The sequence below is a fragment of the Dreissena polymorpha genome, chromosome 1, assembly GCF_020536995.1.
Source record: "Dreissena polymorpha isolate Duluth1 chromosome 1, UMN_Dpol_1.0, whole genome shotgun sequence".
Classification (NCBI taxonomy): Eukaryota; Metazoa; Mollusca; class Bivalvia; order Myida; family Dreissenidae; genus Dreissena; species Dreissena polymorpha.
In genome coordinates, this window is record NC_068355.1 from 14,468,002 (window position 1) to 14,540,090 (window position 72,089).

General features: G+C 33.4%; 1 protein-coding gene and 1 long non-coding RNA gene across 2 annotated transcripts; both read right to left on the minus strand.

Moving 5' to 3' along the window:
* Positions 1 to 15,086: 15,086 nt before the first annotated feature.
* LOC127865320 (uncharacterized) lies at positions 15,087 to 16,449 on the minus strand. Its single transcript, XR_008042585.1, has 3 exons — positions 16,418 to 16,449; positions 15,795 to 15,887; positions 15,087 to 15,385 (listed from the first exon to the last, which is right to left on the minus strand). It is a non-coding gene; the product is annotated as an uncharacterized LOC127865320 (long non-coding RNA).
* A 2,006-nt stretch (positions 16,450 to 18,455) lies between these two features.
* Positions 18,456 to 26,111, minus strand: LOC127871894 (alpha-(1,3)-fucosyltransferase C-like). The gene is made up of 4 exons (XM_052415174.1): positions 25,713 to 26,111; positions 24,883 to 24,931; positions 24,660 to 24,754; positions 18,456 to 23,933 (listed from the first exon to the last, which is right to left on the minus strand). The coding sequence occupies exons 1-4, from the start codon at positions 25,752 to 25,754 to the stop codon at positions 22,941 to 22,943; spliced, it is 1,179 nt and encodes a 392-aa protein (XP_052271134.1). The 5' UTR covers positions 25,755 to 26,111; the 3' UTR covers positions 18,456 to 22,940.
* Between the last annotated feature and the right edge of the window lie 45,978 nt (positions 26,112 to 72,089).

Here is a 72,089-nt window from a genome sequence, read left to right on the forward strand (position 1 = left end):
TGTTAAATGTGATCTCTTGTCAAAACCCCATAGGTTGTATAATATTGATGAGAAGGGCTCAGTCTTGAACACAAACCACCAAACATTGTCTCATCAAAGCATGGCACAACTCCTGCTGTGACAGGTAGCAGAGGTAAAAATGAGACTGTCATTGGTTGTGTAAATGGAGTAGGTCAGCAAGTGTCTCCTTACTTAGTTTTTTCCAGGTCAGAGAATGCAGCCAAGTCTGTTAGATGGTGTGACACCTGGTACAAATGGAAATGTTTCCCCAACAGGATGGTCTAATACAGAGGTGTTCTCTGATTATGTGAAAAAGCATGTCTTACAATACTTACCCCACGATCACAAGATGAACCAGTCCTGATACTTTATGATGGCCACAGTAGTCACATTTCACTGGACCTAATACATTGGGCTAAACAGGAACATATTATCCTTTTTGTACTACCCCCTCATTGCAGCCATGTGTTACAACCTCTAGATGTTAGCTGCTTTGGACCCTTTGAGGTTGCTTGGAACGCAGCTCTACACAGTAACTTTAGAGCATCTGGGGGTCGTACACTATCGAGATACGATGTTGCCAGTTTAGCTTGTAAAGTGTACAGCTCAACACTCACAGCTACCAAAATTCAAGCTGCCTTCCGTAAGAGTGGTGTTTACCCATTCAACAAAAATGTGATATCTGATCACCAAGTGGCCCCATAAACCAGTTTCCACGTTACAGCTTCAGGTAATGCATGTAGCAAAGGGTCTGAACTGTGTGAGAATAATGAAAAGGCAGAACAGTTTCTACAGGAGCGTGAGGGCAAGATTTTACAAAATGTTTACACAGCAAAAAAACAAAGAAACACACTTAGCAAAGTTGTAGGTGGACAAGCTGTTACTGAGACTGAAGTCCTTAACAAAATTCAGACACATAAAGATAAACAAAGTAACAAACATTCAAAAGATGCAAATAAAGAAAATATCAATCCCAAACCGAGTGTATCTGGTTGTGCCAAAACCTAAGGTTATAAGAACAGTGACTGAAACTAGTGAAAGTGATAGTTCTGACGAAGATATAACAGACTCTGAGAAATGCATTGTGTGCAAAAAGTTTAGCCCTGACCTAAGTAAGAGGCCATACATTGTAATAGTGAAATGGGGACAGTGTGACGAGTGTTCTGGCTGGGTCTACCTGTCCTTCTGCACAACTATCAGAGTTATCAGAAGGGGAGACAACTTCTTGTGCCCCCAGTGCTCAACCAATTAACATGAGTATAAAATTAAACAAGTACTGGAAATATGTTCAAAATATGTTCACAATAAAACAGTTTATTACAGTTTGAATTACTTTAGATTATAGTTACTGTGGTTTAAAGCACTTTTAAACGATTTTATTTGTGTACTAACTTTTGTTGTGCAGTATAGTTGGAAAAACTTGAATGATCTGAAAGTGGTCGAAATCAGGTTGGATGAAAATAAAAATGGCGATTTTGGCTTGATAAAAGAAGTGTGAAATAAAAAGATATTACGTACAGGTTAGTCTATAAAAATATTTCTTTATACTTTGTTTTGCGTATCAAGTTCATTGTCATTAAAGTTAAATATGTATCTTTTCGTTGATGTAAGCGGCTTTCTAAAACATTCTTAAGCGGTCGAAAACATGTTGTACCAGGATACATTTTGAGGAAAGTGCATTTGTAAACAAGGGAAGTCACTCTAAATCTAAATCGAAGGTTACACACAACTCCCTTATATTCAATAAAATAATAAATTACAATTATTATAAGCGCACCAAAGTAAACATATATGGTTAATAAAAAAGATTAACAATACGCCAACAATTATGTTTTACAATTATTAGTGCTCCAGCCAGCTTTTCAAAATAGAGGGGAGCTTCCCCAAAAAGGGCAAATTTCACGCGTAATTTCGGGAAATAGGGCATTTGGTTATAAATATACTTAGGTATATACTTTGCTTATACTATATACTTATGAATTGTAAACATTAGTGCACTGGATGTTTTCACCAATTGTATGTTGTTCCTCATTTTGTGTAATGAAATTATAATAAATATATTACTATCTACATTGGCGCTAAGGAAAACAACTTCGTAGCCAATTTTATAACCGACTTGGGTTAGCATCCGACTACACGCATTAGAGATATGTAGATATCATATTTCTTTCCGGTGTGTGTGTGTGTGGGGGGGGGGATTTTGATGTTTTTTATCACCTATCATCATTGAACTGCATGTTAATCTTTCAGGTTCCAGTTTAAGCATCAGTGGCCTTGTAGAAGAAATGAAGAAAACATGAAATAAATTCAGGAGTTTCACTGGGTCAAATAAATGTTGTGACTGTCACCACTTAATTTTTTACTTTGAATAACTGTGAGCCAATGTTTTTCCACAATAACAATATTAATTAAAACAATAATCTATATTGACAAATTTAAAGTCTGAACAATGATCAATGTCACCATGAAGTAGCATCCAGTCTGGAGATTAAAAATGAAACATTGATACATTTATTTTACAACACGTTATTTCAACTAATATGAACAACGTTGACAGTTTTGTTAGGTCGCGAAAATATATGACATTATCAAAATTACATTTTACTTGCAGAGTGATAAATCCTCCATCAAAACAAGCTCTTTATTTGTTGAAATAACAACTGTCTGCCCCTATTCATGTTAAAATTCATCATGATTGAGGACAGAGAGTGTTTTAAAGTTCAGAAATAAAATCCAAACACAAATATGTTTTTCAATGCCGTAATTTCGGACTTAAAATTAACCGCATATTCGCATTAAAAAAAGATGATTAATTTTCAAATTTTAATAGGTGTTTTGAATTAAAAATCACTATTTTGGCAAACAAACAATCATAGCCAAACAATTTAGAAGTTTAAAAAAATCAATAGTGCTGAGTTTGATTTCATTCGAGTGTGATTGTGCCTAACCAAGCGTGACCTCAGAGATAATCTTTCGCAGCATGTTACTATCGTCTGCAACAAAAGGCTAATTAATGATCTGATAACAAACCATGCCCTTTGGGCTTGTTTGTTCACAATGTGTTGACTTATTACGCCCAGGCAGTCATGTACCGGTAATTGTGTTATCTGTGTATTCATGTCGATGTTTCTGGCGATTTATACGGCCGGAAAACAGGAATTTAGAGACCAAAAGGGAATTTGACAGAAAAATAGAGGGGCGCTTTTTAAGGGGGCAAATTTTAGAGGGGCGCAGCGCCCCTCTATTTATTGCTAGCTGGAGCAGTAATTTACTGCTGAACTGGTCTAAAAACTTTTTTTCAAATCGTGATAAAATCATTTATATAATTTAAATATTGAAACAATCAAAGTTGATCAAATCGTTTATATAATTTTAATAGTAAAACAATCAAAGGGTTGTTATATGTTATAGATATTAACGATTTATCGGTCGTTCTACAATAACACGCGTTCTACATCCGATTTTGTAAGAATCAATACAGTGTGTAACCTTAATGTCTAGTTTTAATAAGCTTTTTCAGGACATTTTTCATGCGTTTTAACTGGTTTTTAGACAGAGTGGTCAGGTCTGAGTGACGAGAAACAACCGACCCGTTCATTAAACAATCTTAAATCAAGAAATTCTTTAAATGTTAACCATATCAGCAGAATCCAAAATATTCTTTAAAAGTACTATACTTAAGTTATTAGTTTTGGCTATTATCCGGTGCCTAATTCATGCATTATCCAGTGCAAGCAATCGACACATATAATACATGTTTTTTCTACAAACTAAACCGTCAATCATCATGGCAATGATTGAACAATAATTATGCTGCCGTTTTCATCAGGAAACTAGCTCAGAAATTTTAATTTCATTGTTTATATAGACAAATATCTGCATTTTACTTCCGTTTCCACAGGTTTTGCGCATAAACTGTTGGACAATATAGGTTCCCTCTGTATATTGACGTTTGTGTTACTGAGCACGAGTATAGAATTAACTTAATGAATGTCTTAGTTGTTCCGTGGAATATTGGTTTGGTGAAAAATGTTAACTTAAAAAAAATATTGAAATTAAAGAAAACACTTACCTTAAAACAGTCAATATATTTCTGATATGATCCGGTACCGTTTCGCGTATTATCCGAAATCGTTCAAAAGTTTCCGGTATTATCCGTATTGGTTAGGCACCGTGGATATGCTACATTTAAAATGGAGTTACTTTCGCGAATTATGTTTGAATCAAGTAGAACGACTAACTGAACATACACTATTGCTTTGAAAGTAAACGTGTTGGCGTGCAAGATTATATACACTCATTGTATTTTTGTATTTCATTATTTTGTATTAGATAAATTGGACTAACACAGAAAATGCATATTTTAATATATCAATTAATATTGGTTTACTATATCAATTAATATTGGTATACACATTTTTATGGTAGGTACATTTCTTATACCCGTCTTTTAGACTAACTCCCACATGGATAGCATAGGCTCTGGTCGGTATGTTTTCACTTTGCAGGAACTTGACTGGAATCTTAATGCTAACACATACTCGGGCTGGTTTGTTTTGATAATCCTAGAAATGGACTGGTATCTACATGCTGAACATAGGCTCAGGCTGGTATGTTGTAATAGTCCTAGCAATGGACTGGTATGTTTTCACTTTGCAGGAACTTGACTGGAATCTTAATGCTAACACATACTCGGGCTGGTTTGTTTTGATAATCCTAGAAATGGACTGGTATCTACATGCTGAACATCGGCTCAGGCTGGTATGTTGTAATAGTCCTAGCAATGGACTGGTATGTTTTCACTTTGCAGGAACTTGACTGGAATCTTAATGCTAACACATACTCGGGCTGGTTTGTTTTGATAATCCTAGAAATGGACTGGTATCTACATGCTGAACAGAGTCTCTGGCCGGTATGTTTTCACTTTGCAGGAACTTGACTGAAATCTAAATGCTAACACATACTCAGGCTGGTATGTTTTGATTGTCCTAACAATTGACTGGTATGTACATGCTGATTAAAGGCTCTGGGGACCGTTTCATCAATATTGACGATGTGTATACGATCGTAAATTACGTATCGAGATTTATGTAGTCGTTTACGACTTTACAAAAATTCCGTTTCATCAACGAAATCGTAAAGGCACCATACACAAAATACGACTACATAAATATACGTATTTTGTAACCGATAAACATAGTGACGCTGTCTGAAAAAAATGCATGACGTAATTTTCGCGCGGTCTGTCAGAAGACGAAAACAACACACAACAAGAATGGCAGCTGGCAGCTGCAATTGTTAATGTTAAAGTGATATTATGGGCATCTAACAGTATATAGGTATCTATCGCAACAGTTGTTTATTTTTGGTGCTTTCACTTCATATACACTTATATGTGTTAATGCAGCATCAGCATACTAAAACAATATCCCGGAAAGAGAAAAATAATGCATTTGAAAATCAGCCGTACTTTCGTTTGACAACTGATAACGCATGTACAATGTGAACCTAAATTTATTTTTAGTGCAGATTCGTTTATACGACACAAAGACACCATTTTATATTACGGATCATTTCGGCTTATAGGACTGGGTGGGTCACGTAAAATATATAATATAAAATATTTTTTTTTTAAACAACTGGTAGCAAGATGAGTTGCAGATAATTGGTCAGAAACCACATTTTAACTTACTCTTTTGACTTGTTAATTCTTTTCAGCTCAATTTAACAAACTGAAAAATGCCCATAATATCACTTTAAGAGAAACAAAAACAAAAATTGGAATGTGTCTGAAACGACCATTTTTGTTGACCGGTGCGTGGAAGGATACAGTCTTCTGTTTGCCAGCCACTCTCCTTCCGTCACGGAAGCCAAAAAAGAATGTATTTTGGACGGAGAAAGTTGAAATGTGAGTTGACAAATATTTTCATAATCATGAGCAAAAATTGCTTAAAGTGTTGGGTATTTTTCTATGCAGAAAGGCGATTTTGGTATTGACCATAAGCATTTAATAATATTCATTAACCTAGGAAATGATTACATTCAAAATCACATTATACGAGATATAATGCATTGAAAGCCTGTCATGTTAGCTATGTTGGTGTTAAATTATGTAACATTTGATTTCAATAACGTATAATATTCACATGGCACATCATGTACAGTATATTGTTCTGGGGTCCTTACTCTATAGCTAGGCAAGCAAAATGCTATTAAATATGTTTTCCGGTGTAGGCAACCTGTTGTAAAATGTTCCAGTCTGTGCCTGCTTACTGTATCGTGATTTAAATAATTTATTTCTCAAATATAAAAGATAAAGTTTTTAATGTTAATTAATTCAATTTAGGATAAATGCAGTAGGACCCGGACGGATGTGCACAAGGTAAAGAGGAAATGGGTAGACCTGAAAGTAAGTTGTTTGTATGGGTATTGTGTTTCATTCATTTGAGTTACACATATAGTACAAGTTATATTTACCATGTGCCATATTCATGTGCATTGTTTTTAAATCTCAGACTCGGTGTAAATTTATTTGTGTTAATAACTTTTAATTGCTTCTCTGATGTAAACTATTATGTTTATTATTAATACAAATACATGTATGTGTCATTGAAAACAAATATCATATTTATTAGAGAGCCACAAAGGCAAAAGAAAGAAAATTGAAAAAGGAAGTGGGACAAACTGGCGGTGAACCTGCGCCTGATAAATTGACACCACTTGAAGAAAAGGTAGTTATTAATTTAATTTGTGAACATTAAACGATGAATTTCACTCTAGACAATCATTCCTATTCATTTATGTTGATTCCGTACTGTATTGCAAATTGCTATAAATCCAAATTGACAGTAAAGTCAAACATATTGAATTGTATTTAAAAATGCAACTATGAAATTTTTATAGTTATATTAGATCTAATATTATTATGGATTAAGTTCTTGAACATTTAACTATCCACAATCTATCAGCCTTGTTCCGGCAATGAGGTAAAAATGTAGGTCTGTTTTTTTTTCCTTTTGACTCTAACTAGATCCCATATAAATTTTTATTTGAACTTGTCAATTGAGGGCGTGACTGCAGATGGGGATGTGTTTGCAGACAATCTAAAAGGTAATCTGAATAATTAATATACATAAACAACCAGCATATGATGAAACACATGCTCATGAGATGTTAGCTATTAGCAAAAATAGCACATTGGCTAAGAAAAGCAAAAATCAATGTTATGTTTTTAGCTCGGCAGTTTTCGAAGAAAACCCGATGTATTGTCATAGCCTGCTTGTCGTCCGCCGTCCGCGTCGTCCAAAAACTTTGACATTGACAAATAACTTTTGCAATATTGAAGATAGAAACTTGATATTTGGCATGCATGTGTATCTCATGGAGCTGCACAATTTGAGTGGTGAAAAGTTAAAGTGAAGGTCATCCTTCAAGGTCAAAGGTTAAAGGTAAAAACAAAACTGCACCCACAGCCAAGCGTTGGCATCCGATTTGTGGTGCTCTTGTTAATCTTGTGTCACAATGACAACATAAAAATGTTGTGAACCCTCTTGTTTAAAATTGAACATATGAAATAGCATTAATATGTTAATATTTACAAATTAACCTGTAGTTCTTAATAAGATATCACTGCTTATTGAGTATTTCCCCTTTGTAAAGCAAATTAACAAGATAAAAACATAAAAACGTTATAGCAATGCTTTGTGCACCATTACCCGGTATGATTATTAATAGAAGAGTTAGGTTTGAATGGCCTTATTTTATTCCATTTTACCTATATTTTAAGAACCCGCTATAGAGGAGGAATTCAAGATTGTAGAAGTAGAAGTTTCATGCACGCATAATGGTATTATTTGTGTTCATTGTTGAGATCATTGTGTCAGCCTCCTCAAGCGAATAAATTAAAACTTCAGTTATTGAAGATTTATAACTTAAAAAATGACATTTCAGTAGGAATGATATTTGCCTTTCTGTATTATATATAATTTGTCCACAATAATGTATGACTCGTATTGTAAATCAACATAGATTTATTACCAAGTGTTGCTGCAAAACTGTGTTACATGTAAAAATCACAAATGCAGTTTTTCTTTCTTTTTTCCAGAAAACAAAATGTTATCAAATGATGCCTCAATCGCAGAGAGCTAGGTTACAAAGACTCAACCAGAAATTGCCTCACCCAGCTGCAGTTCTAAGTTGCAAAATAGGAAACGAAAGGCAGAAACAACAAATAGTAATTATAAGTAATTGTTGTTCCTTTAAATTATAGTTAAGCTGACTGATAATTAGTTCTTACAATTAAAATGTAACAATTTGTGTTTTCTACTTTGTTTTTCTTCTCTTGTTTTCATTTTACTCTCTGTTGTATGGGGCTAAAGTATTGCTGCATTTTTTTCTTAAACTTGTTTAACCTATAAACCAGTATGAACTTGTGGTTGTGTGTATTTTTTAAAAATTCTTTTTAAGAAGATCACCCTTGGCGGGCGGCGGCGTCCACAGCAGTGTTTGCTCTTTAATTAAAAAAAAAGTTCATCCGATCTTCACCAAACTTGGTCAGAAGGTGTATCTAGACAATATCTAGGTCAAGTTCGAATATGGGTCATGCCAGGTCAAAAACTAGGTTATGATGCCTTTTAGTGCATTTCAAGCATTAAGCATGGTATCAGCTCTCTAATTCAAGTTGTTTTCATCCGATCTTCACCAACTTTGGTCAGAAGTTGTGTATTAATTTTTTTAAATATATCACTTTGCCTCATAAATGGTTAGTTATGACATAAAAAGACATCATTTTGCAACTCAAATGGTAAAGTTATGTGTTGCTTTATTTTCAAAAATATATCATTTTGCCACTCAAATGGTAAAGTTATCAAGTTGTCAAAAACCTTCAAACAGGCGTAACTTGTGATAGTTTGGCACTCTTGTTTGACATTCAGAATTGGCATGTAGGGCATTAGTGTCACATATAAATGTCAATCTTAAATTCAGAAAGCTACATAATTTTTACAATACAAAATTTCAGAATCAATAACTGGTCATGTATACATGTTGTCTTATTATGACTGGTTTGCTTTGTTTATTATATAACCTTGTTAAATGAATAATTAGTAAATTTATTTACATGCAGCCACTTGTCAAGCATGTAGAAACAGTGTTACACACACCCGGGAGGAGATGCTGATAGTGTCAACGGAACGAAATTCCATTCTATGGAACATAGAAAAACATCTTGAAGAACTGGCCTCTTAAAAAATGAAAATCCTGAACCCTCAATTGTTTCCTAAAATTTAAATGGATTTTGAATGTGCATATTAAGTGAGATGACATTGTTTAATTATATGTTGCTTATTATTCTCCGCCAAAGGCGGAGGGATATAGAATTGGCGTTGTCTGTCCGTCCATCGTTCCGTCTGTCACAAAACTTGTCAGGGCTATTTCTCAGAAACTATATAAGATATCAACATGACACTTCATGGGTGTATAGATATCAATGAGGAGAAGTGCCATGCACAAGAACCATAACGCTAGACTTTTTTAAATAAGGGTTATTGCCCTTTGTTGCTTTTGTCAAGGCTATACCTCAGATACAATGCAAGATTTCAACATGAAACTTCATGGGTGTCTAGATATCACATATCAAGAGATTTTCACCCATCCATAAAGACAATTTAGTTGGGAGTGGATATCAATTCAACGAACTTGCTTGTTTACTTGTTATTACACATAATTTAGATTTATTATAAATTATCAAATGTATTATAACACTATGCCCAGTTGGTATATTGTACTTCCTAAATAATTTAGGAAGTACGATATACCAAATGGGCATGTTGTTGTTATTCATCTGACAATTTATAATAAATCTTAATACAAATATTAGAAATCATCCTAAATAAATGTGAATGTTTTGCTGTTTTATTTATTGAATACAAGTGTAATTGCAACTGTTATCAAAAACCGTACACATTATTGTGCTAATAATGTCTATAAAAATACTAAAAATTTCCACTTGTAAATAACAGTTTTAACGGTACATAACAGTTTAAACAGTAGCTAAAAACTTAAACAGAGCATCATACCAAGGCCAATGCAAATGTTCAGTATCAATCCAATCGGTCAATTCTTTGACGAGTTATTGATCGGAAACGATCAAGAAGAGTCTTCCTTTAAACGAAAAATACAGTAAAAGCAGAAAGTGTCGCCCTTGATTAACCTGTGCGGACTGTACAGGCTTATCTGGGATGACACTTTACGCACATGCATTAAACCCCCTCTTCACATAGTGAGGCTCATATTAACGAGTTTAAATAAAATGTACAAGAATACTTAATACGATATCTGGAAACAATGTCCTCATCTCTAAGGTTTTCGAGAACAATTCTCCATCTAAACAGCCTTGGAATCGGAATTTAGCGTCTTCTGTCATCGTCGACGAGGAAAACGACCGCCATTACGTCTGTTTACGTTTATTTACGGTTGCCCTTACCCAGTCGTATATTTATGTATGAAATTTATGTAATCTGAATTGACGATTTGCTTGATGAAACGCTAATTCACTGAAACATCGTAATTTGTGTAAGTCGTAATTTACAACTAGTCGTAAATCGTTGATGAAACGGCCTCAAGGCTGGTAAGTTTTTACTACCCGAACGCTAGAGCGTTTCCTATCCACATGCAGCGTCGTAGCCACTCTGAGGCACACCGAGGCAGTTGCCTCGGCTAAAATTTGCAGAGCAATCTTGAGATTACAAGAAAAAAATGAAATTTTTGTCAAAGAATAAAATCTATATAAAAGATATTGAGGCCATTTAATGAATTTTAGGCACTATGATATTCACAAACAAATATTATCATTAGGTACAATAGGTTCATGTTGTGGCAGATAATTATTTTAATTTAATTACTTCAATTGATGCCAAAACGGCTCAGCAAAATGATTTGGAAAATCCGTATATTAAATAAAGCGTGGCACTGTACACTTCGATGCTATAATCATGGTGGACATCGAAACGTACCGAGCTAGAGTCGGGTGTTTTACGGCTAGGACTGGGTCTATTTTGGACCTAGACACACTGCGGGTGGTTGGCGTTTTCGGCTTTATTAGTTTTCTTTTTATTGGCGGCGTCGAGTTAAATCCGGGACCGTTTTAGTTGGTAAGAATCTTTCTTAACATTAGAATTTTCAAAATATAATATCCCGCGTATTAAACTTTTTTGTAATAAGAAGTTCAAGTCGTGTCGTTTTAATAGTTAATTTAGTTGATGATAGAACTGAGAGAAAATGCTGACGCAGTGCTAAAACAAAATTTTACACAAGAAAACTAAATAAAAATGGCCAGAAACTTTACTGATTTAAGTTAAATATTTGTACTCCTCATGATAATGATTATTATCCTGTGATGCCATCGGTAACACGTCAGACTCTGGATCCATTGACCACTATGATAGTGTCACTGCGTTGGTTCGAACCCCAGAAGTTCCGTTTTTTCCCCATATAACTTACATCAATGATCCTTTAATTGTATAATGTTATTTTATAGTAGCATGTCAATGAAAAGATAACTGTGCTGCCAATGCCTTTTGCAATGCTTGTTTTGGTGCTGTACGTCTATAGGCTTACGTCTAGAACTTGTAGCAGATTTTTTTGTTAACTTTATTGATACTAAACGGTCATATGTAGCGTCCACGATTCCGATAATTTAAGTATAAAATGTGGTTTAAATGGCCTTTAAAAATCACCAGAGACGTGTTATGTATAAAAAAATTAAGGAGAGGGGGGGGGGGGGGGCATTTCCCCGGACCCCGCTAGAATGACCTAACTTACCGCCTCGGCTAAAAGTTGGGTTTGGCTACGCCACTGACATGGTTAAAGTGATATTATGGGCATCTTACAGTTTATAGGTGTCTATCGCAACCGTTGTTTTTTTGGTATTTTTAATTCATATACACTTATATTTATTAATGGAGCATCAATTTACTAAAACAATATCCCGGAAAGAGAAAAATAATGCATTTGAATATCAACCGTACTTTCGTTTGACAACTGATCACGCATGTACAATGTGAACCTAAATTTAGTTTTAGTGCAGATTCGTTTATACGACACAAAGACAGCATTTTGTTTTACGGATCATTTCGGCTTACAGGACTGGGTGGGTCACGTAAAATATATAATATATATTTTTATAAGCAACTGGTAGCAAGATGCATATAATTGGTTAGTAACCACAATTTAACTTACTCTTTTGACCTGTTTATTCTTTTCAGCTTAATTCAACTGTGAAAAATGCCCTTAATATCACTTTAAGAAAAGCTCATTCATGCGTGTTTTTACTATGCATTATTTTAGTTGAGGATGCTTGCTCAGGAAATTCCATATAGAAAACTGAAGTAAAGTGCATGTTGACATTCTGAATTAAATTGTACACTTAAATTAAAACAATAATATCATTACTTTTATCAAGCGCATGCCTGTTTTGAGTTTTGAAGAGAAACACTATACAATTAAAGCGCAAGAGAACGTCGGTAGATTTCTGTTCCATGCCTTCATACTAGTCTAACAACCAGTGATTTTTATCGACCGAGCTATGATGGTAGACCAAGTTCAATTCACGTTTATTTTTAATCTGTTTTGAATGTGTTTTTGTACTGTAATGGCAATTGGTCATTTTAATTATATAAAAGATTAACGGACATAACAATAATTCCGCTGCATGTGATATGGTCGTCGTTGCCGTCGTTGTAGTAGAAGTAGTTGAAATAGTATTCTACCACAGTCGCAAGCGCATGCACATAAGAATGAGGAGGGAGCTTACCGTGGGTTGTTACCCCGATATTCAAACAGTTGTTTAAAGTGATGTCACTTTGATTGTCCTCATACTGTTTAGAAACGAAGACTACGTCGTTTGATTTTCATTGTTGTGGTGACGTCACGTTTAAGCGGAAAAGTGGAGGACGTTCGGGTAAAGTAACATTACTACTCAAAATCAACGAAATTTTCGTACAATTTTTCGTAAAATAAACTTTACCAATTAAAAATCAGTGTTCCTTATGGCAATTGCCGAAATTTCAACGCCAGACGTGGTCTGGTAAAATAGATGTTTACAGATACAAATACTCGTTGTTTTTCCATTTTAATTTCCCGCAACGATATCTATTCATACGACACATAAACACTAACATGGTGTTCGTGTGTCGTATCAATAGATATATTCGCGGGAAATTAAAATGGAATTAATTGTGGTCACAAATAAATAAAAACGAGCATTTTGTATCTACAAAAATCTATGTAATCATACCACATCTGGCGTTTAAATTGTGTCTATTGCTATAAGGAACACTGATTGTTTAGGTGTTAATTTTTTTTACGAAATACTTTACGAAATTTTTCGTTGATTTTGAGCGTTATAGAGACTTAAAAGTAACATTACTACTCAAAATCGACTAAAATTTCGTACAATATTTCGTAAAATCAACTTAACCAATTAAAAATCAGTGTTCCTTATGCAAGGTGCCTGAACCACGTGACTTTTTCGGCTATGTGTGGGACAATCGGATGCAAACAAAACGTCGCTTCAGGTAACGTTTTTGATAATTTCCTTATTATTTCAAAACCATTTTCAAAAAACAAAGACGAGTGCCCGGTCATTGTAAAAAGACACAACTTTGTTAAGTTTGCGCAAAATTAATTAAGTATTTTCTCCAAAAAGTGCAACCGCGTGTTTGAAAACACATGAAGTGAGTGTGGTATATTTTTTGTTCAATCAACAAAAACATTGATTATAATATTGTCGAGGGTTTAAAAAATAGGGCGGACATTGTTATTCTTCATAGATAAGCTACTTACATTGTATGTTTGCGCAAATACATCTAATTCGGAGTGTGTGTATATAAATGTTATACTGCTATGTGTGGGACACATTTTTTAAATGCTATGTGTGGTATACAAGAATTTGCCCGTCAGTTCTGCATTTAATCTGAACACAGTTTTGTAAGAATCTAGAACGTAAACTTTAGTCTGTCCTGAAAATATATCACATTAACATAATGTTACATTATTGAATACTGAAGTAATCGTGTAATGATGAAGCAATTTATGTTTAACTGAACATAATTCTTATAAAAGCATACATGTTATGTTGAAATATAATATTTCTTTGTTTTACTTATTGTCTTTAAATTAATATAATGATTGATATTTCTGCCTGATTATTGAATTTGGTCCATTTTTTAATGAATGACAAAGAAAATAAGAGCACATGCTTTAAAATGGGTTTTACTTCTATTGTTTTTCAGACTTGAAAAGAATTAGTCGAACGATCTGTAACGCTTTTAAGGTTCGAAGCTGTGTAAGAACTACATGAACACCATCAAACCACACGGTAGGTGATATGTGGCAAGTTAATTATCAAAACCACAGTGGTAGAGACAGGGACGCCGCTTCATTCTGTGATGTTTATGGAAAGCTATTTCAACTAACTATGCAAACATACCATTTAACATGTATTTTTGCATAAGCAAAACAAAGTTTGTGTATTGATATGTGTGTATATTTATGGGTTTTGTATCTATGTTATTACTAAAAATGATTCGATGAATATAAAATCTGATTATGTGTGTTAATAAAACAGGTGTTTCATAGCAAATAACAATTTAAATCCAATCATGCTTGTTTGTGGTCTATTCCAATATCATCTCCATATGAACATCTTTGAATCCAATAATGCTCGTTTGTGGTCTATTCCAATATTATCTCCATATGAATATCTCCAGTATATCAAAATAAACACGTCATTAATAATAACATTACTTTATAACTAGCATGCACATGTAACAATAGAAATTAAAACACCAAATACATACAGAAAAACATTAGTATTCACAAAGAAATTGTAATCAGTCAATTTATGAATTTGCAAATCTTGCTATTCAAACATATGAATGCTCCAATTAAGTCATAACAAATGATCATCGCCAAAACGTCTTGACTTGTGGGGGTTATTATACAAACAAACATATTGAATTGCATCAATACTTCATTTACTCAAATTCAAATGAAATCTGAATAACTGAAAATAGTTTGAGAGATGTTTAATGAAAATACTCATTCGCCCCGGTCATGAAAGGGCGCTGCAAGATCTTGTTACCACTGCACCAAGTAATTAACATTAAATCATATAATGTTGTTCAATTTGTTGAAATGTCAAATTTTTATGTAATGTTTACTTTGATTGTTTTCTTTCCCTGCAATACTTGCACCATCTGGTAATAAAACAAACAGTCATTTAAACTTTGGAACATTTACTATACATGTTTGTATATGACAACTTTTCATTGATCAAGATATCAGTACGTCTCTTGAAGGTGCTTCCAAAAATACTTTAAACTCCCTGAAAAGACAAAATACAAATGAAATAAACTGTTAAACTTAAAAAAAAATAGCATGCGTGATATATCAGATAGCTCAATAGGATTTAGATACAAATACATGATTTTCCAGAAAAAAATGTTATTGATCCTAGTGTCTATTTGTTTCAAAATGCTGTATGATCTCTTTATGCTTATTTAATAACTATCGTTACAGTCAAAAATGCCTACACATTCCTGCTAAAAAACACACAACTAACACTTTTGTAGTTTTGTTGCAATAATATTCACATGACATCTTGCACAAACAATCCTTACGATTTTGTGTATTAAACAAGCGCATTAGTTGGCAGTAACACTTCACTGAAAATTTAACATTTTGTAACAATCAATTTTATAGAAACAAACAAGAACAAGTTTGCCCAACGGAACTATTTTCCTGTCCGTGCGTGGGTGGCTTTGTGTTAGGAGATCCCCGACCGTGTTTTGACCTCTCTGCCACACTGTTCGCAAACAAATGGCATTCTAAAAGTAAACAAAATATGAATATAAGTTATCGACAATCATGATAATTTTGAGTAACATGAACGTAGGATTATCATATTTAAGGCGCGCAAAACACTACCAACAATGTTTATTGACAAACTTTTGTTATTCAGATAGACTTTAAATATTATTTCAATTCTCTAGTTTAGTTTGTATACCACACATAGCATTTAAAAAATTTGTCCCTCACATAGCATCATAACATTTTCATACACACACTCCGAATCAGATGTATTTGCGCAAACATACAATGTATGTAGCTTCTCTATGAAGAATTACAATGTCCGCCATATTTTTTAAACCCTCGACAACATTGTTATCAACGTTTTTGTTGATCGAATAAAAAATATACCACACATAGAATTTCACGCGGTTGCACTTTTGGAAAAATTACTTAATTAATTTAGCGCAAACTTACCAAAGTTGTGTCTTTTGACAATGACCGGGCACTCGTCTTTGTTTTTTTGAAAATGGTTTTAAAATAATGAAGAAATTATCAAAAACGTTACCTGAAGCGACGTTTTGTTTACATCCGATTGTCCAACACATAGCCGAAAAAGTCACGTGGTTCAGGCACCTTGTAATGGCAATTGCCGAAATTTCAACGCCAGATGTGGTCTGGTAAAATAGATGTTTATAGATACAAAATGCTCGTTGTTTTTCCATTTTAATTTCCCGCAACGATTCCTATTCATACGACACATGAACACTAACATAGTGTTCGTGTGTCGTATGAATAAATATATTCGCGGGAAATTAAAATGGAATTAATTGTGGTCACAAATAAATAAAAACGAGCATTTTGTATCTACACAAATCTATGTAATCATACTACATCCAGCGTTGAAATTGTGGGTATTGCTATAAGGAACACTGATTGTTTAGGTATTAACTTTATTTTACGAAATACTTTACGAAATTTTCGTTGATTTTGAGCGTTATATAAGACTTTAATATAATTCTCATTTATACACTTTTAATCGCGGATAACTTATTAATGAAATCGTGTTAGAATCAAAATAATCGACGTGTAATCGTTGGTTATTTCGGTTATAACCAACGGTTCGTCGTTCCGATGTTTGTTACCAAACCACTCGGGCTACGCCTTCGTGTTTTAATTACTACGCATCGGAACTCCAAACCGTTGGTTATTGCCGCACTAACCAACGCTTACACGTCGATTATTTCTTAAATAGAAGATGTTGTTGTAGCTGTATAAGTAATATCATTATTAGTAGTATTAGCAGTAGAAAAAGTATTCGTAGTATTGGTAGTATTAGAAGCAGAAGTAGCCGAAGAAGTAGTCATTGAAGTAGAAGTAGTAGTGGTAGTGGTAGTAGTAGTATTGGTAGTAGTAGTAGTAGTAGTAGTACTAGTTGAAGTAGTTTAATACGTTTAAAAAGGGCAATTGCTTTTAATTGACTGTTAAAGCATTTAGCGTCGTAAGTCTATAAGTAAATATTAGGTTGATGTTCAGTTTTAAATGGTTTGTTGTTTATTATCTGATGAATTTATATTGTTGAATTAAATGCAGAAATTTAAAATGAACCGTTAAACTAAGATCAGGTTCACATCGTATATGCATTATATACATGCTTGCGAATTCGACTGTACAGCCATTTTCGATTTCAGAATTAAATATATGGCTTATTTCGCATTTTTCGACACATGTTCTTCTTAACTTTTTTTTTAAATTTATATTGAAATATATATATAATAAGATTTTTACACATTTTGTATAAATTCATTAATATTAGACAAAATCGTATAATCTTGCTCTAAGGAATAGTTTAAAATGTAGTATCGGCATCATAAATATATGCCATAACAACACAGTTAAGATGATTCTAATACATTGAATACGTATTTATTAAACAATGTTTGGTCATATATATCCATTGGACGTCCACAAATTCATTGCGAGGGTTTTTATCATAATATACCATTATATCACATACGATACAAGGTGTAAATCCGTTTAAATCGAATATAATGTATTCAGCAAACACGAATTGAAAATCTGTTTAAATTCCACTTATCACATTAATTTCCTCTGCACATTCACTACATTTAAATACATGAGTACATGACTAAGAAATATGTGCATAGCATTAATAGAAAAAATATTATGCTGCCAAACCTTTTCATAAATTTTACATGTCTACAACTTTGAAAGCATTGTACATTTTTTATAGACAAAATAACCGTTTGTTTTACGGAACGCACAATTGCAAACAGATTGCATAATATACAGACCCATACGTCAATTGTTTACTGTATTCATGAAATTATTTAAATGGTATCCCCATATATTGCTTTAATTCAAAAATGCGTTTATATTTATAAGAAGAAATATCTTTAAAAAGATATACGGCGTTGATGTTGTAATGTTTGCGACCAGTGAAAGTAGATGGAATGAAGCGACCATATATTTTAATGAAAGTAGTGAGTGATAATAAGATAATATATTTTAATGTATTAACAAATAAAAATTAAGAACAAGAAGAGGTGAAATTGTATGTTTTATTGTCAATAAGTATTGTAATGACAAGGTTTTCATAATTGAACGAGTAATACATTAGTTTCAATAGGAAAAGAAAACATATTCGCCAATGAAAAAACTATGAACATAATGTTGGAATGAAATAAAAGATAATGTGTTATAATATGTACAGATGTTAGTAGAATGTAAACATAAAAGACTCAATATTGCAAGCATCATAGATTAGTGATATGATTTTTTTGCAGACAAACAGAACTTTATATAAAAAATGAACGAAACAAAGTAGAAAGAAACATATTTACACTAATAAACGCAAATATGGATTATAATAAATCAAAACAGATATATTTCCAACACCTATATATTTCCTTAGTATCGCGGGCTACCGCCCCAAACCCCCGCTTTGTCGATAGTGGAAAACAACTGCGTACCGGTAAAGTGCAATCTAGCCTGTTTTTGTAGTGTTTAGTGTGGCCGCTACGCCATGTAAACAATAGATTCTTTTAATTGTACAGACATGTGATTAATGCCATACTGCTCCGTAAACTAAGAAGAAACGTTTCGATGTAATGTTAAGAGGATGCTTTGTATCATGACAGTTTTTAATTTATTGTAATTTACATGTAATTTACAATATATTCATATTTCATTTTCAGTTCAAATGATACGCATCCAATGTTTTAGTTTGGGAACCAGACTACCAATGTTAACGGTGATTTTTGTATTATTAGCCAATGAACCATACGGGTTTATTCATTTCGGATCTATTATGATGAAGGCCATCTAAGGTCAAGACTCAAAAGTGACGTTAAACAGCTACGCCGAAAAATGCTTCGAACAATTGAGCGTAGATAATTGTAATAAATTGAGCATACGTTAGCGTTTATACATTGTGTATAGCGTGTGTGAACAAAAAAGTATACATATACGATTATTGTTTAATACCTGTATATGCTGACAATTTACAAAGCGTAATAATATTTAGCATCTTCATCTTATATAAAGAAGTGAAACTCCAGCTGCTGGAGCAGTATTTAATTCTCATTATAAACAATTAGTTGGTCCTTATTTAAGGCAAGTGACCGATTGCCCAAACAGTACAAAACAGCACAATACAAACCAACATAAACACAAAATATGAATAAAGCTGGGGTCACCGCCTTGGAACGGTCAATGCCAAGCAATGGGGGTTTAAACCGGTTATAGAGCGCTCAACCTCACACTTGGCCAAGCAATATTCATAATACATTTAAGTGTAAATAAAATTTAACGTCATAGCATTGTAATTCAAATTATACAATAATGAAAGGGAAATAAGCCTTCTTTAAAAAAATTAACATCATTATTACAGCAAAATACTTCTAAGGTATGAAACAAACGATTGCATGGGTCGATATACATTTGAAATAGAACAAATAATGTTAATTAATCTGTTATTAAAGGATACATATCCATTTTATGTTTATTTTTAATGAGACTTACATGTTTTAATAACCACCCCGATAGTAGTTATGCACATCAGAAAGGTGATAACATCTAAAAACGTGACATTTAAAAATAAATTAACTTTATATATAGGCGTCACATTCGAATACCTCAACGACCTGTAAATATATCTTACAAATCGAATGCGTAATTAAATAATAAAAGGTTTTAAACTAGTTTGTCTTTTTAGTTCAACACTCCTTTGCACGGTGATCGATTGAAATGTGGGAGCATCCCGACTAGTTCATCTTCAGTTCTGCTTCCACATTAGAACGAGCATACTTCATTTTTTTATTTAATCAACATATTTCTTAGTGGTGATTTATATGTTCGTTTTTTCGGCACTTAAAATAAAGTAAGTTAAACGCATGTGTGTGAAAAAAAAACTCTCAAGAGCTTATGTGATTACTTATAACAATATAGCCTAACTTATTCAAACGATTACTGTGACCGAAGATGAAGGTGTTATTTCCTGCTTGATGCGAAACACTTACCGACTTAAAAGTAAGAATGTGTACAGGTCTTCTCTGTGTAATCACGACAGCTTTCTTACGTACCGACCTGATTACCATGAATATTTACATGTTTCCAACTTTTTTTAGGGAATAGAACTTCATAAATTACTAGGTACCTACTATTATTTAGGAAGATCCTGAAGATTCTGAAATTGACCCCTATATAGTCCGCTGTGTGCTTCGATTTTAACGACATCCTTCTGTTTACTAAACGAAAGCATACCCATCCAAAATGCCAAAGTGATCAAGCCTTTTCGAAATTTTAAGCATGAACGCATTAAGTAATGTGGCATGTAAATAGAAATCTGCAGGCACATTAGATTAAAGCGAGATTATACGATTTTGCATATGTGTTTAATTGTAATATATTGATAAAATATGTAACGATTATACAAAATATGCAAGAAAAATTATACATTGAAAACGAATTTCATAAAATGCAGCAAATACAAATGAGCGCCCGAGCCGATTGGGACGAAAATAGTTCGTACATAATTTCCAACAATAACATACATTCGTCTTTGGATTAGGATCAGAGTGAGTGTTTGTGTGTCGTATGAATATTTATCCCACTTTTACAGCGAAATCGGTTGATTAAAGCCCCGTTGATTAAATTTCATCTATAATCAACGGCAAGGCTATAATCAATGGCACGAAATGACGTCATCAACTGCCGAACCGGGACTACTTTTTCCCACGCACCTCGTCACCTGTATTTGCCAAGTGCATCAATAATAAAAACAATCTAAAATGATTGTCAATCTTAATGACCTTAAAACAAAGGAAAGTAGCAAAAAACGAGTTTTTTGTCATTTATTGTCATTAAAACCTAGTTTTAGGTAAATTTAACACTATGCAAATAGGTTCTGTTGTTGTTGCTCCCCTTTGAAGAAGTCAGTTCGAGTTGCTCCCCTTTGACCGTAGAAAACAATCGTCTGGACCAAGAAATCCTGTGTTCATTTACAAGATGTACTTGGATATGCGTCCATCTGATTTTTCTTTAAAGCATCTTTTCTACCTGGCAATACGCACAAATGACACTGCATCCCGGTGATTCTTGCGTCAACAATTGGGTGTCAACAAGTTAGGTCAGATGCTGAAGGCCATGGCAAAAGACGCCGGCTTTCTCAAGCACAAGAGAATAACGAACCACTCAGTTCGCAAATTCCTGGTCCAAAAACTTCGAAATGCAAACATTCCACCCACTGAAACCATGGCCATAACAGGGCACAAAAATGTCCAGTCCATAACCAATTATGCCAACATATCTGTTGAACAGCAGCAAAAGTGTTCATTCTTGCTCAGTCCAGTAAATGTAACAATCCAACAGATTCCTCTTGTTCACCTTCACGCACTGAAACTATGGCCGAAATGAAGCCTAGACAACCGATGTCTACCGTCGAACAAGTTGATCTTGATGTTCGCCCCACCCAGTCACTTCACTTGCAAATGTCTTTCTCTAGTTCGAACAACTTTGCCTCACAATTCTTTGGTGCCACTTTCAACATTCAAAATGTTAATGTATAAAATTAGCTTAAATCCAAGTAATCTTTGTTATTTTGTCACGAAATAACCACATATTATAACAAAGAAGGAAATATTGTGCACCTCGTGATCGACTCGATAGTTGGATATCGAAAGTGAATTGTGTGTGGTGTTAGGCTACGTTGTAAACAAATGTAGTTCCTTGTATATAACAACTTAATGCCATATTGATATCATAAAACTTAAAGATTTGCAATTCAATATGATTAAAATTGTAATAAATAACGCTCGACACTTTGTTACAGAACGATATTCTGATTAAAAAAAAATGATTATTTGATCAGCGGTTATTTTTGGAACGCGGAGTAATACACTGACCTTGGTTACACTACAGTCATTATCAAAGTACGACAAACACTCATGAAAACTTATTTTGTTTAAATAAAAATAGTTTACTGAATAAAAAGTGGGATAAATAGAATAATAGGTTAGTGTTGATTATAGATCAGGTTTATCATGCTCGGCACGAAAACGAAAAAGCACTCGCCAAGGCTCGTGCTTTTTGTTTTCTAAGCCTCGCATGATAAACCTGATCTATAATCAACACTAACCTATTATTCTCTATATACCGTTGCAGGAATTTCAAATGAACCGTTAATTTAGATTCACATCGTACATGCATGATATTCATGCTGGCGAATTCGACTGTACAGACATTTTCGATTTCAGAATTAAATATCTGGCTTATTTCGCATTTTTCGACACATGTTCTTCTTAACTTTTATTTTAATTTATATTGAAATATTTGTATAATAAGTTGTGTACACATTTTATATAAATTCATAAATATTTGACAAAATCGTATAATCTCTCTTTAAGCACATAGCTATTATAAATGCCATGACAATCAACTTACAATTTGTCCCAGTTAACAATAATGTTGGGATGGAAATCGTATAGGTACCCCATCCGCAAAACATACACGCACACAAATTTTAATGTAAGATGTGTTATTTGTGTACCTGTTGTAAGAAATAAAACATGTCAAGGTAAATCTGTCGGTTTCCTACACGGCTGCGGACTGTAGGTCCAGTTGTAAGTATCAGGGATGTGCCGACGGTATTTGTCCTGGTTGTTCAACATCTCGCAAATCTGACAAAGCGCGTTCTGATAAGTAGCCTTGTATGATTTCGCTTCGTATTGATCCTTCGCTTGAAGAAGCGATGCGTATGTTTGAACGGACGCTGAAATGTCTGAAAGATATTTACCAAGTGCGTCAGCGTTCTCAAACGAATCAGTGCTTATAACGGATCCTTTGGGAAACAGTTTTGTTGCTTGGCCGAATTCTCCACCGCGTGTTACGATAAGAACATCGTAGTTGAAGTTTTCAAATAATTTCTCGGTGAAATAACTGCGACACAAAGAGTTTTCAAAAGCGAGAAAATATCTGTACGTTGTATTTAGAATGTCAAAACATGAGTCATGTACATAGAGATGTCCGCAATTCCATTTCTGCCCACACCCACCAAATATATCTACGGTAATGTATTTTTGTAACCGTTTTGCATATATTTCTCTCTGTGCTGAATTACCGCAATGCGAAGTGACCAGCAGCGCGTCTCTTTTTTTCCCAAGAGCTATTTCTGTGTAATTTCTTGACGTTATTACTTGTTTTTTAATTATTTCGCCATATGGAAAGTGCACATCAGTGTTTATGTAATCATATGTCATGGACCAGTTAAATCCACTTCTCCAGCCTGGATCGGTTCTCCATTCAGTACCTTGACCGTCATAATGCTGTGGACTTTCTATTTGGTGAAATATCCAGATCTGTTCATGCGTTCTTGGAAATGGCGTCTTATAATAACCAATCCGGCGACCGGTTATTATCAACGCATCACTTTGTGGCCGCTCAGACATATTGTGTGTCAAAATACAGTTGTTATATTGGCATGGTGAAAAGTTGGTCATCATTGCATATGGCCGACTGGTAAGCTGGAAATGCACATCTGGGAATAACACTCGGAACGAACGATTCTGAAAACACAGGATTTTTTTCTAAAAGTACCAGACTGTAAATTAAGTATGTATTACATAACCTTTGTGTCTGAACCAGACTGTATGTAAATCTTTTATTTAAGACCTATCGTTTGTACACAAAACTTTATGTAAACGATTGCTTACAAAACTATCTCGTTAGACACAAGTATGCAGGTAAACTATTGATATCAGAACTATCGTTTAAAACACTAAATGCAGGTAAACTAATTATTACAAAACCATCGCTGTCACACACCAGACAGCCGGTTAACAAAACCATCGCTTTTACAGAAGATTTTGTTTACGCCATCGATAAAAAAACCCATCATTTTTACATCATAATGTAAGAGAACTTTTTTGTATAAAACCATCGTCTTTACACAAGAATGTAGGTTAATATTGATTACAGAACCATCGCTTTTACACCAGACTGAAAGCTAGACGTAAAATAGTGATAACATTTATATCGTTTCACATCAGACGGCAGCTAAACGATTGATTACAGAACCATCGCCTTTACACCAAACTGACGACACACTATTGATTTTAGAACCATTGCCTTTACAACAGACTGAAGGCAACCTATTCATAACAGAAACATTGCTTTTAGACCAGAATTATTTTACACAATTGATTACAAAACCATCACTTTGACAGAAATGTCGTTCATAATAAATGTTGTATACCAAATGTCATACATTTTTAAAGGTTACATGTAAATACCTGTTGCATCGGCATATGCCTTAATGCTTCTTGGTTAATTTCAGTCCAACTCATAGATACAACTATGCATGCTATCGTTAGGGCTATGCAGAAACCTACAATAAACACAAATAGACGCATACAAAGGTTAAACGTAACATTAATGTAATTATGTAAGGCTTGATTACAGTTATCTTTCGAAATAATTAATGAATGATATTTACAGAGTACAGTAAATGTTTACCTATTATGTATGTAGTTTTCCTCATGTTGACCACACGTTTTTTTTTCGGCTGAAATAAACGATAGTTTACACATGCGTCCATAGTTTACACATGCGCATTAATTGATTTTAAATAATTCCACCGGACAAAAAACGAACCCGGAAAATGCAATTACAAACATAATTTATAATGACTTATTAGAATGGTAGTTTTAATATATTCAAGTCATAAAACGCTGAATTATTAAAAAGAAAACAAATGTATATCAGCAAATAGAAGACGCAAAGTCCCTTGTAGTTTATATTTTCATATTTAGAGAAAAAAGGCAGGATGTAGGTAATGTGCCCGCCGATATAACGAGTATGTTTTGGTCAGACTCGTTAGCATGCGATAATACAAAAAGCTAGCTCGAAAACCTAAATAATTTGATGCTTATTACAAACACATTACATTTGTTAATATATGAGAAGATGCATTCCAATCAGATTATCATGTAGTTCATATGGATATAGCATGTTGTGACAATTATTGACACTGTAGATTGAAATCTATTGGACCTATCTCTTGGCCTACCGTATATTTATTCCAAACTACTATGTCATCGAAAAAAATAAATAATATATTAGGAATTAGTTAATACCTAAAAGAAGCTGTGTATTATAGAAATAATACCCTTACAGAACTATCCGTTCCTTAATCCAATGAATACCAATGTTCCGTCACAAAATTATATGTTTTATATGCATGTATATTATGCTTGAATATATCGACCTTGATATTGTCAATACACTAATTAATAGCTGAAACAGCTGCGAGGGTTTCATTCAAAAGATTTAGCTTGTCTTCTTACCCTATGCACCAGTTCCCAGTGTGATGTAAACACATGTTGCATTGACTGATTCGATTTCACAACCCTTCAATTCTGATGTTCATCTCACCACAACGGCTGTTTTGTCTGCACCGAGGGTATCTTCTGTTATGTTAGTGAATAGCCAATATATGAGCCGCGCTTTGGTAAAACAGGGCTTAGTACATGTGCGTAAAGAGTCATCCCATTTTAGCCTGTGCAGTTTCACAGGCTAATCCGGGACAACACTTTCTCAAGACGTGATTTTTGTTTATAAGATACTTCCTTAAACCCTTTTCCTTTCAGAAGCAAGGTGAAAATCGCTATGTGCAAATGGCATCAACCAAAACCGCCTTCGAATAACTTGCAGTCTGCTAAGGTTTGATGCTGTGAGCTGCTCATCAGTATCTAAGGGTTGGAAATACAGCCTTCAAAACTTGTATCTAGTAAGGGACTACAAATGCGTTAAAATACGTATCTAAGTGGGAAGGGATTAAATAAAAAATACCATTTAAGCTCAAAGTGTCGTCCCTTATGATAAGCTTGTGGGTACTACACATGCATTAAGTCCCGTTATCTCAGAGTACTTGTGGGTACTACACATGCATTAAGTCCCGTTATCTCTGAGTACTTGTGGGTACTACCCATGCATTAAGTCCCGTTATCTCTGAGTACTTGTGGGTACTACACATGCATTAAGTCCCGTTATCTCTGAGTACTTGTGGGTACTACACATGCATTAAGTCCCGGTTGCGATAGACACCTATAAACTGTTAGATGCCCATAAGATCACTTTAATTAAATGAAATATGAAGTATGTTTGTGCGACTGTTGAAGCGTTATGGACGATAAAAGATGTAGGATTGTTCAAAATTGCAAAGGTTTACCGCGCTCAAGAGGGCTTACACGAACAGACAAAACAAAATAATTAACACTTTTAATATAATGTCTTTGTGTATGAACCAGTTAATTTTATTTTAATAGCGACAATTTCAGATGCAAATTAATACTTTAATGATGTGAACATCCTAAATGGCTATTGAACATCTCATGTAAGTATGAGTAACTTACAATATATTGATACGTTTATAATTTCAATTATTGAACTTCTTTTATACTATCGAGGTTGAAATAAATTGAAGTGCAAACGTGTAAAGACTGGACATATGGTCGTTGAGAACCGCACAGGGGCATACAAAATCAATGCAGTAAGTTCAGAAAAACACAACCTCTACCACTTCTTCTACTGCTACTGCTACTACCTCTACTACTACTACTACTACTACTACTACTACTACTACTACTACTACTACTACTACTACTACTACTACTACTACTACTACTACCACTACTACTACTACTACTACTACTACTACTACTACTACTACTACTACTACTACTACTACTTCTTCTACTATAAAGGAATTAATTATAAAGGATTGTAATGTTTCGTAAAATGTGGAATCATCTATGTTAGGACCGTAAACGTTGATTAATGTTAGTTGTGTTTCATGTATTTTGATATCTATACTTGCTAGTCTGCCAATTATTATTTCGTTAAGGTTATCAACTGTGATCCCTATGTTACTTTTTATCAGAAAGGTAATGCCTTGTGTATTAGTATATTGTCCACTGAGGTAGATGTCCCCGTCCCATTCATCTTTTAAGGTTTGTGCTAAAGTGTGTGTCAAGTGACTTTCTTGTAATAAGCAATTAAGCATACATTATATTTTTTTCGTCTAACCATTTGAAGATTTTTGTGCGTTTATCTTTGTTGTTTAGCCCTTTTACATTTAAAGTACATAGTTTGATCATTTAAAAAGGTGGAGGGTGATGTATATGAAATGTGTGTGTGCTTGCCCAGTTAGTTTCTATTTGAAAACGTGTCCAGTTGGTTTCTATTATAAGAAGTAAGATGTCTACACAAACAAACAAAAATATAAAACAAAAATTAGGGATACAAAAGGATGAATATTCCATACAAAAGAAGAAGTAAAAAAAATAATCACAAATGTGAGAATATAACAATTATAAACGACTGGTCTCCAATAGAGACATAGAAAGCGCATTTCCGTACACTGGAAATACACAACCTAATTGAATTAGTGATCTGAGATACACAAAGTATATATGTATAACACCGTAGATTATATGGTAGCTTATAATAATAATAATAATAATACTAATAATAATATAGCAAACAATGAATATGCTAGCCCTTTTCTTTTCTTTTTTTTAATCCATTCGTTTTTGCTCCCATATAGACCGCGGTAGTACAACGATGCAATATTTATATCATTCATTGACAAAATAGGTGGCATTAAATTATGAAGACAGTGTTGTTGTCACTTCTTCAAAAGATATTTTAGTGAAATAGAAATAAAGCTCAGATAAGTACACTGTACACAACAATTCACAATCCAAGTTGCAAAAATAGCTATTTCATAAAAAAACATTGTGTTTTGCTAAACGTTATCATCTGTGAGAAGATTTTTCTTCTAAACAAACATGCATAGATTAAAAGAAAACAACACAAAAAGGTTATATGTACAAACAATATTACAAATATTATGTTTAGGGATGATGACTAAATACGGTTTTGTCAACATCGTAAAAATGTAGGTAGTGATCTGAAAAAAAAACACGTATATATATGCCACCGTTCAATGGATGATGACTCTTGGAAAAAAAATCACTGTATAGCGAAAGTCGTTTTCTACCTAATATATTTAGCATTATAAGTGTACGTATCCTGGTTTCCATATGATGTAGATTTATTTTCAGTAATTTAAAAAGAGTCGATCAACTAATGTACTGCTATCGACATCAACATTTAACTAGTTACACGTAACCGTGTGTGTGTGTGTGTGGGGGGGGGTATGTGGGTGTGTGCGCGCTTGTTGTGTTGTACTGGTGCGGGTTTGTGTGTGTAAGCGCAAGTTTGTGTATGCGTGTGTGCGCGCATGCGTGTGTGTGTATGTACTTGCGTGCGTGTGTGTGTGTGTGTGTGTGTGTGTGTGTGTGTGTGTGTGTGTGTGTGTGTGTGTGTGAGCGCGTGTGTATCCGCACGTGTGTGTTTGCGCGTGCGTGCATGTGTGTGCACATGTTTGAGTGTGTGCGTGTGCTGGTTTTACTTTGCGTGCGCGCGAGCGTGTGAGTTTTGGGCATGCGTACGTGTATGTGTTTGTGCGTTTTTGCGTGTGGGTTTTTGCGTGTGTGTATGTTGTTATAATTATTAAGCGTTGATTACAGTAATAACTAAATAATTATGGCTATTGTAATTACAAAATATTGTTAATATCAAGAGACATATGCTGTATAAGAAAAACAAACGAAATGTATGGTTAAGCTGTAAAATAACAGATGTACACAAGTAATTTTGCACATTCGTCTCTTTGTCGATCCAAATATACGAAAACGAAATATGCTTAGATCGACTGACGGATACTCACGCGTTTATTAAATAAAGAAAGACTTGTTAGAAGTTATCTACATTTGGAATGTAAATCTCATATTTAATTTAGTCTGTATCCGGCCGTTAGTTAATCTAGTTCCGAAAAAAAGATGAACTAGACTAACCACCGGATGTGTTTATACTAAACTATCAAAATTATGAGCGTTAAACTCTCAGTAAGAAAGTTGTATTTGGTAAAAATGAGTTCAAAAGAAGTTTAATCACAATATAAGTGATGTGGCATTATAGAGCAAATCTAATTTACAGACTGCATATATCTGCATGTTTAGAACATACTTTCAGTGATCTATATTATTAGCACCGCACGCTAAATATATATCGATGGCATAAAAAAACAGTGTTCGTATGTGTGGAATTATAACAATGCACGTGTGAAATGTCTAGGGTCAAGTATAAATAAGTATGTACAGCTACATTGGCAAATTTTAACCTTTAACACAGTATTGTTGTTTGAAACTTAATTTACTTGATTTAAACGTGGAATTTATGTTATTTAATACAAGTAGGGGTCTGGGTAATGAGTTATGAGTTAAACAGATAAATATAATCAGAGACAGTGTAGATATCAAGGGAAGAGATGCAAAAAGATTACAGTAAAAGCATATACAGGTTTATGTACTTATAAGTTGATAAGGAAGCAGTATTTTTAATCAAATATTTAGATTATGTAAATAATGAACTATGAGAAACCCAGTGTTAAGGGTTGCTAGTTATAATTGCAGAGTAAATGTTTGCTTTATATTTTACCTTATTTCTTCTGATAACGTGTCTCGCATACACAGTATACTAAATACTTTATTTTGTTTTATAAAATTACAAATGATAATATAACATTCTCAAAAGCGAATAAAAACAAGCTAACAACAACAGATGCAAATATTCTAAACATGTAAATTGTAGGTTTTGTAGTTATATGTTCTATTTAAAAAAAAAAAAGTTATCACATTCTAAAAAATACTAATATAAACAAGCAGGAGACAACTTAGGTTTTGCAATTATGATATGCTTAATTAAGATATTGCTAAGAAGCTTTCTGCACAAATACACAATATATTTATTAGTGCTTCCGTTTTGGTCCGGCATCTGAGATTACCAAGACGTGCGATATATGTTTATAATTGTGTTTTTGTATTTATATTATTTATTGATTAATATTACTATATTTTGTGTACTTATACCTTAGTTTATTAAAATAAGTTATGGTTAAATAAACACAGAGGACAGTTATGCACATTTTGATTAGATACATAATTATATCTCGTTCTCTTTTGAGCGCCTCCATCGCTGTCAATTCTGTGCAGATGACAGGAGGTTCCTATCGCTTGATGCCACTTTCCTGGCGTAGGTATTGTCTTTACTCGGCCACGGCTTGCTAAGCCATGTATGGTACTGATAAAAATTTATCTGCTCGTATCGTTCACTGCTTTTGTATTTAGCGAACAGTTTCCCGCCGTAGGACCATGCTTTTTCTATACGCGTAGGCTCTTTCAGGCGCAGTGACGCAAGAACCTCTGCATTTGTTTTGGTGAGATCTTCGTTTATGAATATACCAGTGCCTTTAAGAAGTTTTGCTCCTTTCATGATGTCTATTTTGGTCTTCCGTCTCACAAATTTAACAATGGCTGGTCTGTTTTTGGTATGCGTGTATTTTCCGAGCCTGTGTGCTACATCAATATCTCTGTATTCTATTAAGAGTCCCAATTTTTTATTCAACAGATCAACCGATTGTTCAGCAACAGCCTGCGAAGTTTGACTGTCTATGTCGTTCGGAAGGCCAGTAATTCGGACGTTGTTTCGACACCGTACTGCTCCAGGTCGTTAAGACTGGCCTTATGCGCCTGTTCTGAAGAGTGTGCCTTTTGTTTTAACAATTCGATTTCGTTATTTTTTGTCTCGAGTTGTTGTTTGAGTGACTCGACCTCTTTTGCTTGGTCGAACATATTGCCTTCGATTATTTCGATTCTTTTTATAACTGAGCTGAGTAGTTTTTCTTCAAGTTCATCAAGTGTTTCCCTAATGATATTTTTTATGAGTGCACTGTCGTCCTTTGTTAAAACATTTGACAATTTTGAACTGATTTCTTTTAGACGCTTTTCGATAGATGTTTGCGATTGATCTGTTTGCATTTCCGTTTCTTGACTTGTTAAATATTACGTCAGGCTTTTCTGGCTTTTTTTGGTAGGATACAGTTTTATCGTTTTTTTTCTTTTTATTTTGCCTCTTGGTTTTATTTGATGTTGTGGGTGTTTCGAAAACTTGTGTTTCTATTCTGCTATCGTCCGTTAGAGCACTTTCACTGGCTGTTGATGAATGGGGCCTTTTATTCATTGTTTTTTATCATAACTGAGTGGTTTTACATAAGTCACTTTTACAAAATCGCAATAATCCCGTTACAAGCACCGCCCTTGCTCGGTCACCCTCGACTGATCTTCTTTACTTATTGTACCTATTGTCCGATGTTTAATCGCTTATTAAGCTGTTGTTTGGTAGGTAATTGAAATGTTCAGTCATGCGTGACGAACTACCGGTAAACTAGAAGGTAGATGGTGGACCGGTTTTTCAATCCAAATAATCCAATGAATTCAATACCCCACCTGCCGCCATATGCCGGCAGAAAAGGAAAAAATTATAAATACTGCATGTGTTTTTTATACAGTTTTCTAACTTATCATACTTGCGTTTCGCTCTTGATTCTATACGTTTATCCATTCAATTTCACCATAAAAACACTCAGATCACTAAAATTTATTTTATTTTACTCCATCTAGTTTTTTGTTTTGATTTGACAACTACTACTACTACTACTACTACTACTACTACTACTACTACTACTACTACTACTACTACTACTACTACTACTACTACTACTACTACTACTCCTTCTACAACTACTACTTCTACTTCTACTGCTGCGACTACTACTACTACTACTACTACTACTACTACTACTACTACTTCTACTACTACTACTACTACTACTACTACTTCTACTACTATTACTACTACTACTACTACTACTACTACTACTACTACTACTACTACTACTACTTCTACTACTACTACTACTACTACTACTACTACTACTACTACTACTACTACTACTACTTCTACTTCTACTACTACTACTACTACTACTACTACTACTACTACTACTACTACTACTACTACTACATGTACTACTACTACTACTACTACTACTACTACTACTACTACTACTACTACTACTACTACTACTACTACTACTACTACTTCTACTACTACTACTACTACTTCTACTACAACTACTACTACGACTACTGCTTCTAAGACTACTACTACTTAGACTACTACAACTAAGACTAATATTACTAAGACTACTATTGCTACAATACCACCACCACCACCAACATCACCACCATCATCATCATGCTAAACATTGTAATGTTAAAGTTCTGTACTGTTATAGTTCAGTAGTATTTGGTGATATGGGTTTCTGAGGTTGCTTATGGGTTTCTAATCTTGCCTAACGGCAGGTAAAAGACAACAAACTGCAAATATATATTTGAATAATATATATTTATGAATAGCAATAATGCTTGTCATCTATGCTAGAACATCAAAGGCATATTATCATTGATTGATTCATTTTCGTATCCATACCTGACGACAATGTAAACATAAATAACAATTGCGAAGAAGGATGTTATAAATACAAAATGTTCTTGAAATATAGGTCTCACAGGTAAATCAATCTAACTTACAGGTTACAAGCATTAAATACAATATGGAACTGGCTTAAACCTTACAGAAACATAAATCAATGTTACAAAAGCAACTTGGTACGCAATAACGTGCAAAAATATATTTATGAATAGCAAGAATGCTGGTCATCTATGCATTCAATATCAAAGGCATATTATCATCATCGCTCGATGTTATATCCATACGATTGGTCAGCGCTAGAGGGGCATTAGCATAACAAAAGAGAGTTGACAGGTGAATTTAAATATAGATGTTAGTTTACCTGATACGGTATCTTACACATTGCTACGGTTTACGTCTACCTACGCCTACATACGTTTACGAATACGACTGACGTGACGGACGGACCTCAACTGCATATATCAGTTGATGTAAGATAATACAAAACCATTTCAAGCATTTATACATTTTATTTATAAACGATTCAATTATCGATCTGAAAAATATTTCCCTCCTCCGAAGAAATGGCGTCCTCGACATCTATATACCTATTTTCACAAGTAATAGCGTTATACTAATATGATTAGATAAGCATTCAGATAAGAATCATATGATACAAAGCGATATTCATTATCACCTTTGCATACATCAAATGATGACACCAGGTGCCATTACAATACAGTACTGCAGTTTCAAATGCCTACAAACATATACCTATATAATATAGCTACAATCAAACTAATGCGTGGCTATAATACTACAGCTACATTACTCCATATGAACAATCGCACACAAATAACGGCATACCATTACGCTTCGGTACAATTCCAATCTAAACTGAAACTGATTAGCTAGAAATACACTATTCTATTTGACAATACTGCAAGATACTATCTATTAGATACAGTACACAAACATACATAATATGCATACAACAATGCAAAATTTAAATGTCACAACTCTGACAAAAATCAGCTCAACAATATGGTAATACACATAAAACAAAAGTGACTGTGCTGTTCTGTACTGTTCTAATCTCCCCCAAACATCATCACATATAATGCACCATCAGCGTCTTGCATTTACTGCTATCCCTGAACCTCTCTGCTGGCCAACAACAAAATCACCACAGGTAATTAATATGCTTGGTTTCCGCTAACGTGACGTCCTACGCGGTAACAACCTTGTTTCACCAGACTGTCTTCTGTGTGGATGACGGTATCTCGGTACACCTGACACAAATGAAGAAGAATCAGAATTAGCATGGTCATTGACAGAAACTGCTTCAGAGTCATCACAATCTATGACCAGTTCATCTGACTCAATATCCGAATTTGCTCCGCTGGACGTGGCACTTCAAATGTCTTCAATGGGCAGACTGATAAATGGTAGAAGATTGTTTCTGTGTAGAAGCCGTTTTCTTCCTTGACCATCTTCTTTCTGCACTTCAACAACAGGAAGTTCTGGGTCCGGATGAGTGAGAATCATAAAGAGCATCTCTTCCCAGATGTAAGCAAACTTGTGCTTTCCCTTCATACCGACGTTTCTCACAAGTACACGATCGCCAGGGCGTAGCTTACATTCCCGTTATTTCCGATCATAGTACTTCTTGCCATTGTGTCTACGTCTGAGTGCAGCATCGTTAGCTTAACTGTTTGCCTCCGAGAGTACCTTCTCCAACTTCTGCATGTAGTAAGTCGGTGACGTCCCGCTGCAGTGCTGTCGTTTGAGCCCCAAGAACACATCTAAAGCCAACCGAGGTGGACGAAGAAACAACATTAATATTTCCATATAAATAACACTACTCACTATGTCTATGATAAATACAATAACACAATAATTAGAGTTTATATGAAATTATTCCATTGTCATAGCAGTGTCACACATAATGACACCAAAGTTTTGATCCCTAAGAAAATCCGTGGAATAGACTGTCGGCGAAAACGATCCTATCCCCGGGGTTTTAACATTGGATCTCCTGATAATCTTGCTAGCTAGCTTTAATATATATGGTGTGCGCACAGTTTATAGTAGAAGAAATGTATGTAGGACCCACTTGCCTTCCAGTTCATATGTATACATGTTGCATTTCTATAAAATACCTCGGTACCGAGCTAGGCATCTATATTCATCCATGATGCTGTATCGTTACCCCTGCCAGCTTCACGACGTTGGGCGCCAGTGTTGTACAGTTGTGTACTGTTATAGTTCAGCAGTATTTGATGTTATGGGTTTCTGAGGTTGCAATTGGGTTCTTAGCTTGTCTAACGGCAGGTAAAAGACAACACACTTCAAATATATATTTAAATAATATATATTAATATATATTAATGAAAATCAAGAATGCTTGTCATCTACGCATACAACATCAAAGGCATATTATCATCGATTGATTCATATTCATATCAATGCCTGACGACAATCTTAACAATGTAAACATAAATAACCATGGCGACGACGGATGTTAAACATACTTGAAATATAGGTCGCACAGGTAAATCAATTTTACTTACAGGTTACAAGCATAAAAAACAAAAAGCAACTGGCTCAAAACATACAGAAAAAATAATCCTACATATTATAACGGTTTCAGTCTACCTACGCCTACGTTCGTCTACGAATACGACTGACGTGACTGACGGACCTCAACTGCATATATCCGGTGATGTAAGGTAAAACAAAACCATTTCAAGCATTTATACATTTTATTTAAAAACGAATCAATTATCGATCTTTAACAGTCATCATCACATTAGCAGCATCCTCATTATCTTCATCATAAGCATTGGTACTTTCATTGTAGAGAAAAATATAATTACTTAAAAGTTTTGATTTCATCCCAGACAAAAATAACAAGAGCTGTCACCATAGGATGACTTATGCCCCCTATAAACGGTTGATAGAAGTTATGAGCTTTGTTACAACCCGTTTTGCAATAAACCCGTTTTGCAATAAAATTATTGCAAAACGGGTTGGAGTGTCTTATTGCAATTTTTTTTTAAACAACCCGTTTTGCAATAAACCCGTTTTGCAATAAAATTATTGCAAAACGGGTTGGAGTGTTTTATTGCATTTTTTTAACAACCCGTTTTGCAATAAACCCGTTTTGCAATAAAATCACCACACATTTATTTGCAATAATTTCATTGCAAAACGGGTTGGAGTGTCTTATTGCAATGAGAATTTTGTATAACAACCCGTTTTGCAATAAACCCGTTTTGCAATAAAATCATCACTCTTGTATTTATTCAAATGGATTGGAATAGTTAAAAGTGATGTTCAAATTTTGTATTTAAATAATATTGTTTTAAAATAGACAAAACTGTGAGTTAAAACTTAAAATTAAAAGCATGGAAGGTGGTGAATTTCGAGATTTAATACGATAAAACAAAACAGAATGTGTGTCGAAACGTGTTGAAGTGTCTTCATGCAACGTCAGTTGTGAGTTACAAACCGTTTCGCAATACAATCACCACATATATACTATTTGTTTCAAATTGATTTGAAACGGCATAAAGGAAGTTTAAAATGTCGCCTGCAAGGTAAATATGATACAACTAAACTGAATGTATATATTTGGTGATTTTCACCAATTGGGAAATTAAGTGAAAACAACCCAGAAGTGCAATAACTTTATTGCAAAACGGGTTGGAGTGTTTTATTGCAATTTGTAATTTTTATAACAACCTGTTTAGCAATTAACCCGTTTTTCAAAAATTTTATTGCAAAACGGGTTGGAGCGTCTTATTGCAATTTGAAATTTTTATAACAAACCATTTTGCAATAAAAACATGACACATGCATTAACTAATTCAAATGGAATGGAAAGATTAAAAAGGAAATTTAAAATATCGTATTGAAATAATATTATTTCCAAATATAGACAAAACTGTTAGTTTCCACTAAAAAGTAAAAAGCATTGAAGGCGATGCATTTCGAGATTGAATGCGATAAAACAATACAAAATGTAAATAGAAAGTGTTTCAACCTATTTAGTACTGAAGTGAAGATAACGCCGAAATGCAATAATTTACTGAAAAAACGTGTTGAAGTGTCTTCATGCAATGTGAGTTGTGTGTAACAAACCGTTTCGCAATAAAATCATCACATATATACTATTTTTTTCAAATTTCTTTGAAACGGCATAAAGTAAGTTTAAAATGTCGCCTGCAAGGTAAATATGATAAAACTAGGCTGAATGTATATATTTATGAAGTGATTTTCACCAATTGGGGAATTAAATTAAGACAACCCAGAAGTGCAATAATTTTATTGCAAAACGGGTTGGAGTGTTTTATTGCAATTTGTAATTTGTATAACAACCCGTTTTGCAATAAACCCGTTTTGCAATAATTTTATTGCAAATCGGGTTGGAGCGTCTTATTGCAATTTGAATTTTTTATAACAACCCGTTTTGCAATAAACCCGTTTTGCAATAATACAATGACACGTGTATTAATTAATTCAAATTGATTGTAAACATTAAAAAGGAAATTTAAAATATCGTTTTTTTTTTTATTTCCAAATATGGACAAAACTGTTAGTTTCCACTAAAAAGTAAAAAGCATTGAAGGCGATGCATTTCGAGATTGAATGCGATAAAACAATACAAAATGTAAATAGAAAGTGTTTCAACCTATTTAGTACTGACGTGAAGATAAAGCCGAAATGCAATAATTTACTGAAAAAACGTGTTGAAGTGTCTTCATGCAATGTGAGTTGTGTGTAACAAACCGTTTCGCAATAAAATCATCACATATATACTATTTTTTTCAAATTTCTTTGAAACGGAATAAAGTAAGTTTAAAATGTCGCCTTCAAGGTAAATATGATAAAACTAGAGTGAATGTATATATTTATGAAGTGATTTTCACCAATTGGGGAATTAAATGAAGACAACCCAGAAGTGCAATAATTTTATTGCAAAACGGGTTGGAGTGTTTTATTGCAATTTGTAATTTGTATAACAACCCGTTTTGCAATAAACCCGTTTTGCAATAATTTTATTGCAAAACGGGTTGGAGCGTTTTATTGCAATTTGATTTTTTTTATAACAACCCGTTTTGCAATAAACCCGTTTTGCAATAATACAATGACACGTGTATTAATTAATTCAAATTGATTGTAAACATTAAAAAGGATATTTAAAATATCGTTTTTTTATTTCCAAATATGGACAAAACTGTTAGTTTCCACTAAAAAGTAAAAAGCATTGAAGGCGATGCATTTCGAGATTGAATGCGATAAAACAATACAAAATGTATATAGAAAGTGTTTCAATCTATTTAGTACTGAAGTGAAGATAACGCCGAAATGCAATAATTTACTGAAAAAACGTGTTGAAGTGTCTTCATGCAATGTGAGTTGTGTGTAACAAACCGTTTCGCAATAAAATCATCACATATATACTATTTTTTTCAAATTTCTTTGAAACGGAATAAAGTAAGTTTAAAATGTCGCCTTCAAGGTAAATATGATAAAACTAGAGTGAATGTATATATTTATGAAGTGATTTTCACCAATTGGGGAATTAAATGAAGACAACCCAGAAGTGCAATAATTTTATTGCAAAACGGGTTGGAGTGTTTTATTGCAATTTATAATTTGTATAACAACCCGTTTTGCAATAAACCCGTTTTGCAATAATTTTATTGCAAAACGGGTTGGAGCGTTTTATTGCAATTTGATTTTTTTTATAACAACCCGTTTTGCAATAAACCCGTTTTGCAATAATACAATGACACGTGTATTAATTAATTCAAATTGATTGTAAACATTAAAAAGGATATTTAAAATATCGTTTTTTTTTTATTTCCAAATATGGACAAAACTGTTAGTTTCCACTAAAAAGTAAAAAGCATTGAAGGCGATGCATTTCGAGATTGAATGCGATAAAACAATACAAAATGTATATAGAAAGTGTTTCAATCTATTTAGTACTGAAGTGAAGATAACGCCGAAATGCAATAATTTACTGAAAAAACGTGTTGAAGTGTCTTCATGCAATGTGAGTTGTGTGTAACAAACCGTTTCGCAATAAAATCATCACATATATACTATTTTTTTCAAATTTCTTTGAAACGGAATAAAGTAAGTTTAAAATGTCGCCTTCAAGGTAAATATGATAAAACTAGAGTGAATGTATATATTTATGAAGTGATTTTCACCAATTGGGGAATTAAATGAAGACAACCCAGAAGTGCAATAATTTTATTGCAAAACGGGTTGGAGTGTTTTATTGCAATTTGTAATTTGTATAACAACCCGTTTTGCAATAAACCCGTTTTGCAATAATTTTATTGCAAAACGGGTTGGAGCGTTTTATTGCAATTTGATTTTTTTTATAACAACCCGTTTTGCAATAAACCCGTTTTGCAATAATACAATGACACGTGTATTAATTAATTCAAATTGATTGTAAACATTAAAAAGGATATTTAAAATATCGTTTTTTTTTATTTCCAAATATGGACAAAACTGTTAGTTTCCACTAAAAAGTAAAAAGCATTGAAGGCGATGCATTTCGAGATTTAATGCGATAAAACAATACAAAATGTATATAGAAAGTGTTTCAACCTATTTAGTACTGAAGTGAAGATAACGCCGAAATGCAATAATTTACTGAAAAAACGTGTTGAAGTGTCTTCATGCAATGTGAGTTGTGTGTAACAAACCGTTTCGCAATAAAATCATCACATATATACTATTTTTTTCAAATTTCTTTGAAACGGCATAAAGTAAGTTTAAAATGTCGCCTGCAAGGTAAATATGATAAAACTAGGCTGAATGTATATATTTATGAAGTGATTTTCACCAATTGGGGAATTAAATTAAGACAACCCAGAAGTGCAATAATTTTATTGCAAAACGGGTTGGAGTGTTTTATTGCAATTTGTAATTTGTATAACAACCCGTTTTGCAATAAACCCGTTTTGCAATAATTTTATTGCAAAACGGGTTGGGGCGTCTTATTGCAATTTGAATTTTTTATAAAAACCCGTTTTGCAATAAACCCGTTTTGCAATAAAATTATTGCAAAACGGGTTGGAGTGTCTTATTGCAATTTTTTTTTACAACCCGTTTTGCAATAAACCCGTTTTGCAAAAAAATTATTGCAAAACGGGTTGGAGTGTTTTATTGCATTTTTTTTTAACAACCCGTTTTGCAATAAACCCGTTTTGCAATAAAATCACCACACATTTATTTGCAAAAATTTATTGCAAAACGGGCTGGAGTGTCTTATTGCAATTTGTAATTTGTATAACAACCCGTTTTGCTATAAAATCATCACACATGTATTATTTAATTCAAATTGATTTGAAACTCTGAAATGAACATTTCAAATGTCGTATGTACGGATTTAAGTTAAACACATATTAAGACCAGGTTGTAAGATTTGCCCAAATAATAAAATACATGGCAAGATATTAAATGCAGCAGAAAATATGATAAAACAACACAATTTTTTTTATAGAAAATGATTTCCAAAAAAATGGGAATTATGCGAAGAAAACCCATAATTCAATTTGTTTATTGTAGTGTGTTTTTGCAATGTGATTTTTTTTTATAACAACGCGGTTTTCAGGAATATCATTACATATATACTAATTGATTCAAATTGATCAGAAAATGTATTCAGGAAGTTCCAAATGTATAAATATTTGCCATTCTAAAATGTACTACTGACGTTTGCCATATTAGATTCTACTCTTTAAACGTATATTTATTATCCGAAACATATTTTCGAAAAACTTGGTAATATATGTTCGTCCGGTAACAAATAGATAGTTATGTGATCGTTTATTTTTGTAAACACCGACTCTTTGTGTGTTTAAATACGTTTGCTTCTACAATGAAAATTTGTGTCGAAGTGTTCTCGAAAACCAAAGCAACACACACCACACGTGATATACCGATCGCAAGCTTTATGCATGCTTTATTGCCTGCACCAGGTCGTATGAAAACCAGAGGACAATCAGCAGAGATATTGACAAAAACCTACCTGGTGTGGCTGTTATCCTTCGTAAAACGCCTACTGACGTTGACTTTTGGGGCCTCGTTACAGTTTTTGTTCATTCACAGTGTCCGTATACATTTGGAACTTCCTGAATACATTTTCTGATCAATTTGAATCAATTAGTATATATGTAATGATATTCCTGAAAACCGCGTTGTTATAAAAAAAAATCACATTGCAAAAACACACTACAATAAACAAATTGAATTATGGGTTTTCTTCGCATAATTCCCATTTTTTTGGAAATCATTTTCTATAAAAATATTGTGTTGTTTTATCATATTTTCTGCTGCATTTAATATCTTGCCATGTATTTTATTATTTGGGCAAATCTTACAACTTGGTCTTAATATGTGTTTAACTTAAATCCGTACATACGACATTTGAAATGTTCATTTCAGAGTTTCAAATCAATTTGAATTAAATAATACATGTGTGATGATTTTATAGCAAAACGGGTTGTTATACAAATTACAAATTGCAATAAGACACTCCAGCCCGTTTTGCAATAAATTTTTGCAAATAAATGTGTGGTGATTTTATTGCAAAACGGGTTTATTGCAAAACGGGTTGTTAAAAAAAAATGCAATAAAACACTCCAACCCGTTTTGCAATAATTTTTTTGCAAAACGGGTTTATTGCAAAACGGGTTGTAAAAAAAAATTGCAATAAGACACCCCAACCCGTTTTGCAATAATTTTATTGCAAAACGGGTTTATTGCAAAACGGGTTTTTATAAAAAATTCAAATTGCAATAAGACGCCCCAACCCGTTTTGCAATAAAATTATTGCAAAACGGGTTTATTGCAAAACGGGTTGTTATACAAATTACAAATTGCAATAAAACACTCCAACCCGTTTTGCAATAAAATTATTGCACTTCTGTGTTGTCTTAATTTAATTCCCCAATTGGTGAAAATCACTTCATAAATATATACATTCAGCCTAGTTTTATCATATTTACCTTGCAGGCGACATTTTAAACTTACTTTATGCCGTTTCAAAGAAATTTGAAAAAAATAGTATATATGTGATGATTTTATTGCGAAACGGTTTGTTACACACAACTCACATTGCATGAAGACACTTCAACACGTTTTTTCAGTAAATTATTGCATTTCGGCGTTATCTTCGCTTCAGTACTAAATAGGTTGAAACACTTTCTATATACATTTTGTATTGTTTTATCGCATTAAATCTCGAAATGCATCGCCTTCAATGCTTTTTACTTTTTAGTGGAAACTAACAGTTTTGTCCATATTTGGAAATAAAAAAAAAACGATATTTTAAATATCCTTTTTAATGTTTACAATCAATTTGAATTAATTAATACACGTGTCATTGTATTATTGCAAAACGGGTTTATTGCAAAACGGGTTGTTATAAAAAAAATCAAATTGCAATAAAACGCTCCAACCCGTTTTGCAATAAAATTATTGCAAAACGGGTTTATTGCAGAACGGGTTGTTATACAAATTACAAATTGCAATAAAACACTCCAACCCGTTTTGCAATAAAATTATTGCACTTCTGGGTTGTCTTAATTTAATTCCCCAATTGGTGAAAATCACTTCATAAATATATACATTCAGCCTAGTTTTATCATATTTACCTTGCAGGCGACATTTTAAACTTACTTTATGCCGTTTCAAAGAAATTTGAAAAAAATAGTATATATGTGATGATTTTATTGCGAAACGGTTTGTTACACACAACTCACATTGCATGAAGACACTTCAACACGTTTTTTCAGTAAATTATTGCATTTCGGCGTTATCTTCACTTCAGTACTAAATAGGTTGAAACACTTTCTATTTACATTTTGTATTGTTTTATCGCATTCAATCTCGAAATGCATCGCCTTCAATGCTTTTTACTTTTTAGTGGAAACTAACAGTTTTGTCCATATTTGGAAATAAAAAAAAAACGATATTTTAAATTTCCTTTTTAATGTTTACAATCAATTTGAATTAATTAATACACGTGTCATTGTATTATTGCAAAACGGGTTTATTGCAAAACGGGTTGTTATAAAAAATTCAAATTGCAATAAGACGCTCCAACCCGATTTGCAATAAAATTATTGCAAAACGGGTTTATTGCAAAACGGGTTGTTATACAAATTACAAATTGCAATAAAACACTCCAACCCGTTTTGCAATAAAATTATTGCACTTCTGGGTTGTCTTAATTTAATTCCCCAATTGGTGAAAATCACTTCATAAATATATACATTCAGCCTAGTTTTATCATATTTACCTTGCAGGCGACATTTTAAACTTACTTTATGCCGTTTCAAAGAAATTTGAAAAAAATAGTATATATGTGATGATTTTATTGCGAAACGGTTTGTTACACACAACTCACATTGCATGAAGACACTTCAACACGTTTTTTCAGTAAATTATTGCATTTCGGCGTTATCTTCACTTCAGTACTAAATAGGTTGAAACACTTTCTATTTACATTTTGTATTGTTTTATCGCATTCAATCTCGAAATGCATCGCCTTCAATGCTTTTTACTTTTTAGTGGAAACTAACAGTTTTGTCCATATTTGGAAATAAAAAAAAAACGATATTTTAAATTTCCTTTTTAATGTTTACAATCAATTTGAATTAATTAATACACGTGTCATTGTATTATTGCAAAACGGGTTTATTGCAAAACGGGTTGTTATAAAAAATTCAAATTGCAATAAGACGCTCCAACCCGATTTGCAATAAAATTATTGCAAAACGGGTTTATTGCAAAACGGGTTGTTATACAAATTACAAATTGCAATAAAACACTCCAACCCGTTTTGCAATAAAATTATTGCACTTCTGGGTTGTCTTAATTTAATTCCCCAATTGGTGAAAATCACTTCATAAATATATACATTCAGCCTAGTTTTATCATATTTACCTTGCAGGCGACATTTTAAACTTACTTTATGCCGTTTCAAAGAAATTTGAAAAAAATAGTATATATGTGATGATTTTATTGCGAAACGGTTTGTTACACACAACTCACATTGCATGAAGACACTTCAACACGTTTTTTCAGTAAATTATTGCATTTCGGCGTTATCTTCACTTCAGTACTAAATAGGTTGAAACACTTTCTATTTACATTTTGTATTGTTTTATCGCATTCAATCTCGAAATGCATCGCCTTCAATGCTTTTTACTTTTTAGTGGAAACTAACAGTTTTGTCTATATTTGGAAATAATATTATTTCAATACGATATTTTAAATTTCCTTTTTAATCTTTCCATTCCATTTGAATTAGTTAATGCATGTGTCATGTTATTATTGCAAAATGGGTTGTTATAAAAATTTCAAATTGCAATAAGACGCTCCAACCCGTTTTGCAATAAAATTTTTGAAAAACGGGTTAATTGCTAAACAGGTTGTTATAAAAATTACAAATTGCAATAAAACACTCCAACCCGTTTTGCAATAAAGTTATTGCACTTCTGGGTTGTTTTCACTTAATTTCCCAATTGGTGAAAATCACCAAATATATACATTCAGTTTAGTTGTATCATATTTACCTTGCAGGCGACATTTTAAACTTCCTTTATGCCGTTTCAAATCAATTTGAAACAAATAGTATATATGTGATGATTGTATTGCGAAACGGTTTGTAACTCACAACTGACGTTGCATGAAGACACTTCAACACGTTTCGACACACATTCTGTTTTGTTTTATCGTATTAAATCTCGAAATTCACCACCTTCCATGCTTTTTAATTTTAAGTTTTAACTCACAGTTTTGTCTATTTTAAAACAATATTATTTAAATACAAAATTTGAACATCACTTTTAACTATTCCAATCCATTTGAATAAATACAAGAGTGATGATTTTATTGCAAAACGGGTTTATTGCAAAACGGGTTGTTATACAAAATTCTCATTGCAATAAGACACTCCAACCCGTTTTGCAATGAAATTATTGCAAATAAATGTGTGGTGATTTTATTGCAAAACGGGTTTATTGCAAAACGGGTTGTTAAAAAAAATGCAATAAAACACTCCAACCCGTTTTGCAATAATTTTATTGCAAAACGGGTTTATTGCAAAACGGGTTGTTTAAAAAAAAAATTGCAATAAGACACTCCAACCCGTTTTGCAATAATTTTATTGCAAAACGGGTTTATTGCAAAACGGGTTGTAACAGAGCTTTCTCGAAACCTAAACACAGATTTCGAAACCTAAACGCGAACCCTAAGGTCAAGGTCACAGGGGTAAAATTGTGTGTGCGTATGGACAGGCCTTGTCCATATACACAAGCATGCCAAATATGAAATTGCTATCTGAAGCGACATAGAAGTTATGAGCATTTTTTGAAACCTAAACGCAAAGTGTGACGGACAGACAGACGGACGAACGGACAGTCCCATCACTATATGCCCTCCTTCGGGGGCATAAAGAGTATTCGTACATTTTGCATTAAGTTAAATACAACTTCCATGAATTTTAACAAATGTTTTCAATCTAAATATACCTGAACAGTTATAACAAATATACTCAACGGAAAATTATTTGTATGTCAATTATTTGATTTTAACGTTCAATAGCTAATAGTTAAAATATTTTTAATTCTAACTAATACGTACACACTATACGTTTAGTATAAGTGATTGTATTTTGCAAATTATTATAAAAAAATCATTTAATAAACTTGGATATTTTTGTCAGTCTCCGTTTATTATTCATTTTATACGGACATTAATTGCTTGTTGTATTGGAATTAATTATTTGATGACTGGTATATAATAATAAAATTGCTTTAAATTAATTATATTAACATCATTTAATATGCCAATACTTTAACATTATTATCAGCATAATGTAAGTGCCATTTGTAGAATCACATAATATAAAGGGAGAAGATAAACACAATCAGCATGATTCAAATTGACAGCAGTTGTTTCGCTTTAAATGCATTCAGAGTCCTCTCCGGGCTGGTCAGAGTGTCGTGTTTATTAACTATTTTAAAAACGTCTTATGTTCAAGTAAAATAAACATGTGCAACAACGTCAAGTTCAAACTATATGTTAACGGATGGTTATTTTGTGGGTTCTATAGTGGAAGAAAACTCAATTTGGCTTAAATATATACTTATTAATGATATTATGAATTAATAATATCTCAAAGATGTATACTCTTTGAAAGTAAACCATTGAACCACTAACAATAATATTAATAATAGACAAATACAAGTAATGTATGACCCGACGGTGATCATTAAAATACAAGCAAAACAAAATACAATTAAAACAACGAAACATAATGAAAATACTAAACACAGTTACCTAAAATAAATATTTATTAATGATATTATAAATCATTAATATATCAAAGATGTAGACTCTTTGAAAGGAAAGCATCGAATGACTATAGCAATCATTCGATGCAAGAGATTGAACCTATTTGTGCACGGGAAAAGGGAGGAGTGCTCTGAGTATTAGTCGAATTATTAACGTGCAACTGTATGGCTTAGGTGAACTGATCTTATCTTACCTAGCGAAAAACGACTTTAAAGACTAAATCGAATAAACAACTGACTAAATTTATATCCACATATAAAAATAGTGCTTTACTTTTTAAATTAACCAAATTTAAAGAAACTGGTTTAACAAGAAAACAACTCACCACAGTTTAGTTTAATATTCATTTAATAAACTTCATAAATTACTTTATACAAATGACCTATAACATATTACCGTCCTCCGATTTTGGTGTCGTCCTCGACATATGCTTTTATTAAATTGAAAACAAAACTCGCGCATAATCATTGACAAATTGTTAACGAGTGGCGGATAATGCACCTTCGGAGCGTCGAAAACGCAACTCATATCTTATATTAAACACAGACAACTTGAAACAATAATTCAGACTAGTTTTATAATTATATCAGACACATTATGTACACATAGCACACTTCATAATCAGCAGACATAATGAAATAAACATCTTTCAATGCTAGTTAACATACATACAACTTATTTTCATGATTTACAGGAGATTATTGAACTTTACGCTATGTAGTCTCCTCTGCGCATCCACGCTGGGTTCTTGTATCGCGCTTTGTCCTGCGCGGTAAAAACCCTGGCTCTTCCGGCCTCCGCTTATGTGGTGGATCGTACACCGACCTCAACGTACTATTTGCTGACGACAGTTCTCACTCCGAGTCACGTTTTATGCATGAACAAGTGCCTGTACTGCAGATTTCCAGTCCATTGTCTAGTGTGCGAAGCGTCTGTAACAGCGTATCTTTGAATCGTTCGCACTGACGATTGCTCCGTGGATGGTAAGCAGTCGTGTGCGTTTTCTTAATACCCGTTATCGCACAAAACGTTCTGATCACGCACGACATAAAATTCTGCCCGCGATTGCTATGTAACTTCTCCGAAAACCCGTAATAGTTCTCGAAAATAACTTTTGTCGTGGTGCGAGCTGTTTGATTCCTATTTTGAAATGCTTGAGCATATCTCGTAAAATGGTCCGTTATAACGAGTATGTTATCATAACCTCCTTTTGATGCTTCAAATTAAAGAAAATCAATGCACTCAAGTTGCATTGGGGCCGTAGAGGTAATATTTACTAGACAAGGGCAAACGTAGGGGCATGTTTACTACGAATACATGTCGCATTCTCGTATCCATTTTGTTATGTCACTTGTAATACCAGGCCAATGCAATTTTTCGTTGAATAGAAAAATTGTCCTATCTCGAACCTGGTTCCCAATATCATCATGCAAAGCTTTTAATACATGTACTCTAGCAGGTTCTGGAAAAACAACTTGCTGTACGGGTTGTTCATGTAATCTGGCGGCTGTATGCATAAGCATTTCGTTATCAATATACATATTCTTGAGAACCCTGACATACTTTTTAACTTTCGGTGAAAGATGACGAACTTAACTCTGATTAGGTCTCCAGTTCAGAGCAATTAGTGCCTTGACTTGTGAAATTGTTGGATCCGCATTTTGACCGTTTATCCAGTCATCGGATTTGAGAACTTCCGGTGGGTTGCATGCTTCATTTGTGTTGTTCTTAGCGACAACAGGACTTGAATTAATAGGGGTTGAATGCGTTACCAGGACAGCTTGTACCACGTTTTGATCTAGCCCAGAAAGTGCATCGGCCTAAACATTTCACTTACCAGACCTGTACTGTATTTTGAAGTCGTAGTTAACTAATGCGGCGACCCATCTATGACCACGTGCGTTTTGTTTGGCTGAGCTGAGTTGTTAATTAAATCAACATATCGATAATCGCTGTTAACTACGGAAGCGTATACGGTTCATCCAAATAATATGGTCATACCAGATTAATTTATATAGACTTGCTGTGAAATAGCATGGAATGTCGACATAGTTATGTAGCTTTTTCTCACTTAATTTTACTCGCCATAACGACATACATATATTTCAGTTATTTAATTTATACAATACATTTCATACAACAACAACAACACAAAAATGCAATGTCATTTATGCATTGAGCCATTTAAGGCAATAATAATGTACGCGCATTACTGACTGTTACAATAGTCAACGATCGCTCAGTTGATTAATGTATATGTTTGTACTTATATACATGATTAGCTGTTTACAAACCACAAAGCTGTTCTGTATGTTTTTTGTGTGTGTTTTTTTACTTAAATAAGTTGTAAAACTGAAAACTAGTTATGACTACAGAACTATACTTACTGATATGTTGGGGCGATTGTACTTAGACCTGATTCACTTGCCAGTCCAAATTGCCTTCAACGCAAGTTATGTTGTTACCATTGAATCAGATGCATAACTGAAACACAAAATTGTCATTATGGAATATAATTACGAAATAAGAGATTGTTTCATTGTGTCGGTCAAATAACTGTAAATCATAAAACGGAACTTACTCGTTACCATCGGAAATCATTGCCGCCTGTTGAAACCAAATGCTTTCCCTTTGCTGAAGGTGTTCCTGTGGTGAAACAATTAATGGATGTTTATTGATAAATTAATTGAAAACTTTTGTTCGTGAATAATTACAGTTAATGCCACAGTAAATGCCTCATTAACGTTTTATCAGATATATAACGGCTCACCACCGTACATGAGCGTCTGTCTATAGAATTGTTTTGTTTTCGCCTCTTTGAAAATAACTCTATCATTATGACATAGATAGATAGATAAATAGATAGATAGATAGATAGATAGATAGATAGATAGATAGATAGATAGATAGATAGATAGATAGATAGATAGATAGATAGATAGATAGATAGATAGATAGATAGATAGATAGATAGATAGATAGATAGATAGATAGATAGATAGATAGATAGATAGATAGATAGATGATAGATGGATAGATAGATGGATAGATAGATAGATAGATGGATAGATGATAGATAGATAGATAGATAGATAGATAGATAGATAGATAGATAGATAGATAGATAGATAGATAGATAGATAGATAGATAGATAGATAGATAGATAGATAGATAGATAGATAGATAGATAGATAGATAGATAGATAGATAGATAGATCTGGCTGTTGGAGATTTTTCCGGACATTTTTTTCCTGCCACCTGCTACCTTATAACCCATTAGGGAATGTACTTATTTCTTAGATTTATCATAAATAAAATGTTTTATTTTAATTAAATTATACTTTTCCTGTATACATTATCGTTCATGACTTACATTTTAGGATACCAGTTTTTATATGTTAGATTTACATCACAATTCCATTCTCAGATTAAAATTTTGAATGAATTGATTCAGCTTGCTTTACCTTCACATTGTGTTAAATAACTGTGTGCATAATTCATAAGAAGTTCTCTTAATCGGCTTTAGGGTCGTGTTTATTTGTTTACATAAACGACGATGAATATCTATGTTTGTTTGATAATATCGGGTCAACCACTTCTTTTATGGAAACTATTGAGCGATAAATGCTAGAAACAAATGACCAAACACTGAACATCTGCTGATCGGGTTTTTATTTTTTGTTAAACCTTTTTATTTTTGCACGGGAGTGGAACCATTACTTGGAGTCTATGGGGGTATCTAAACAACGCTCCCGAAGTGGGAATCGCATCCATGGCCTTACAAGCGCTAAGCGGGCACCATAAGTACTACACCACTGCGACCTGACATAATTCGACTGACTAAGTAAAACGAGAGTGCCTTCACCACGAAAAGGTCGTGAGAGTTCCTTAATATAAATTAACATTTCTAATAAGCTTGAGAAGACGTGAAAAACGTTATATAGTATTTAGTATTGAACACAAGTAAAGCGAATCGTTGTCTGTCTCCGTGCTCGTTCAATTGGTCGTATATGTTGTATTTGTTATGAGATATGCATGTTGACGGAAATGCGCGTTACATAACCGTACGCTATTTATAACTGTCATAAATATTTTCTTGAATAAAACTATACGATTCGCGTGAAACGATTTGATTATCATACTTTTAGTATCATTGCATAGGTACATTTCATTGAGAAAGTGTAACAAAGCGCTTGGTTTGTGACTGAGTCTTGGATAAGTGTCAGGATCGGAAACACATATTTTTTTCTAATACAGTATCTGTAGTTGAATTGTTTTCGATATAAATTATCAACACACTGATTGAGATAATTTTAATCGCATGTACAAGCAACTTAGTATGGACAGTTCGGTCACAAAACAAACAAAGATTTCTTGGTTAACTATACAGTGCATGAGTATAAAAATGGCATTGTTATTACCCGACACATATATGGCTTGAACAAATACAAAATGTCACAGAAACAAGATTTTATATTGATGTTCATGACGTTTTTTATTTCAACAATATCAATTAGGAAATGTGTTTAATATAATTTGTAACGCTTTCGTTTTTAATGGAATGTTTTCAAATATAAATTTAACTAATGGAGAATGCTTTTCAACATGTAGATGTTAAAGGGATCTTTTCACGTTTTGGTAAATTGACAAAATTGAAAAAAGTTGTTTCAGATTCGCAAATTTTCGTTTTAGTTATGATATTTGTGAGGAAACAGTAATACTGAACATTTACCATGGTCTAATATAGCCATTATATGGATCTTTTGACGATTTTAAAACCTAAAAATTATAAAGCGTTGCAACGCGAAACGATTGAATAATTTGGAGAGTTCTGTTTTTGTCGTTAAATTTTGTGAAACTACGAAGATTGCTTATATAAGGTATAAAATACTTCAAGTATATGTACTCGGCGGAAAAGCTCAGTAGGCTAAAGCGTTTTTACTTCAGGATTCTGGCAGGACTCCAGGGGTCACTGGTTCGAAACCTGGGCCGGGCAATGTTCTTTTCCTTTTTTTAATTTTATTCTTGATTTTTTACTGGAGCTTTTACGATCCAATGTTTACATTTATCGATATAAAGCATTTAATGAATAAGTTAAAAAAAATGCCAAAATCTGTGAAAAGGCCCCTTTAAAGCGGGTATATACGATTTTTATATGTGCTGAATTGTAAAATATTGATACAAATATGTTATAATAACACACAATATGCAAGAAAAATGATACATTTAAGATGAATTTCATAAAGCACAGCAAATACAAATTAGCGCCCGAGCCGATTGTGACGAAGATAATTTGTAATTATTTTCCTACAATAACCGATGCATTCGTCTTTTTAGTAAGTGTGTCGTATGAATCGATATCGCTGCAGGAATTTCAAATGAACCGTTAAACTAAATTTAGATTCACATCGTACATGCATGATATACATGCTGGCGAATTCGGCTGTACAGCCTTTTTCGATTTCAGAATTAAATATCTGGCTTATTTAGCATTTTTCGACACATGTTCTTCTTAACTTTTATTTTAGTTTATATTGAAATATATGTATAATAAGTTTTTACACATTATATATTAATAAATAAATATTTGACAAGATCGTATATACCCGCTTTAATAAATGATATTTCAATTGTCAGTTATTGATCAAGTTTGTGTCTGATTAACATCCGTCTGGTGTTTTGTATAGTACACATGGTACATTTTCGCTGACAAGAAGATGTGATTTCCTGTTTTATTGCTCGTATAGGAACATGTGGTATACTTTCAGATGAATACAGTTTGTATTCGGCCATGCTAGTTATTGTGCCACTAGTGATGCACGGAAATTCCACAATAACTCACTGGATGTACTTTCCAGCATTAAGTAAATCTAAAAACTGATTCACTGATATAAACCCTTGCTTAGAGTGTTTGAAGGAGCATCAGCTGAGACAACACTAGTATTTACGGTTGATATATTTATTAAAGAGAAGACTGTTAATGAGGGACACGATAGTTTGGCTTTGGTAGTTTAATGGAAGTATCTGAAATTCAAAATCGAATATGCGACATTGTTCATTAAAAAAAGTCAACATTGGGATGAAATTTACCTGATATGAGGAAGACATACATTTAAGACAATCACTGAAATTAATGATATTTTTTGTTGATTTAAAAAATCATTTTAAGCAAACAAATATGTGTTTCATCTAAATCTCTACTTTTGTCTACAAATGTATGTTTGCAGCAGAGGTCAACATAAAACAGGCAACATAAATGTTGTTTAATACGTAATGTAAGTGCCATTTTTTTGACAACTTCCAAAACACAAAAATGGTCCACTTGTAAAATGTGTCCCATTTCATTTAATATCCAATTAATTCAAAACGATTTCATATGTTTTTTGTCCGTAGTAAAATTGAATATGTATGGATCTCAACGGGATGGTAATATGGTTAACTCTAACATATGAGATCATTGTATGACTTACTAACATTTGATCTTTACTTAATTATTGTTTTAAACGATCATGTGGCGTTTTGTCTTCTCAATTTAAAGTGTCACACTATAGTGTCTAAATAATTAATCACATGATCTTAATGGGACTCGACGTCATCGTTATCAGTGTGTTTATGCAGCTTTAGCTACACCAATGCGAAGTCAGAAATGTGAATATTGATGACCGTACAATTAACTTGTTTATTGCTCAAAATATGTTTATAATAGCAGTATATCATGTTTAGACCGTTCATGTTTAATTAAAAATGATGATTCAACTCTACGACCCTTGGTAAAAATATTTATTCGATAGTTTACTTCTGTCTATTGATGTTTGATTGTGCAGTGATATAGATCATAGTTTCAAACCGAATTGAAATGTATATTATTCAATAACTTGTTGTGTGCATATTATTTACCTTACTTCCACCCGAAGTTAGTAAACCTGAACAATATTTATCAGTACATGTAAATCTTGGAACCATTGTCCTTGGATTTAATTACAATGACTTGTAAAAAGATGTCCCACGTTTACACTTATCGATATTACCTGTTTCTGGCATGTTCGTGTAATCGATAAGTAATATAAATTTATCAAGTCAACGACTACGAAAACCAAAACATGAACAAAGCCATTGATTAAACTCATTGTTTCAATCATCTGAAAAAGCTATAATTGCACGTAATTTTGTATTATCCTTTTTTGTTTAGGACTAGCATTTGCAAAGTTTATGTTTCATACAATTATGATTTGCTCTTTGCATTACTTCATAATAAATTTATTTGCATTTTCACCATTTTATCATTACTCATTATATCTCACAGTCATATTTGATATATCGTTTGATTGAATGATTATAACCATTATTTCAAATAAAGTTCTCAAGTCAAATTGGTCGAGAATTCGCCTGAAAAAGGAAACATACATTTAAGACTTGCATACATGAAGAAATTAAGTTTTTTCAACAGGTTGCTTTATTCAACACCTGCTATGCGACTACTTTTGTTCGCCTTTCACATCTCGTTTATTTGTTCTTAAATTCAAATTTTAACATGAATTGAATGCTTAATTTTCAATCAATATACCGTACATAAATAAAGCAGTAATTTATCAATCCCAATGAAGCTTTTCTTTTAAATTCGTTTAGTTAAGAAGAAAAATCCTGAACCAAACGGGGGTTTGAACTAATGTATCCCGCGTGGTAACCAGATACTCTAACCGCGACGCTAAGAAGCTTACAAAATTCGTCATATGTTTGAAGAGAGCTCATTTGAAATCACTAGATTGCGTCATTCAGGTCAAGGACGTTTATGTCACACTTACATAGCATTCTCGATTAAAAACGTCCGATGACTAGTTTGTTGACGTCGTTGACATATTAAACAGTACCGTGAGAGATAATACTCTATTATGTATATATGAGCAGAATCGTAAGAAAACGTTTTTTTTATTGAGGATATAACTGAAAATCCATTTGAAATCGGTTGAAAATAAACAATGTAACGATTTTTATTTTGGGGTCGAGTACAGTAAATTACGAAAACGACCTAATTAATATGATTCGACACGTGACTTCAAACCTATACAAACAAAATTGCGGATACGGGCGAATATAGCAGAGAGACGGTAAGAACAAATGCAAATATATCTTTAGCAGACGGAAACTGAGTTGCAACGCTACGTGTTTGCTAAATCTATGTATCTTCCATATGCTAATAATGTTTAGCGAAAGCTTAATATAGCTATAATTTGCATTACTCGCGACGCTGCAATGATTTTCGCCTGTTGCATGTATTTATGATCATTTATATATTATTTTATCGATTCAAAACCGATTTTGACCAGGTTTTCGATGTCAACCTCGATGAAAATATATTTCAATGAATTTATGTAAAGTTTATTTCTCGCTATACGATTTATATGCAAAACAACGATCTATTTCGTAAACTGGGGCTTTAATATGTTTTATTGAAGTTATCCGTGTTTGAAGCAGCTATATGTCATCATCTTTTTGGTATTAAGTTAAGTTAAGAACAATATTTGTTTAAGTTTAAAGTTTAATTTGACATCAAACTTCAAGTTAGTGTTACTTTGTTTGCTTCGATTTAGTTGTATGATTTTTAAAAGTCTTAAAACATTACAGCAACCGTTAGTATTAACATATTGACGACGATAAATTAAGTCACTTTATAAGCATCGTTTACCGTTTGACGAGTTTGCAAACTCGCAATTTGCAATTTGGTTGTTCCAATTGCGAATGGTAACCAGTTTGTTTCCCAAAAATGTGTTGCCTTCAATGTGTTTATAAAATGAATAGTACTATTTCGGTGACTGTCAATACGCGGTCTTTTATATAGGGCTATTTGCCATTGCCTTACATGTGTACACTAGATAAGAGTCCTAAAAAACACAAAATATAAAGGAATGAACCAGGGGTCATCGCTTTGGAACGATCAATGTAAATCAATTTGTGTTAAACCTGGTTTAGATCGTCTGATTTATACACTTGATAAAAAAAAATGAAGGGGTAGATTAAAAATGTAACGATACACACACACACATATCTTTTCTTGTTGGTTTTGAGCATTTTTTAAGTGGATTACAGTAAAAGCTATGCGATTCAAACGCAACCAATTGGGATAAATCTTGGGACAGATCAGTGACGCTCAGTGCATCACACTTTAAAATAGGCACAACTAAAAGCGAGTAATTTTAAATGAATTATCACTTAAGTACTAAATTGCTTTCTGTAAATAACAACAACATACAACAACATAATTCCATAGTTCTGATGCAAAACGAACTGCACAAGCAAATAAATTATAAACTATACTTGATCTAGTATGTTTCACATGTAGGAGCCTCAATGGTTTCGCTTTAGCCGAGATGACATAGTTTTGTTGTAAATATCTAATGTATAGTGACTCAAATTACTCATTAGATTATCAGTAAAAAAATAAAAGGATAATCAACAGATGCCAATATTTTATATTTAAGTAATCAATATAAATCTCGTTGAATACGTATTATAGATTCAGTAATGATATTAAGTAAAGTTGAAAGCGTTTACCTCATGTGATGTGATTATTAAGTTAAGATCACACTGCTTGGTGATTAAACATAAGGACCGAATTGAGTAAACAACGGTAAAAAACAAACAAATAAGTGTATCAATATTGTATTGCTATTTTGATTTTAAATAATATTGTTATGTTGCAATGCTGATTTTTTTTAATTATTTTCTACAAGATTCGCACATGCGTGTAATCTCTCGGCAATAAATACCATATAGTCCTCGTTCATACCTTGAACGGGCTATCTGGTTTTAAACGACCACCGTCATTGCATTTATCACATGGAAAGTGTATATTCCAAGAATATTGCGTAAACATATATCTTCAACTATTCGCTTCTCATTACCCGATAATCCCGTATATTCCAGTGTTAAAGCAAATTCTGGTAAATACGATAAAAATGCTCAAGCATATCAAGAAACACAAACATTCGCCATTTCTCTTAAGTATCAAATACATTTTGGCATTTAGTCGCTTCATTGCTATAGTGCTCTATCTCCATGTTTTTTTTTTATATCGCTGTGTTCGTTAGAACGAGGTCTTTAATATAACGTTATCTGCTTCAAGAGTCATTCGTCACAGAAGACGTGTTTTGATTCCTTTTTGCTCTATCTCCCTATTTTCGAGTCCATTTTTCTCTATTTCCCACATTTTTACAAACGGGTGAATGCGGTACTGCACCGTCTCCGGGACTTAGAGCAAAGAAGAATTCACGCTCAGATTCGCATATCAATTGCCAGAATCTATATCCATACAAACAATTGCAAATAACATTAACATATTATTTACTTAAGTAAATATTTATTTATATATTTTCTCCGTTTGCTGATAAAACCTCCGGTATGATTTTGTCCACATACTTGCATAAATAAGTGAGTAAATAAAGGTTTAATCTTTACATGCGTTTTTCTCCAAAAACAGAAAATGGTAGTTAGAGCACTATAGGGATTATACACGTTTTTGAGGGATGGATCATCTGCGGGCGCTCGAAAAATCAGTTCCAGGAACGGATTTTGAGGGCGCCCGCAGATGATCATTTCCGAGAAAATGTGTATTTTTGCTATTATTGCGTAAACAAATCACACATACCAAATTAAATTAAAATAACATTGAAAACATTATGTCTTGTTCCTTCGACATCGACAAAATAATTCGATTATTTCATATGACGTCATATAGTTCAAGGTTGTATTTTACATACGCCTCACTCGGTCATCATCAGAAATGACGAGACAAAAGTTACCTTCGGATAGGCAGTTTTCGATTTAAAGTTTAAATTGTATTTAAATAGTGGAGTAATGCACATTTGCAATGCAGCCGCGCAAAGTAAGAAATGATGAATTATTTTGGAATATACTGGTCGTGACGGATGAATATATCCTCAGAATAAGTCATTGTTTTCATAGATGGTTTTTTCATACAGGTCGTTCTTATTTCGTTCCAACTAAATTTTCTAAAAATTAATACTGCCAACATATTGTCACTTAAGTAATTCAAGCATATAGCAGGAACGTTGAAGGTTCATAAATACTTACATTTAAAGCGTAGTCCTTTGAAAGTGTTGAGTAAATAACCTTAACTTCATTGACGTTGCTAATAAAATAATGTTAGCTGTTGTCAAGAGAGTGCAGATGTTATAATTTGAAAAGTGGTTTGAACTATTCATTGCCTGTATCCCTGCATGTTTGAGGAAACTGGTGCTTATTCAGTTCCCCATTTATGCTTGGAAAGTCGTCGAAGGCTGGAGTTATTAAAAAAGTTCATAATTACTTCATTGAATCCAATAAAAAATGGGAAGTAACTGCGCGTTGACAAGTTAATGGATGTGAAAAACACATAAAAGGGCTTGAACGGCACGTGCATCGCCTTGTTAATACACGATTTCTCCCGTTCAAGCCCTCCTTTTGCCAAGTTTCTGCACCCCGCCAGAGGGCATTACAGATAGAGGTTAATCAGTTTATGCACTAATAAAGCAATCAAGCGACGATTTGTTACTATTTAAAGATGCAATGAAATAACGTCCAATCGGGGCGGGTTTTTTTCCACTGAACACGCCTTACGTAAATCGTGATGTTCATGTTTTATACAACACAAAATACACCCACACTTTCAATGCGAAGTTCTACATGTCTGCATAATTTTCTCACGCTTTTTATTGAGGCAAATGATAAAGCACTGTTTATTTTACGCTAGAATTTATTAATGTCGCGTTAGCATTAAAACTAGACAGCGTGTTTCGGATTACAAATTGAATAATGCTCAATTGAGACTCGAACGAAACTTTTACAGCTGTGCGTTATTAATTCAAAGATAATTTGTTAAAGCGCATTACGTGTCGAAATCATGTTTTGACCATATCATCATCCCCGGAATATATTTTATTCAAAAATGCCTTTAAACAATTATAGAACTGGATTAACTTACCCTACCGAAATTCATCGAAATTTATCGGCAACTTCTCCTAGCACATCCAAATTCTCACAGCATATCGGGTTTCCGGGGGTTATCATGCATGAAATGCACAATATCCTCGAGGATTCAAACGGGTTGCCATCAATTGTCTTCTAAGTGGCCGCGATTTCATCGTGGAGGTGTACACCGCAGGGACCGATGTCTATGGGATACCAAAGAGGTCGAAACTTTAACTTCTGCTCGAGCAGAAAAAAATGCTGCTCGAGCAGCATTTAAATGCTGCTCGACCAGCAAAATGCTGCCCGAGCAGCAAATTTACTGCTCGACCAGCATTTTTTTTATTCTGCTCGAGCAGAAAAATCCTGCTCGACCAGCATTTATTTTTAGATTATGGCATTAGCCAATCAGAACTCTTGTTATATTTGCCATTAGGTACTGCAGGTACAGGTATGACTGCTTACGAGTGTTGTCGCTCATTCAAAGCGTGCGCTCTCATTGGCCAATATCGATTTTCCATTACAACGAGACGGGCTTTAGAGATACACGACGTAATTGAAAGAGGATCATAAATCGGCTTTCACAATTTTCAGCTAAGTCGATATCGCTTTGATATTTATCCTACCGGTAAACGGTAAACAAAGTTTGGGGTCGGCACGGCCAATAAAAACTTTAGGGTCGGCGCATTTTCCTAGGTAGGGTCGGGTGACCCGAACCACAACATTTTTCTAGGCCTTATCAACACAAAACAATTCTTTTTTAATCACTTGTTATCTTCGTTACAGGACCATAAGTGTGACGCAATATAAAGGTTTAAATCAATTAACATATACATGTATAATGTGACAGCAATATTGTATGGGTCAAGAAGATAAACGATTGCGTAATGCTATTGTTCTTTCAGGATTTATATATATAGAAACAATAGTTATGTGAAAGCAACTTATCAGAGACGCAATAGTGCATAAACAATATGTGGAGATACATAATACTACTTTGATAAAATATGCGTGTTTGGTCATTTATAATAGTCACATTATTTAACCAATACTTAAGTAATTTAACTCAAATAAATATTGTGTGAGTTATAATTCCAAGTTTGCTATAAGTTTTTTGAAACACGATACCAGGTTGTTATTGTTAAAGTCTACGTACAGCGACAACAATTAAGAACTATGAAAAGCCATTATGCACACAAGTTGTTAGTCAACATTTATCACTGGAAGTAATTCATAATTGTATACCAATGCATTTTATTCCATGTAAACGCAGTGTGTTTTTGCGTATGCAGCATATATTTTGTGATGACAAAGCCAACATGGAATGCTGGCGCCAGATGCTATATCCATTCAAACATCTAACGCAATATGATACTAATCTATTCGAGTTGTATAATTGTGTTATTTAAAATTTTGCCATATTGGTCATACCCGTTCATTTATGTATATTTTCATTTTGGCAGAGGGTATTAAACCTGTAGGATAGGCACCTAATTGAACATAAACTTAAGTCCATCGCTGTATTGTATTTGTTCATTGCAGACGCAGACTTGCCTCTTTAATTGCATGTGTTCAGCATGATATTTAAATCGCATTGTACATTTGAATACCAAAACAATGAATCCATATTTTGGGACTTGCCGTTTCCTTTATAAATCAATAAATTGTCAATGAATCCGAATTGTTTGACTTGCCGTTGCCATGGTAAATCAGCATTTTTGTCAGAATTATTTGCCATATAAAAAAGAGTAATTCAAATATTAGTCTTAAGACATTATAATCGAATAATTGGGTTATATCATCATATTTTATTGTCTATAAATGGATATTATATAACATTATTTGAATTTGCACATAAATTGCTCGTAATTGACAGTCCCGGGATTATTACACTCGGCCAACCTTTCCCGGGAAATATGGTGGTATTGTCCTTTAACAAAAACACATGCTTTTAAATTCATTTATGTTGTTTTCGTTAAAGAAGCCATAATGTGATTTTTTTCTAAGAAAACATTATTGTTGGTTGTATCATTTGCGTTGATTAAACGTACGAACACTCAGAATGTGTATCATTTCTTAGTTTTCGTAACATCCCGCAAACGTTATTTTCATTCCAATCATCGTTGGCTCCAGAGATGAAACCATTCACGGACATATCAAAACTTTGCCACATATGTGACTGATGGAACTGATGGACATCTGCATATTTTATATGTCACACATATGAAACTCAAATGTTAATAATCAATATCGACAGTCCGTAAAACGCTTTTCCGTGGATTATGAAACCATTGTGGTTGTGGCGAAATATCAAAATGGTTTTATGCCAACATGTTGTGCATCTTCTTGGGACGTTTGCTGTAAGAAATGAGGCGTCGCGCTTGACAAGTCAGTATAGGCAACCATGAAATATTACATAATGGTTTTGTGGTTGCATTGTTCAGACTTGTATTCGATGTTTGATACCTATACTTGTTTGCAGATGTTACGTAGTAGCCTATGTTGGAGCATACAAACTTAATTGTACCAATATCTTATATATAGGTTCACGCTACTAGTTCTATTGGTCATAACAGCCATACAATAATAAAGTTCATAATATTTGGTTTCAACTGCATTGGGTTTGATAATTATGTATAGAGATACAAATCATAATTTGATTAATAGTTAGTGCTATAATAATTTCTTTGTGCTAATATTCATGTATTACAATACAAGCTGCAGCTATGCTTTAAGTATGCTTACTCTCTACTGGTTGATTGTGTAAATAAATTAAGCAATCAACAGTTGTAAATGTTATTGTTTTGGTATTTGTTTCACTTATGAAATGCCTTGTTAAAGGACAATACTTACATTTGTTACTCAATGATGAATTACATAGGTGATAAATGGTCACTCGTCTCATTAAACTAAAGTCTTTATAACTTTAACACTCCCGCTGAGCTTTCATTCAAATGCTAGTAGTGTGGTTGTTAAAATTAAGCATATAAGTATAAGCAATCCTTAGTAAGTTTACATCATATTCACATTGGATTTAAATATTTAAGAAAATAAAAGTCAAGTAAAGAGGGAATGTGTCTTTTTACCAAGAAACATTAGCCTGGATTTTGTAAGGATTTGCCTTTTATGACTTTTTGAAAACTCGAAATTAAAGTAACATTACTACTCAAAATCAACGAAAATTTCGTACAATATTTCGTAAAATAAAGCTAAACAATTAAAACTCATTGTTCCTTATGGTCATTGTCGAAATTTCAACGCCAGATGTGGTCTGGTAAAAAAGATGTTTTTGGATACAAAATGCTCGTTTTTATTATGGTTTTAAAGGGATCTTTTCACGGTTTGGTAAATTGACAAAATTGAAAAAAGTTCTTTCAGATTCGTAAATTTTCGGTTTAGTTATGATATTTGTTGTGAGGAAACAGTATAACTGAACATTTGCATTGGTCTAATATAGCCATTATATGCATCTTTTGACGATTAAAAAACCTAAAAATTATAAAGCGTTGCAACGCGAAACGATTGAATAATTTGGAGAGTTCTGTTGTTGTTGTTTAAATTTGTGAAACTACGAATATTGCTTACATAAGGTATAAAATACGCAGATATGTATGCTTGGCAGGATAGCTCAGTTGGCTAATGCGTTTTTACTTCAGGATTCCGGGGGTCAGTGGTTCGAGCCCTGCTGCGGGCTACTTTTTTTCCTTTTTTAAAATTTTATTGTTGATTTTTAACTGGAGCTATGAAATTTAATGTTTACATTTATCAATATAAAGCATTTAATGAAAAACTTCAAAACATGCCAAAATCTGTGAAAAGGCCCCTTTAACATGGTACCATTTTAGTGTTCGTGTATCGTATCAATAGATATAATCGCTGGAAATTAACATGGAATTTAATGTGGTCACAAATAAATAAAAACGAGCATTTTGTATCTACAAAATCTATGTAATCAATGTGGCTATTGCTATAAGGAACACTGATTGTTTAGGTGTTAACTTTATTTTACGAAATACTTTACGAAATTTTCGTTGATTTTGAGCGGTATAGAGACTTTAAGCATACAATATACAAAATACGAAATAAAAACGACCCTTAGTAATTTTACTGAATTGCAAGCATCTCATTAACTGTGTATGAGAGTGCCTTTTAATTGTATGCTAACTTTGCACCAGCATTATAATTTTATGTCAATTTCCAGGCAACAATACATAACTAAAATCCATCATTCAATAGTTGTAGGAGACGCACTGATAGAAATCTCTCTACCATGAATGTTTTGTTACTTAAAGTGTAGATCTAATAAAACATATAAATGATGTTGCTCTTGTTTTTTTAAACGTTCTTGAATGTGTTCTGTATAACCGTATGTTGATGTTTATTTGGATTTTACAATCTGGTTTATGTCTCAAAATACAATCTTCACGTAAGTTTCCCACGATTTTTTTTTTCAGAGAAAAAGATCACGTAAACAATTCTTGAAAATGACGAAAGCGGTGTTCTAATAAGCCTCTGTCGGATGGACACATGTTTATTTTTCACAGTTTATATACATTTTAAAGGAGTTTAACTAACGAAATAGTTTTCGTAATTTCACAGTAAACAGTGAAAATTATCGATCATTTTTACTGTTTATTTTCACTTTCAACCAGCGAAAAGCATATATATATATATATATATATATATATATATATATATATATATATGTGTGTGTAATTGATTGATAAAAAATATAAGTGTGATTTGTGTATGTTTTGTTTGTCCTTAGTAATAAACAACAAAAACATGCGTTGAGTGCCTGCAAGTATATCAAGTGACACTGAGTGTGTGTAAACTTCTATAATCGAAATTCATGTGACCGTGCGATGTTTACACCATTACACTTTACAAGTCGCAAAAAAATGCGCACTAGATTCACCATGGTTGATTTCCATTGAAATATTTTCCCTCTCCAATTTTACCTATGTACAAGGTAAACCTTATGAGAAAAAAAACACTGTTTTCTATGGAATTACCCGCATATCCGCATTTGCTTGGCCGATATATGGATATTATATGAACAGTCGATACTCGAAACCCATCATGAATGTTGTAGAAAATGTTGAAATATGCACTATCATTTGAGTCGTGTTCTGAGAAAACTGGGCATAATGCATGTGCGTGAAGTGTCGTCCCAGATTAGCCTGTGCAGTCCTCACAGGCTAATCAGGGACGACACTTTCCGCCTAAATTTGATTTTTGCTAAGAAGAGACTTCATTTAAACAAAAAATGTCATAAAAGCGGAAAGTGTCGTCCCTGATTAGCCTGTGCGGACTGCACAGGCCAATCTGGGACGACACTTTACGTACATGCATTATGCCAAGTTTTCTCAGAACGCGACCCATTTATGTAAAGCAAATGTCCAAAGTGGAAGCTAACTCTTTATTTATCTCCCCCAATAGACTGGCCATGTGTCGAATATTCATTCTTCGCGTGTCTATTTAATATTCTAACGTCAGTTTGTATTAGTCAATACCCAAAATAAGAAACAAAACAGATCGAACTTATTAATAAACTGGATATGCCATGGCCATTGTTACTTATAATTTATACACTATTGTGATAATACGCGTTTAACACATTGGATAAGCCCAAATATAATAATTTGTAATGATTAAAATTTAATTGGCACTAATTCGCTTAAAATACTTAGTTCGTTTCGTTATTTACACATTTTCAGAGGATATCATAAATATCCGTACAACCTAAGGTAACGAGCTGAGCGTGTCCGGTTATTACTTAAAATTTACATTTAAATGAAAAACAACAACAAATCAACATCCAATAACATAATGCACACTTCGAGTTGAAAGGTATCACATGAATGCAGAAAAACATAGTGATGTTACAGATATACTTTTTAAGACAAAACAATTGTATTCAAAATCGTAACAAAATAAACAACTCATTGAAAAGCTTCGTTTAAAACAAAATTATATATATCAATCAAATCAAGCTTGTTTTCTTTCCCAGACACACTTCGAGCTATCCGAATGAGAGTGTCCGTTACCTTTGACCTAATGACACACATACAATAGGGGCCATCTACTGTACTGTCCAAGGCTTATGTGCAGTTATTGATCGGAAACGATTTTCAAACTTATTGTGATAAAGACCTTTACCTTTGACCTAGTGATCCAAATTTCAATACATGGTAAATCTTGTTAAAGGGATCTTTTCACGCTTTGGTAAATTGACAAAATTGAAAAAAGTTGTTTCAGATTCGCAAATTTTCGTTTTAGTTATGATATTTGTGAGGAAACAGTAATACTGAACATTTACCATGGTCTAATATAGCCATAATATGCATCTTTTGACGATTTTAAAACCTAAAAATTATAAAGCGTTGCAACGCGAAACGATTGAATAATTTGGAGAGTTCTGTTTTTGTCGTTAAATTTTGTGAAACTACGAAGATTGCTTATATAAGGTATAAAATACGTCAAGTATGTGTACTCGGCGGAAAAGCTCAGTAGGCTAAGGCGTTTTTACTTCAGGACTCTGGCAGGACTCCAGGGGTCACTGGTTCGAAACCTGGACCGGGCAATGTTCTTTTCCTTTTTTAAATTTTATTTTTGATTTTTTACTGGAGCTGTAACGATCCAATGTTTACATTTATCGATATAAAGCATATAATGAACAAGTTAAAAAATGCCAAAATCTGTGAAAAGGCCCCTTTAATAAACAAATGAGATACGTTTCTATTAAGACAGTGTATATCAAGTTTCAGTACTACTCAAATCAAATTTTAAATTGCAGTGCAATTGTTTGTACCAGTACATGTACTTTTGTCAGTCTAAGGTCATTTTTAGGTACCGACATCAACATGAATTTAAGTTTTTTTATCGATTTAAACTACGATTGTCAATCCTTTCTTGGTGGTTCCTTACGACCATGCATATTACACTTTCTCTAAATTAAATAATCTCTCTAGCCGAATACATAGAGAATACTAGGTCGGTGCCGAATAAAGCAAAGTTGATTTTGCGAGGCTTAGAAAATCTGAACCACGAGCCTTGGCACTTTGCTTCATTCGGCACCGACCTAGTATTCGATTTATCCCATCAATTTTCTTAGTCGTAAATTATTTCTTTCAAAATAGAATAGGAAAATCGAACTACATGTACACGGAAAATCCCAAAGTTATTTTAAGCAAACATTGTTGTATTATTTTAATCGTGCCGAGCCTAATACATTACACAAAGATCAGTAACTAACCTGTTTTTCTGTTTATCATACCTCTATGTCCCCGATTTTTAAGAAATAATGAAAAAAAACTAAACAACTGCAGCTTTAGCGTGAAAGAACATGCATTGTGTCGTATGACGTGTTAATAATGACGTCACGAGTACGCGCACTTAATATTTGTAAATAATGTTGTTGTTTTTTGCTTTTTGAGTTGCATTATGTGTTTAAAATATATTACATCTTGGTATCAAATTGTTTGTTTTGTTGATTCTGATTCGATTTTACTAAAAATGATTACTTTATAGTTGATTCCGAGTAATATGACCATTCTCCGCCGCGCGTGACAGCTATATTTCAGCACTGCCGAAATAGATGAAAATTTATTCCACAGTGGTTTATTTCGACAATGCACGTCTGATGATGGGATAAATATTGTTTTCGCAGAAAATAATGATAGAAAAACGTCACTGTTTGTTGTTGTCGTGGAATTTATTGAGTGATTAATGTATACGATATACTCTAGAGAGCGCATATTCAGGAATTGAAGATCGTCGCGGGAATTTCTAGAACTAACAGCAATTTACAGCTATTCGAGAACATCTTACGAACCAATTTTCCTTCCCACATGCTACCTTATTAGCTGAAATTAATATATTTGTGTTACAGAGATCTCATAAAGATAATGTTTCATCTATATAATACAATATTAATATAACAATTTCTTATTACTAATATAATACATTTTCGGATGCCAGTGTTTTTGTAAATATGTTAACCCAATATGAAAATTCAAATCTCATATTAAAGTGTTGAATTACAATTGAGTTCATATCAGGTTCACAATCGGCTTCAGTGTTTTCGTAATTAAACTATCAACTAAGATGATTATAAACCCATTTATGCCTTGTGGACTCTCCCATCCTTCTAAATTGGATCAATTTATTTCCTTTAAGCAAACAGCGCAGACCCTGATGAGACGCCGCATCTTACGGCGTCTCATCTGGGTCTACGCTGTTTTGCCAAGGCCTTTTTTCTAGACGCTCGGCATAAATGGCTTAATTTGTATAGCATGCGTTTAACCCGCGTCTGTTGCGGTAAATCACGCCGGGTATGCGGATACTTTGATAACAGATGGCACGTCGATACCAGATAACAACAAAAGCCAGGCGCGAGAGTTGAGTTCTTCAGCTTTTTTGCATTTATGTTCTGTTCATTTGGTTTTCAGACACGTAACATTGTTTTGTCGATTAATGGTATAGTACTTCGTATTGGCAGTGGCGTAGCCAGACCCAAATTTAAGCCGAGGCAGTATCTAAGTTCAGTGTAGGGGGGTCCTAGAACGTCTCTACTGCGTTTTAAAGGCCATTTAAACCAAATGTTATACCTTAATTATCGGAATCGTGGACGCTACATATGACCGTTTAGTATCAATAAAGTTATGAAATAAATCTGCAACAAGTTTATTGTCAATTTTTTATTATGTTACCATAAACGATGTTTGAAGTGACAATGATGCAACAACCTTAAATACAGAAAAAAAAAATGATACTATTTGTTTGTGAATATTATTGTGCCTAAAATTCATAAAATTTCCTCAATTTCTTATATGGATTTTATTCTCAGCGTATCTACGACGCTGATTGGCGGAGCAAGAAAGTCGTGAAAAAAAACAGTGGATTATAAAAACAGAGATAAAATGTCATCGATAATCGTCATGAATTCGATAATCAGTACGTATTTCAACAGAATAACAATACTTGGGAATAAATCAAGAACGTGCCAACTAATCGAGAAAAAAAATCAGTAAGTCCATTAATGCTTCAACATGTTAAATTTTAGTTGAATAACGTATTTGAGGACATTCAAATGTTTTTAGAGTCGGATGCCAAATTTTCATGGACACTTCTTTTACCGATCATCTCAAAGACAATGGCACTTCGATTCCAGATACCTCGACACTTTTTACCAGGTATAGCACACTCTATTTATGGAATCAGTAATGCAGAATTCGCTGTGGAAAAGTGCTATAGTAAGCAGGCAATAAATAAAAATGTATGTACTGACGTAAATTAAAAACAAATTACCGAAACATGTTCTTATCCCTTTGGAATATGATAATAAAAGGGATAGGGAGGTGTAAAGCTCAATATAGAGGGAGTTTTTAATCTCTTTTGAATTCTGAGGCTACGCATTAGTATCGTCTTCATGATGCGATTCTAATGAGCACCAATGACAAAGGATTTTATGAGGTGTATTGGCCGCTTTAAGACCCGTTGCTCCCTTTATCTAGAGCCCTGCTATAAGTTCAATTGAACACAGTCGTGTTGATTCACATGATCCGTTGTATTTTCAATTCTCTAAAACGCAGTTTACCACTTTAAAACAAGTTTATTATTTAGACAATTATTTTCGGTCGTCACTTGAAATATATTACTTCAGAAATAAGCATTTGAATGTTATTTAAAATTTGTACTTAGAAAATTAATTAAATAAATTAATAATAATAAGAATTTTGAAAACGAACAAAGCCATTGCTTATTTTACATGTGTACATGTATGTAATTGACATGACGCCGCCTGTCAATCAAATCCTTATCTAAGAATTGATCTACCAATCAGCGATCGAATAATCGGGCGCGCGAGTTAGCAACGAACTGTCCGCCATTTCCTAGACAAGCTATGTCTAGGTTCACATTTATTTCAACGAGTTTCTTTTGTTTTCCTATTTAAAAAACGTAGATTAAAATGGTAAAACGGTGTCAATAGGGATTATGTAACTCGGAAAATCGATATCCTGACAGATTAGTTGGTGGCATTGAATTTATATCGTTTCCAAAGCCGAAAAGAGATCTTGAGAAGTGTAAGAGATAGATGAATGCAAGCGGTTGTCCCCACGAACAACTGAACGTCAACACTGTCAAAGACACTTACAATATCTTATTATCGAATATACTAGCAGATTTAAATAGTTTATGTAATCGATCTTATCATGACATAATAGTTCATGTTTTTAATAGTTTTTTCAGTTACTAGGTGATTAATAGAAGCAAGTTTCATCTGCATTACGTTAAAGTAACATTACTATTCAAAATCAACGACAATTTCGTACAATTGTTCGTAAAATAAACTTAACCAATTAAAAATCAGTTTTCCTTATGGCAATTGCCGAAATTTCAACGTCAGATGTGGTCTGATAAAATAGATGTTTGTAGATAAAAAATGCTCGTTTTAGTTAATGTTTGCATATCTATTCATACGACACATGAACACTTAAACGGTGTTCGTGTGTCGTATGAATAAATATATTCGCGGGAATTAATTGTGGCCACAAATAAATAAAAACGAGCATTTTGTATCTTCAAAAATCTATGTAATCGTATCACATCTAGCGTTGAAATGTTGGCTATTGCTATAAGGAACACTGATTGTTAAGGTGTTAACTTTATTTTACGAGATACTTAAAGAATTTGCGTTGATTTTGAGCGTTATAGAGACTTTAAAAGAAGTAAAACCCAGCATGAAACCTAATTCATGCTGTTTTATTACTCTGATATTAATGCACTTTATTGTCATTATACATGTTATTTGAAGGTGACACGAGATATCTTATCTTAATAACGGTATCTATAGATGTGCAGACATGTGGTGTCACCAATGAACGCTTTTATTCCACACTTGAAGATCGAATGCCTAGTTCTCATTTTTTCCAACGAGTTTCGTTTATTTTGTTTAAAAAAACGGAAATGAAATATCGCAAAACGGTGTAAATAGGGATTATGTAACTCTGACATTCGGTATCCAGAAAGATTTCCAACGCGGAAATACGGTCTTGACAAGAGCGAATGGAAGCTTTTAATGTGTAGAATTACCGAGATCCCCCTTATAGAACATAAATTTATTTCAAAAACTGGACATGCCATATAAGCAATAACTAAGCATTATTAAGTATGAATTATATCACGTGTGCATGTAAAATAATAGAGAATATTGGTACCCACTTTGCGTTACTTAACGAAATCCCCGTTATTAATCGAGTTTTTGTGTGTGTCAGAAACAATTGAAAACCATTTAATTTTACAATTTTAATTAAAGCGTATCAATAATGCCAATGTATAACAGTTATTATTACTGATATAACCAATAAATGCGGTTACTTGGGGGAAGTCGGTACCTGCGCGTGCATGACCAAACTGATTGTGTTGTGCACTTTCAATTATAGTGATTGATAAATGTCAAATAAGCAATGTTTTAATATTATTAATATCACTTTTATACGTAATAACCTGTGGGATTTAGGTACCCACTCGGCGTCAGAAAGCGCGTGAAACTTCACCGAAATCCTAGTTATAAAGCGATATTTCGTGTCAAATACACGAGGGAAAATGTTTCGTTAATATTTTCGTAAATAACATGGGTAAATACCGGTGTATAAGTGTTAATTTATTGCTAATAACACCATTACACGTAATAACAGGTTCGTTTTCGGTAAGCGCGCAAGCGTTTGAGAGCGTGTTTAATGTACCGAAAGAAAACGTTTTAAATAGCTGATGTTCTCTATAAGCGTATATTTTTGCATTTGCATAATAACTAAATGACACGACCCCCTTTTACAAGTGTTATATGGTGTGAAAAAGTCCATAAAATCATCCGGAATATTGCGTAAATCTATATGCAATCTATAGGCAAAGAAGCCATTTTGGTGTTAGCATGTCTAGGTTTGCTGCCCACTGAGCCACGTGATTAAGTGGGCGGAGCGATCATCGTCCAGGCGTCATGTCAATTACGTCATGCACAGATTCCCAATGTGTCGGGCTTGACAATGCATAATGATTCGTATTTCAAAATGTTTGGTAAGAATAGCCATAATATATAAATTCAGTTCAGGTAGAAGATAAAACTCGATAATCAGAGTGCCCAATTTGTTGAAAGTCTCTGTTATCCGAAGTGTCCTATATCGGGAATCAAAGTATCCGCAACTTAATGAATACCACCTATTAAAACATGCTCCATCTTCGTTTATATTTTCTTGAATACTATCAAAATTTCAGTATTTGAAGCACAGTGTTTACTCTACATGCTGGAATATCAAACAATTTCTTGCAATATTTCTAAGTAGTTTTAGTTTGTTGAAATGTTTACTGTTCATCCAGTTTATGCTGTTTTCCGACCGAATTTTCTATTTTTGGGGGAAAAATCTACCAATCTTCCGTGATGCTTTTCTTTGCAATAGAAAACGATACATCATTTAAAAACTCGACCATGTGCCTTGTCTAAAAAACTAATCTTTATGATATAACTTTTTAAAAACCTGATTAACTAACCTCTCGCGCGTGGCTCTCGTTGTTATCTGGTATCGAAGTGCCATCTGTTATCAAAGTATCCGCAAACCCAGCGTGCGGTAAATATTCAGCGGTAAATACTAGAACAACGATACAAACAATGACATGATCTGGTGATTACATTATTTGCACGGCATCCTTAAAGGCCTGAATAAGTAAAACGAGTGCGTCTTAACCATGTACAGATTGTAGTGGGATTGTGTTCATGTAAATTAACATGTATAATTGTGACTTGTTCTGAGAAAACTTGGCACAGGCTAATCAGGGACGACACTTGAGGCCTAAATTGGATTTTCGCTAAGAGGAGACTTCATTTAAACGAAAAATGTCATAAATGCGGAAAGTGTCGCCCCTGATTAGCCTGTGCGAACTGCACAGGCTAATATGGGACGACACTTTACGCACATGCATAATGCCGGTTTTTCAGACCAAGGCTCAAGTGTTGTCGGAATAATTGTGACCGAGGTATAATATTGTTTAGCATTGAACGCGTATAAGGCCATTCGTTGACTCTATCTAAGCTCGTTCCATTGGCAATATTTAGTATAATTGTGACCTTATTCAAACAAAACTGAGCTTTACAATAGGGAAGCATTATTTTACAACAGTAATTTATATTTACTTGAATACAGCATAGGTGAAGTATTCGATGTGCGCGTCATTTGTTGGTATTCATGTTTTTATTTTCAGTATGCATATGTACATGGCATCGATATCGTTTTAGACGCACGTCTGATTTGTGATTGATTCCGGGATAAGAGCAATGATATGCTTCAAACGGTTCGCATTTACTGTCTCATTACGGCAGTCCTTTTTTTTATAGTTTTATATTTATAATTGGCGTTCTGTTATTTAGTGGTATATACAAACAAGAATTTCACATCTAAAAGACTTTATGTAGTTTCGTTTGAAATGATACTATGGGCATTTTTCACTGTTGAATTGAGCTGAAAAGAATTAACAGGTCAAAACAGTTAGTTAAAATGTGGTCACTGACCAAGTATCTGCAACATCTTGCTACCAGTTGTTTATAAAAATATATATAATACCCCCGTTACACCAATATATATAATACCCCCGTTACACCAATATATATAATACCCCCGTTACACCAACTCCGTTCGAAGTACCTTCTGAAAAATGTGATTAAACGGGCTCGAACAGTGTGAGAACGGAGTTATCGTAGTAGCAACGTGTTACGAACTGTCTTCGAACTTTGTGGACGGCCTGGAACGGGTTTGAACGGTAGAGGTGTTTCAGAACTTTGAGCCTTCTCAAAATTTTCTTCCGATCATCCCGTTCTACAATAAAACGTAGTAACAACGTACTGGAAACAGAATGGACGTACTAAGAACGG

Coding starts and splice junctions, on each gene's coding strand:
- LOC127871894 (XM_052415174.1), bottom strand. CDS start 25,754: ATGCAACATGTGTTTACATCACACTGGGAACTGGTGCATAGG. Junction 24,932..25,712: donor ACTGGGAACTGGTGCATAGG/GTAAGAAGACAA, acceptor CGTTTATTTCAG/CCGAAAAAAAAACGTGTGGT. Junction 24,755..24,882: donor GAAAACTACATACATAATAG/GTAAACATTTAC, acceptor TGTTTATTGTAG/GTTTCTGCATAGCCCTAACG.